At 38.2% G+C, this 72089-nt stretch overlaps 2 protein-coding genes across 2 annotated transcripts; one reads left to right on the top strand and one right to left on the bottom strand.

Moving 5' to 3' along the window:
- Positions 1-34441: 34441 nt before the first annotated feature.
- LOC138903248 (secreted RxLR effector protein 161-like) lies at positions 34442-35032 on the top strand. Its single transcript, XM_070191182.1, has one exon. It carries the CDS (start codon positions 34442-34444, stop codon positions 35030-35032), a length of 591 nt encoding a protein of 196 aa, XP_070047283.1.
- Positions 35033-48189: 13157 nt separating this feature from the next.
- Positions 48190-49237, bottom strand: LOC138903247 (uncharacterized). Its single transcript, XM_070191181.1, has 2 exons — positions 48935-49237; positions 48190-48756 (listed from the first exon to the last, which is right to left on the bottom strand). Exons 1-2 carry the CDS (start codon positions 49235-49237, stop codon positions 48190-48192), a joined length of 870 nt encoding a protein of 289 aa, XP_070047282.1.
- Positions 49238-72089: the final 22852 nt, after the last annotated feature.

Below are 72089 nucleotides of genomic sequence, written 5' to 3'. Positions count from 1 at the left end.
GAATAGCATAGAATCAGGCCTAACCGCCACCTGATCCGCCTTCCCCTCTTGGGCGACCCCTATCTGACTGAGCCCTACCCCGAGCTGGCTGGGCGAGTGGTATAGTAACTGGTGCTGAAGTCGTAGTCTAACTCATCTACTGAGCTGGACCTCCCGAAAGGTGGGGATAATATCTCTTTATGTGTCCCAAATCTCCATACTCAAAACAACCCCGCTCTGAATATGGCGACAAGTGCTGAGGCGGACCTTGAGAACCAGAATACCCGCTAGAAGCACCCGGTGCAGACGAACCCTGAGCTAGAAGGGCACTGAGAGATGACTGACCCTGACAAGTACTATTTGAACCATGGCTGGATGATGCACCATGGTGTGCTGGACGAGCCGTCTGAGCGTTCCTATAAGGACGACCCCTGCCGTGGTAGAACTGACCCCCTGAAGGAGCACCACTGAAACCACCCAAGCTACGAGGCCTCTTGGCCTCCCTCTCTCTGTGCTCCTGACTGCGGACCATCTCTATCTGCCGAGCAACATCGACCACCTCGTCAAAAGTAGCACCAGACACCCTCTCTTGAGTCATAAGCAATTGCAGCTGATATGTGAGGCCATCAATGAACCTCATAATCCTCTCCCTATCAGTAGGAACCAGCCAAACTGCGTGACCAGCCAACTTAGAAAACCTCATCTCATATTGCATCACAGATATCCCTCATTTTGCAACTGCTTAAAATGTCTGCGTAGCTCCTCCCTGTGAGACTACGACACAAACTTCTCCAAGAAGAGAATGGAGAACTCCTGCCACGTAAGTGGTGCTGCACCGACTGACCTGCGCCTCTCATAAGCCTCCCACCATCTGAAGGCAGCCCCAATGAACTGAAAAGTAGTGAACGAGACCCCACTAGTCTCCATAATACTAGCCGTGCGAAAAATCCGCTGGTATTTATCCAAGAAACTATGAGCATGCTTTGTCTCAACACTGCTAAATAATGGAGGCTGAAGCCTCCCCAATCTCTCAAGTTTCCTCTACTCATTATCAGTCATAACGGGGACCACCAGGGCCTGAGTAGCTATAACCAGCTGGGCTGGTAGTATCCCCAGTGTCTGAATCCCCTGCATCACCTGCTCTGGAGTACGGGCAGCGGGGGTATGAGTACCTTCCCCGGCCTGAGAAGTGGCTGGTACAGCCTGAGCCGAAACCACCTGAGCAAGGCCAGTGCAAACAATCAATATCTGGCCAGCGCCTCCTAAAGGCCTGGAATCATAATGGGCATAGCTGGTGCCTGAACTTGCCCCACTGGCTCAACCACAATTGGAACCTGCTTATGAGCTGGAGCAACTGGTAGATCTGCAGGTGTTGCTCTAGCTGTTGTACGAGCTGTACCTCTACCACTGTCGCGGCCCCTACCACGACTTCGGCCTCTCGCGACCCTAGCTGGTGGTACTGGTGGATGTCCGTCCTACCCGGTAGCATGTGTCCTCACCATCTGTGAGAGAATAGAACAACAGAAATTTAGTGACCGGAATCAACAAATTTGTACCGATCCGCAATACTCTACTAAATCTGCTCATGACTCATGAGACCTATGTAACCTAGACTCTGATACCAACTTGTCACGACCCAAAATCCTAACCTGTCGTGATGGAGCCTATCGTGGTACTAGGCAAGCCGACATTTAAAAGTATTTCCAACACTTTTAATAGAAAATGAAGTAAAGCAGTTTAAACAATAAAAGTTCTCATAAAAGGGATAAAAACCCAAAACACAATGCGAAAGTTCCCAACCATCGGGGTGTCACAGAGTACATGGGCATCTATACATCACAAGTCTGGAAAATACTGTCTATGATAGTCTGAAACTAAATACAATAAGTGGAAAGATAGGGAAGGAGAGACAAGGTCTGCGAAACGCCAAGCAACTACCTCGATAGTCTCCGAGAATCCAAACTCCACAACTCAGCAACCGTCGTGACCGGAAGCACCTAGACCTGCACACAAGGTGCAGGGTGTAGCGTGAGTACAACCGACTCAATAAGTAACAAAATCTAACCTGGACTGAAAGGTAGTGACGAACTCGGTAAAGTTCAACATAGAAATAACAGTACAGGAATGTAGGCATGCTTCCAAGTTCAACAATTAAACTCAATTCAAGTAAAATAGATCAAATTCCGAATGATATGGAGAGTATGACCTCTCTACATCTACATGCCAATGCACATGTTGTATGCAATGCACCACACTGAAAGTCTAGTGTACTCACACTCTCAGAATACCCAATCGCTTATATATATATATATATATATCTATCGACAGTCAGTCAGTCACTCATTACTGTATAAAAGCCAATCCAGCCTAGGGGAAGATCCATCCCCGAATATAAATGATTCGGACAAGATCCATGTCCAAGGAAGATCCATCCCTCAAAATAATCAACTGCGCTCACTGGGGGTGTGTACAGACTCTGGAGGGGCTGCTTCAGCCCAAGCGCTATAATAAGCCAGATCCAGGCATAAATCAATAAACATGCCGCGGCGTGCAGCCCGATCCCATAAGTGTCACTCCCAATCAGGCCCTCGGCCTCACTCAGTAATTAATCTCTCCAGTCTCACTCACTCTCGGGCTCACAATGTCGTGAAACTAGCCCAAAATGATAATATGACATAGCAATAAATAGCAACAGAGGCTGAGAAATGATATGCAATGAATAAATATGACGAGTATGAAACATCAATGTAATCAATAAGTCAACGGCAAGGAAACAACCACTATGGGTCTTAACAGTACCAGCAATAGCCTAAATATAATTTCTAGCATGATTGACAACTCAATTACTTTATCACATGATGAAAATATGGATATCAACAAGATACATTCGCTGTACAATTTTATGGAAACGACCAGGTCATAGTCCATACGGTGCATGGCCACACACCCGTCACTTGACATGTACGTCACCTCAACACCAATTATATAACATATAACTCGGGGTTTCGAATCCTCAGAGCCATGTTTAGAAGTGTTACTTACCTCAATCCGAGAAAATCTCTACTCCAACACACCCTTACCTCGCAAATGGCATCCGAATGCCTCGAATCTAGCCATAAACAATTCAATATAATCAATACGGGCTAAAGGAATCAATTCCAGAAGAAAAATACTAAGTTATTAATCAAAAATCAAAAATCGACTCAAAAGCCGCCCGCGGGCCACGGGCCCACATCTCAAAATCCGTTAAAAGTCATAAAATCCAAAAACCCATTCAACCACGAGTCCAACCATACCAAATTTATGAAAATCTGACACCAAATCGTCACCCAAGTTCTCAAATCAAACTCTCTAAATCCCTAGCCTTAAACTCCCAATTTACACCTTAAATACACACCAATTAGATGGAAACATCCATGGGGAAGCAAGATTATTGATCAAAAATGAGCACAAGAGACTTAACTCAAGAATCCCCTCGAAAACCCTCTCAAGAATTGCCCAAACCCGTGCTTGAAATGAAGCCAAAATAGCGAACCCTTGCTTTAATAATTTGCCCAGGCTTTCACTTCTGCGGACACTGAACCGCATCTGCGGCGTCGCAGAAGCAACATCTCACACGCATCTGCGGCTCATTCCGCTCCCGCGGTCCCTCACTCTGCTTCTGCGGACTTGCTTCTGCGAGCATCCAAGCCACTTCTGTGGACCAAGCTCGTCTGCCCACTTCCCCTTCTGCGGTTGCCCTGCCGCATCTGCGGTCATGCAAGTGCGGAATTCCCTATCGCACCTGCGCGCCTTCCACTTATGCGTACCTCTCACCGCACCTACGGCCACGCAGGTGCGGAAAACTCCTCACACCTACGACCACCTGCACACTCCCCTCCAAACTCGCACCTGCGCAAGCCAGCCCGCACCTGCGATCAAAGCTCTGCAGGTGCGGTTACACCAGCAGAGGTCCAATTTCAGCAATCTCTCAACTTTAACTTTTGATCCGTTAACCATCCGGAATCAACCCGAGGCCCCCAGAACCTCAACCAAATATACCAACAAGTCCTAAAACCTTATACGAACTTAGTCGAGCCCTCAAATGACCTCAAATAACATTCAAAACACCAATCGCACCCCAATTCAAGCCTATTGAAACTAAGGAATTTCAGCTTCTACCACCGGTGCCGAAACCTATCAAATCACGTCTGATTGACCCCAAATTTTGAACACAAGTAATAAATGACATTACAAACCTACTCCAACTTCCAGAATTAGAATCTGACCCCGACATCAAAAGGTCCACTCCCTGTCAAATATTTCAAAAATCCGACTTTCCCCATTTCAAGCTTAATTCCACTACGGACCTCCAATTCACAATTCGGACACGCTCCTAAGTCCAAAATACCCAACGGAGCTAACATAACCATCAAAACTCCATTCCAGAATCAGTTACTCATAGATCAACATTCGGTCAACCAATTCAACTTAAGGTTTCAACCATGAGACTAAGTGTCTCATTTCCCTCCAAAACCCCACCGGAACCGAACCGACTACTTGGCAAGTCACATAATAACTATAGAGTACAAAATGAATAGTAAATGGGATAAATAGGGCTATAACTCTCTAAATGACCGGGCGAGTCGTTACAATAATGATATAAGTTTCTCTTTGAAAGATATACTTACCATATAGATGTTGATGAATATGTAGTAGTACAATATTAATTTAAAGCTTTAGAAAAGCCAATTAGACTATTTTGGAGAAATAACTTGATTATCAATAAGGTATTATATTATAGTAAGTCTCAAAGAAACTTATTTAGTTTCTAAAGTATTCACGAAAGTGGTTGGTTATGTTGAGACTATAAATAAAGGAAAGATCTAATATCTTCTATTACTACAACTTGTAGCGGGGTAATATGTATGTGAAACGTTACCCGCTTTATTCTCCAGTTTGTACTACACAAATAAAAGAATGCCACAATAAAGTAGAAGTTTATTTATATAAAAAACCATATCATAATAAACTTGAGTTTATTGATAATTGCACACGTCATGGTGTAAACCTGATGTGTGCAATGGTTTACCTGTCTGTTATAATGGTTTTACGACCGTTGCCATAGGGTGATTTTCCAGCAGTGTGATAATTGCACACGTCATGGTGTAAACCTGAAATTTATCAATATTGATAATTTATTTAGTTGGCATAATTTGTTTTATCCATATTAATTTAAGTATGATGTGCAAAAAAGGGGGAATTCACATGGGTAAATATTAAAGAACTAGAAAGTTCTTTATGAATTCTCTTATGTTGCTTGTTCTCATTAATTAATAGACCAACTAAAATTGGGATTGAATCCCATGAGTGCTAGAAATATCAAGGACAAATACATAGACATCCTATTCAACTTGGCACCATATTTCATTTTGGCACTCTATCTCAACCTTATTCCATATTGACCCTCCAACCCTATTTCTTTTGTTTCACTTTAACACAAAAGTGAAACATTATTTGGCCTCACAAAAGAGAATAGACCAACCATATTCTCCCCTCATAAGTGGTTCAGGGTCATGAACCAAATAATTTTATCTTATTATTATTGATGTGCGATATATATTTTGAATAACACCATAACGTATAAAGGTGTGTTTTTACAAAGCTGAGGACGTAAGTTAATTTTTTCTAACATGAGGGGGAGACATGATAAATAGTTGAGAAAACGTTACGTGGAATGAATTATCATTTGTACATCTAGATCCTCGAATAAAACAATATGAACTTGAAGTTCATAAAAAGATAATTCATCTGCAACATATTGCAAAGCATGCCAGACACATTTGCTGAGAAAGAAAGTAACTATACTCTCACTGCAAATGCTCCTATTAGAATAAGTCCTAGAAGGACAAAGTCTATCGTACGCTTTAAGCGTATAGAAAAAGCAGTTTCAAATAAAATTCTTAATAAGAAGATGAGCAAATGATTAAAATGATCATAATAAGGAGGCAAGTGATCTAGAAGATCACATGACATAACACTTCATAAAATCTCAGGAGAGGTTCAGGTACCTGAAAATATGAATGAAGAGATCTCTATGTCATGTCATTATGAAAAAATGTTGGAACCGATATAAAATGTTCGTCAATTATATCTATGATAACGTTATATATATATATATATATATATATATATATATATATATATATATATATATATATATATATATATGAGGATCTTAAGTCTGAAGAAACAATTCAAGTAGAATTGGTTTCATATGAAAGACATATAGTTTTGGACCTACAGTTTAAACACTTGAAAGTATAAAGTCAATGATGTGTGTAATTATCACGACCCAAACCGATGAGCTGCGACGGGCACCAGGTACCTTACTCAACCGAGTATCAACGTAACATATCTTTCTTATTACATCATCATATACAGGTGACACACGGGCCTAATAGGCCAACGTCATCATTTATAAACTCAAAACATAGGCCGACAAGGTCGTACAATCTTTCACGTACACGATATATGTCTACAAGCCTATAAGAGTACATAATTATCATAAAGGTCGGGACAGAGCCCCGGCATACCAAACCATACACATTTAAATCATACTGACCAAACAAGCAACTCCGGAGCAAATAGAGTGCACTAATATCTTATGCTGAGCTGATCGCCTACTTGGAGGACTCTCGACCTGTCTATCGAGACATGCGGGCATGAAACGCAATGTCCCCAGGAAAAAGGGACGTCAATACAAATAATATACCGAGTATGTAAGAAATAAAAATCAGTAACTAATAGACATGAGAGAAACATGGAGTAAAAGACTCGACATGTATATCTGAATAGCTCTGTGACTCATTTAATATTATAATACCATGCATATGCATATAAATGTCATACCATGCATAGGTATATGCGCTTATAACATCATCAAGCCTCTGAGGGCACCCCATCGAAGTAGAAGAAAATTCATGTGATATTCTTGAGAAAGATTGTACCGTGCTCTCTTAGAATTGCAAATCCCATTGCTATTACGCAGTGTAACTTTGTATGAAAATTTTGCCCAAAATCCGTCACTTTCCTTAGTTTTAATTCACGTTTCTCGTGAATTAGAAGTCTTACAGATTCTTGGAATTTTTTAAGCTTCATCCGTAAGCTTTTAGCAAAGTTCACATGAATTCTTTGTGAATTAGAAAAGTCTTATACCTTAGTGGGTGTGGGCCCCACTAAGGTGATGACTTTGTCTCCAAACAAGACACCTTATCAAATGAATTAAGAGTCATTTATTTGAGAAAGGGCTACTGCCACGTTGGGTTTCAAGGCTAATCTAAAAGAGTTTTAATTAATCCTCCATCAACTTTTTAATTAACTTGGTAATCCCCCACTAGTCCAATAATTAATCAATTACCCATATAATAAGAATTATCTCAAATTACATAAAATACTACTCACTTTTAATACACCTTACTATCATGTCCATGTAGTACCTTGTATGGTACTAGTCCATAAATACGAGGTATTTTAGCTCGGGCCGTATTTTATTTCCAAATGTCAAACTTCGACGAAATTCATTTTCTTCGATTTGCTTACCCTCTTATCTTCACGAATTTACTCATCACTTGTTTGAAATAGCATAATGCTTATAATCTCAAAATAATCTCATTCCCGAACTTACGTCGATTAACTTACGACGAAACTTTAACGTACGAAAATGCGGGATGTAATATCTCATTTCTGAGCTTTCATCGATTTATTTATGGCGTACTTTCACGTACGAAAATATGGGGTGTAACATTATTCCCTCCTTTGGAATATTCATCCTCGAATGTTGATTGATGCATTTATCATTCTCTTAACCCATAGCGCTTGCGAATACTTTAATACTCTTCTTGCCATTTAGGCAACTGTTCTTTGAATAAATCGTGGTCGGAATCCTTCCAATCTTGTAACTGTTGTTACCTTTTATCATGCAGCTTGTATGACCCTGACCTTATAAGTGCGCCTATGCGAATCTTCTCTCCTTTTTTCTCTAGCTTTTAGCCAATCTATAGGCCTCACTTTGTAAGCATATACAGAGCTTGATAAGATGTCTCTCTGGGCATCTATAGGTATACTAAAGTTCTTTGCTCGATACTTTGTTGAACTTACGAATATTGCTATATCTTATTTCATAGATCCAGTTATCCATTCGTATGACTTTACTACATCTAGGTAGGTCATACTATACCATAACTCTTACTTCGATTTGGCGTTACTGAGGGTCTGCTACCAAACTCCAGGTTACGTTCGTTGCTTATCCCATATGTAAGAATCTAAGTTTTTTAGTGCTTCCTCATTACTGTTCATCTTAAGAATGACGGCCTAATCTCATCTTATATTTTGTGACTTTTGTCCATCCATTATTGATTCGCCTCAATATTGTTCTACAATATACCACTGATAACTTGAAACTTCTTATGTAATACCTTGCCACTAGGGCTTACGTTGCATTGAGGAATATTTGAAGTGACTTTCCTGATCCACCTAGGGGCGATACGATACAATACTTTCATAATCGTATTTCATAGCATTCCAATATGATTCTCCTTGCTTAGGTATTTTAATCATGTACAATTCATCAAATGATTACTCAATCGAAAGCCAAACGTCATCCTTTATTTATCGCGATTATACCCTCATTCTACTACCAGGAAAACATTCTATCTCTCCTAAATGCTATTAGTCTTAGACTCCTTTGAGTTCGTTCAGGCTATACTGAGATTTCTTAACTTAGAGAAACCATTAGCTCTCTTGTTTTCATGGGCTTAATCCTGAGGACTCATCCATTTCTCGTCACCTTCTCACTCGCCCTTTCTTATCCTTATTCCTGTCATAAAACCTTGTCGCTTTTCTATACTTTAGCTTGCGACCTATACATATCTATTTATACTACTCACAACCTTCCTTCAACTTGCTTGCACCATAGATTTCGTTATGTTATTCTGGACCATCAAGAGATACATCACATCGTCTCTAACTCTTCTTTACTTTCTTGACTAGGTCTCTCGGTACCTAGAAACCATAGGCTGGAAGATATGACATCAATGACACTGCTTTCATTCCTGGATATTGAATCACAATGCTTCTAGTCCTTCATCTGAAGTATGGATTGTTCGCAACCTTCTGCATTTGAGTATCTCGTACGTTGTTCACCTTTATCTTACTTACCTTAAAATCTCGCATCACATCTTCTATCTCTTTCATGACCTCGCTTTCACACAGGTATAATTCGCGCCCATAACTTGAAGCTCTATTATAATACTTGCACCTCTGGTGCATACACAATCCGGTGGGAGCTTCATACTGACTTCTTATGAGGCTGGTATCCTTCTAACTGGCTTTATCGTAGAGCCGTTGTAGAATATGGTTGTTGTAACATCTCTCTTGTACCTCTGATATTAAGAGTAATTCTACAACGTTCTCAATCATGATGTCTAAAATTTTTCGAGTCCAATAATTAGACTCCTGATTCATTTGGTTGATGTAACTCTTTAGTTTCCTCTTCCTTCTAATCAGCCTTCATGTAGGCTTGAGCTATCTTCCGATCTGCGGCTCCTGGTATTAGTTATTACTTTAGCCTTTCGTGGGTGCTATAGAATATCCATGATGCAATCTTCTAACAATTCAATCCTTTGTTTATACCCTGGGCTCAATTCTTTCTTTTAACTTATATCAGAGTCTTCTACGGCTTGTATGATTGTCAACATATATGCTTCATGGATAATACTCCAAAATCTTAAGTGCATTCATAACGTAACTCACTATGGATCACTGATCGAATGATTCCTTTCATTCCTTCTCAACTTTCTTTAAATGTAAGCAATTATTTTTCCTGGTCGTTTTGCCACTTGTTGCATGCATACTTAGCTTATCTTAGTTCCCACGCATGCCAAAATTTTTGTGCAACTCATATGATCTCGAATATTACTTTTGTTTTTTCTTCTCGTTCCTTAGACACGGTAGGTGCCACTTTCTCATGGAGTGCATACAATGTTATAGTGAGACTGTTTTTACATGACCATTTCCTCTTTAGGTCACTATGCTTAGGTTGAAGCCTTCTTCCTTATTTCCTCAGCTAGTCTTTCGTTATAGTACTTAGGGAAGACCTTCTGACTCTTGTAAAGCTGCGAGCTTATTACATCGTATACTTGACGGAATTTTTGATGTTCTTCCTCGCCTATAATTATCCGTAGTTACTTATTTCCACGCCCTTGTGCTTGTAGGGTTGCTCCTGAACTGAAGTTTTGACTGTCTTCCCAGTGAGACTATATTTTATTTCCATTACATTCATACGGTACCTTTAACTACTCCAACTCTTATCTGAATATTTCTCAAGGGTCACGATGTCGTATCTATGAGACTGAATTTCCCATGTTGGGGTTCACTATGTACGTCTTACACAATCTCTTAATTTGTCTGTGACCTCTTGTCTATCCATAACTATACTCTTCCTAAATCAACTACTAACTGCTCGTTGGTCCATTTTCATATCTATATTCCGCGTAATCTCTCTTGGGTTATTCCCTTTGTCTTAACTTACGTCTTGCACTGGCTCTTTATTTATCAATAACATCTCGGGTAGGAACCTTTACTTCCTTTCCTTGATATCGTGTTTGCATAATGTTTTGGAATCATAGCATATCTGTAGGATTTGAATTAGTGCAATCTCATTCCTTTTCTTATTTTTTTCGTACTCTTTTACCATTCCATAGTTACTAAAACTGCTTAATTCTGACTTAATGCCACATCACTTCATATTCCCCCCTTTAGGGGAGCACTAAGATTTAGTGTAACGATGATCTACATATAGATGTTTTACCTTCTCATCTTTGGCATCATTTCACATCATCGATGATCCTTACTCGCCTCGCGAAAATCCTTTTGTACCAAGGATAACAAAATTCCTCACTCGCGAGGGTGACACTTAGTGTAACTGGCACATACAGTCTCTTAAGCTTAACTTTACTCACCTTGCTTGCTTTTAGGGAAGCGTCTTCCTGAATGACCTTTAAAGGGTATTTTTTTGTCGTCCATTCTATTATCGCCGATCTCTGAAATTCTCATGATGCCGACTATTACTCAGTCCCCGGTTCATGCTTAGTTTATCTTGTTCATCAGTCCATGCTGATTTCTTATTACTCTGGGGTCTAACTTTTCCTTTTGGTAGTCGCGTTGGAGTCACAAACTTATTTCTTGAAATGAGGATATGACTTTATGGCCTATACTCTTTTGTTGTCTCAAGGCCTGCCACTTCTCATCCTTTCCTTCACTTGACTATAGACTCTGTAATACTGTTATCTTTTTGATCTACCGTTGTCATCCATGTATCACATCTTACTCATAAATGCTTCATTAACTCTCTTCTTATTTCCTGCAAATATTTATTTCTATCAATTTATTCTGAAAACTCGAACAAGACATCCTTTTACTTTTAGCTCCCCTTGCTCCATCCCCTGGCTCTTCGGGTTGCCTAACATGTTCGCTCTACCAGGGACGAGAGCCATACTAAGATAATATTTATCCCTTCAAGGCTTCCAGTGCCTATCTTTGTAGTACTCATATCTAGCTGTACTATTTTAGAGTACACCATCTGGGTGTCTCACAAGGAGATCTATTAGCACATTTGTAATATCCTTCAGAAAGGTAAACTAACGCAAACAATCTATTTACCATTTTGGGTTACTCTAACCCCAACCAGATCCTAATAAAAGGACACATGTTAGCCCCCAATAGGGTATAACTAAGATGGGTGTGGCCAATTCTACATACATATGTTACTGTTGAAGGTAAGTCATAATGCTTATACTTTTCTGCCGGAGTTGAAAATACCGATAATCTTCATTAACTGGGTACCTCGTACCCTTCTCATCTTGCTCCTTTTACTTGTTGAAGCTTGTATCTATCTTTTGAATCTCTCATTGCCTTTCACCATAGAGGTGGATAGATATTCTTGACTTAAGGCTCCTTATCAAGAAGCTTACACGTAAGGTACACACATGTTCTGTTGAAGACCTCACATTTATCCATCATAGGAATGATGCAAACTCGAGTTCCTCTAACTCAACTCTTCCACAACTATATCTCTTACCAATCATCTTTCTGGATGTAGGTATCGTTGTATTATGAATAAGATAGAGTTTAAAAAATTGAGTTCTTACAACTGAGCTCTACCACATGATCTAGAGTAAAAAGAAAGAGTGACAGTCTTAAATGCCCTGTAGCCTCCTGCTTATAAGTATGGTGCACGACACACCCATAAAAAAGACTCTACTAGACACGACTTGTAGATTTCCTAGGACAGAACTGCTCTGATACCACTTTTGTCACGACCCAAACCGATGGGCCGCGACAGGCACCCGGTACCTTACTCAACCGAGTACTAACGTAATGTATCTTTCTTATTACATCATCATATACACGTGACATACAGGCCTAATAGGCCAACGTCATCATTTATAAACTCAAAACATAGGCCGACAAGGCCGTACAATCTTTCACGTACACGAAATATGTCTACAAGCCTCTAAAAGTACATAATTATCATAAAGATCGGGACAGAGCCCCGCCATACCAAACCATATACATTTAAAGCATACTGACCAAACAAGCAACTCCGGAGCAAATGGAGTGCACTAATATCTTCTGCTGAGCTGATCGCCTACTTGGAGGACTCTCGACCTGTCTATCGAGACTTGCGGGCATGAAACGCAACGTCCCCAGGCAAAAGAGACGTCAGTACAGATAATGTACCGAGTATGTAAGGAATGAAAATCAGTAAATAATAGACATTAGAGAAACATAGAGTAAAAGACTCGACATGTATATCTGAATATCTCGGTGACTCATTTAATATTATAATGTCATGCATATGCGTATAAATGTCATACCATGCATGTGTATATGCATTCATAACATCATCAAGCCTCTGGGGGGCACCCCATCATATCATCTCGGCCACTGTGGGCAAATCATCAACGTATACCAGCTGATCAGGTGGTGGTGTGTATATAACGCTATAACCTTTTTCCATATCCCATATACATATAATATATACGTATATAACGCCATCTGATCATGGGTCAATGTACATGTATAAATGTATGAAATGCATAAAAAATACGTTAATAAGATTTTCTCAGAATGTCATAAAATTAATATGTCTTTCGGATAAACTTTATCAAATATGTATTTTTCTGAGACCCATGAACAGAAGATATAATAATAATTCACATGGGGAATCAAGAATATAGACACCCCATAATATTTCTATTAATAGAGTCATTTATGGAAATTGTGCATTTGCTCGTTTCGTTCGTGTCGTATAGATCATGCCAAAAAGAAATAAAAGATAGCCTTAACATACCTGAGCCGATTCTCTTGACAATCATTCCAACATACGTCAATTGCGATAACATGTAACGGCGGATCGAAGTAGGAAAAAATCCATATGATATTCTTAAGAAAGATTGTACCGTGCTCTCTTAGAATTGCAAATCCCGTTGCTGTTACGCAGTGTAACTTTGTATGAAAATTTTGCCCAAAATCCGTCACTTTCCTTAGTTTTAATTCACGTTTCTCGTGAATTAGAAATCTTAGAGATTCTTGGAATTTTTAAAGCTTCATCCGTAAGCTTTTACATGAATTCTTTGTGAATTAGAAAAGTCTTATACCTTAGTGGGTGTGGGCCACACTAAGGCACCTTATCAAATGAATTAAGAGTCATTCATTTGAGAAAGGGCTGCTGCCACATTGGGTTTCAAGGCTAATCCAAAAGAGTTTTAATTTATCCTCCATCAACTTTTTAATTAACTTGGTAATCCTTCACTGGTTCAATAATTAATCAATTACCCACATAATAAGAATTATCTCAAATTACATAAAATACTACTCACTTTTAATACACTTTATATACTTTACTATCATGTCCATGTGGTACTTTGTATGGTACTGGTCCATAAATATCGGGTATTTTAGCTCGGGCCGTATTTTATCCCCAACTATTAAACTTCGACGAAATTTATTTTCTTCAATTTGCTTACCCTCTCATCTTCACGAATTTACTCATCACTTGTTTGAAATAGCATAATGCTTATAATCTCAAACTAATCTCATTCCCGAACTTACGTCGATTAAGTTACGACAAAACTTTAATGTACGAAAATGCGGGATGTAATATCTCATTTTTGAGCTTTCATCAATTTATTTATGACGTACTTTCACGTACGAAAATATGAGGTGTAATAGTAATCACCTTTATCTATCTTATATGTCTAGCATGACATGAAAACTTGATATGCATCTAAAGTCTATTTAAATGACTTATATGACTTAACTTATATGACAATACCTGAATGATTCAAATCGCTTAAAGCATATACAATTCTTGGTTCTGAAGTACCATATCCTAAGTGCAATTTATGCACATATGTATCTTGCTATAACTATAATCATGATAATGCGATAGCGAAAGTTTTTGTCTCTATGGAGATATTGAAAAAGTCATTCCACGACATTATATAAAGATATTACATATCTTTCAAGAATGATTTCAAGGTGAAACATATTCATTCAAGGTGAAATAAATTCATTCAAGTTAAAATGACTGATTTGTTTATCAAATCTATATCAACAATTTTTTGAAGGTGCACAAGATTGGAATGCAAAAACTCAAATATCTGAACTGATACTCTTATCAGGGGGAGTTAATACGTGTTGTACTCTTTTTTTCTTATAATATTTTATCCCACTGGATTTTTCTTGCAAGGTTTTTAATGAGGCAACTAAAAGACGTATTTCTAAATATGTGTACTCTTTTTAGTTCACTAGAATTTTTTTCCCACTGGGTTTTATTTTAGTTAAGGTTTTAATAAATCACATTATCTGTTGAATAGACATTCAAGGGGAAGTGTTATAAATAGAATTGTATTTAAGATGAATGTCTATATTTTAGATAGATTTTATGATTTGTTACTATGTGGTTAAGTCATTTTTCTCCTATAAATAAAGATATTCTATTTCATTGTAATTAATCCTAAATCAATAAGAATTCCCACTCTACTTTTCTCACGCAATATTCTTCTTTCTTTTAATGTTTCATAACAAACACCTGATTGTTGTCTTTTTATTTAGCACCAGAGAATGGACTTTTAATCCAAGGTTGCATAACTCTTGTCGGTAGCAAAAGATACCTCTCGGTTGATTTGCGGCCAATAGACCTGCAGGAAGGAAACTTAATAACAAAACAACTAAAAAATGAAGAACACTGACACTTTTTGTAGTTATAATTTTTTTGAATTTTTGTGCGTTTTTGGTGGTTCAAAACAATGACCGATTGAATACGAGGATTGCATAGCCAAGCTTTGATGCCAAATTAATTAAGATAGAGAAACCCAAAGTTGTCTCTGGTCTCCCTTTTACAAAGTCTAATGGGTTTTACATAAAAAAGGAAAGTGTACTAGCTGTAAAATGTTTGCTAGTTTGTCTGGCATGGGTTTGGGTTAATCTTCAAGATCTACTTGACCACCTTCCATTTCTATATCAGCTTTTGCGCTTGTTTTGATTGGATAAAAACTATTAGGTATTAACTTACATGTAATAGTAAGTAGATTCAAACTCTGTTAAAGACAACTCTAATTGCTGTGCCTTTCCTTATAAAAAAAGGACAACGAATCATTAGGTGATAAAAGTGACAATGAAATGAAAAATCTCTATTTTGTTCTCTCTAGGTCTAGCTAAAAGCCCACCGAAGCTTCTGACGTGGAAGTAGTTTTACGTTTCAATGCAGATTTACAAATTAAACTATTACTCCTTGGAATGATTGGGCACAAATTTATAAATACTTTTTAAATTTGTGATACTAAACAAGTCAAAAAGAATCTAAAGTATTTGTTTTACTATAAATAGGTTCTCGTTAAGCAGAAGCGGATTCAGGATTTGGGGGTTTCGGGTGCTAAGCAGAAGGAAAAGATGGACCTTTGCCACTGACACCTTAGCGACTTTTGTTTTGCGGGTGACACTTTAAATATATATACTATTTCTTATACATATTTACATATATACATTAAGTTTTCGCTGAAACTTGCGGATAGTGTACCACCCCAAATCATATACATAGATCCACCCTTATCGTTAAGGATATATTGAAAGTTTAAACTAAATTATTTTTAAATTTAAAAAAATTATTTTTTTTGAACGTAACAAAAAGAAAATAAGATCAAGGAACGGAGGTAGTAGTATGTATTAATGTACTTGACTACTCTAGAAAAGACGTGTGATTAATAAACTAATCAACTTCACGTGGCACTACACGTTTTCCGAATGGGTTGAGACATAAAGGTTCCATAGAATAAAGGAAAATCAAACTTCAATCACACTCAAAATTTTCATGTTTTAGCCGATTGATCCTATGTCAAATCACAAGTAGTAACTGTTTGAGAGTAATCAAAATTCTCATTACTTAACCTGCACCAAACACTACTGAATATTACCGTTGGACAAATCGCTATCACCAGAGCTTCAAACATTAAGAACTTTCGTCACAACAAGGATAAACCATATATTCCATCGCTACCAATTCATGTGAATCTATTTGACTGGACACAAAATTTAAGAAAAAAATGATTTTTTTTAAAATTTGTGGTCCTAAATAAGTCAAAAAGAGGCCCAGAGTATTTGTATGGTTATAAAAACTTCTCATTAAGGGTAGAATTAGAAGTTTAAGCTAAATTGTTTCCAAATTTAGAAAAAGGTCATTGTTTTTGTGTCACGACCCAAAATTTCCTCTTTCGGACCGTGATGGCGCCTAACATTTTACTTGCTAGGCAAACCAACGTTAGAATAATATTAACCAATTTTTAAATAATTTTTTAATTATTAATAATCAAGGAAATAAAAGCGGAAGCAAAGTTTGAAATATGGTGAAATAATTCATAAAAATAACGGTGTCTAAATACCATCCCAGAATTGGTGTCACAAGTGCACGAGCTTCTAGAATAAATAGAAATAAAGGTCCGAATAAAATAAAGTTGTCTGAAAATAAACACACAGCTAAAGTAAAATAGACGGGGACTTCAGAACTGCGGACGCCATGCAGTTATACCTCAAGTCTCTTCTGGTAGCTGAAATCCGAGCAACTCTATGGTACGCCGCTGGGACCAACTCCAAAATCTGCACAAGAAGTGCAGAGTGTAGTATCAGTACAACCGACCCCATGTACTGGTAAGTACTGAGCCTAATCTCGACGAAGTAGTGACGAGGCTAAGGCAGTTCACTTACATTAACCTGTACGCAATATTAATAACAACAACAAATAATAGAAATAAAACAGGTAACTCATTTATAATAATTGAAGCCAACTCAGCAGTCATAATCCATTATCATTTCAACCAATTCTGTTGCAGCGTGCAACCCGCTCTCATAATATATTCACACTTAATTCAGTTGCAGCATGCAACCCGCTCTCCCAATATATATATATATATTTGCGGCGTGCAACCCGCTCCTCCAATATATTCATTTTAATCAAGTCTGTCATATATTTATTTCAATCAAGTATATATATAGACTTTTAAATAAGTCTGTTGCGGCGTGCAATCCGATCCCCCAATAATTACTTTTAAATAAGTCTATTGCGGCGTGCAATCCGATCCCCCAATATTAGATTATTTACTTTCATTTCCGTTGCGGCGTGCAACCCGTTCCCCCGATATATATATATATATATATATATATATATATATATATATATATATATATATATATATATATAACTTTAAACAACTCATGATATAAATAAAAATTACTCCAATAAATACCACGTCCAATAAGAAACTATTAAACATCCAGGCACACAATAATTATAATTTATTTATGAACAAACAATGGCAATAATAGTTTATTTTGGAAATCAGAGAGAAAATAGACAGTTTAATATTTAATATGTTAAATGTCAAGTAGCAATTAGTGTACATAATTCAAATAAGCATGTAGCAATTATTACAGAAATTTAAGAATTAATATTTGGTAAAGAATAGGAGAGAAATAATTATTATAACAATTAATTTATAGTTTAAAATAATTTATGGTTTTTCAAGTAAGCAGGCAAACAATAAATTTTACGACGTATAGACACTCGTCACCTCGCATGTATGTCGTTCACATGCATTTCACATAACAAATAATTTAAGGGTTCTATTCCCTCAAGTCAAGGTTAACCACGACACTTACTTCGCTTTGCAAATTTCAATCAATTACTCAACCACAACTTTTCCGTTTAAATTTGTATTCGAAAGCTTCAAATATATTCACAAACAATTCAATATACTCAATACGAATCATAGGAATTAATTCCAAATAAATTTACTAATTTTTCGGATAAAATCCGAAATTTATTAAAATATTCGGCAGTGGGACCCACGTCTCAAATCTTGGAAAACTTACGAAATCCGAACACCCATTCCGAGACGAGTCCAAACATACAAAAATTATTCAATTTCGATATCAAATGGACCTTCAAATCTTAAATTCTCGTTTTTAGAAAGTTTTACAAAAATTCAATTTCTTCCATCTAAATCCGAAATAAAGGATGAATATAGATATGGATTCATGAAATATAATCACTTTTGGTTATAGAACACTTACCCAATTCAAAGTCGTGAAAAATCGCTTTGGAATCGCTAAAATCCGAGACTCAAAACTCAAAAATGAGTAAAAATGGCTAAAACCTGATTTTATGTAATCTGCCCAGCATTTTCGCATATGCAGGCTATATTTTCGCACCTGCGGTCACGCATTTACGAGAAAAATCTCGCATTTGCGAAGTGGGGCTGCTAGACGAGGTTCCGCATCTGCGAACACTCCTGTCGCACCTGCGACATCCACTTCTGCGCAAAATGGCCGCACCTGCAAAGACCTAGGCAAGCTCAGTCCCGCATCTGCGTGATTTGGTGCGCATCTGCGGACACGCTTCTGCGAGAAATTGTCCGCTTCTGCGATCGAAGCCTTGACACGCCTGGGCTCATCTGCGATGGAAGGCTCGCATCTGCGAGCTCGCACCTGCAGATTTTTGCCCGCAGGTGGTGATTACAATAGAAGGAAAAAAATTCAGATTTTGCTTAAGTCCAATTCTTGATCCGATTTCAATCCGTATCACTCTCGGGGTACTCGGGACCCCGTACGAATATACCAACAAGTACAATAACATAATACGGACTTACTCGGGGTCTCGTATCACGTCAAACAACGCTGAAATTACAATTCACACCCCGATTCAAACTTTGAGTTTTAAACTTTTCAATTTACAAACCTCGTGCCAAAACATATTAAATGAATCCGGAATGACTTCAAATTTGGCACACAAGTCATAAATGACATAACAGAGCTGTTCAAATTTCCAGAATCGAATTCCGGCTCCGATATCAAAAAGTCAACCCCGTGGTTAAACTTGGAATCTTTAGCCTTTAAATTGCTAGTTCCGTTAAATGGTCATAACTTAAGCTAGGGATCTCCAAATTAAATTTCGGGCATACGCCCAAGTCCTAAATCACGATACGGAGCTACCGAAACTGTCAAAATACTGATCCGATTCCGTTTGTTAAAAATATTAACCAAAGTCAATTTAGTTGAGTTTTAAAGCTTTATTTCATATTGTAATCCATTTTTCACATGAAAACTTTTCGAAAAATTTTACGGAACATGCACGCAAGTCGAGAAATAATAAATGGTACTTTTCGAGGTCTTAGAACACAAAATTACTTATTAAATTTAAAGATGATATTTTGGGTCATCACATTCTCCACCTCTAAAACAAACGTTTGTCCTCAAACGGAGTTAGAATAAGTACCTGAGCTGGTGAATAAGTGGGGATATTTACTCTGCATGTCCGACTCGGACTCCCAGGTAGATGCCTCTACCGGCTGACCTCTCCATTGCACTCGAACTGAAGGATAACTCTTAGACCTCAACTGTCGGACCTGCCGGGCTAGAATAGCCACCAGTTCCTCCTCGTAAGTCAAATCTTTGTTTAATTGGACTGAGCTGAAATCTAATAAATGGGACAGATCACCATGATATTTTCGGAGCATAGACACATGGAACACCGGATGAACCGCTGATAAACTAGGTGGTAATGCAAGTCTGAAGGCTACTTCACCCACCCTTTCAAGAATTTTAAAGGGTCCGATATACCTAGGGCTCAACTTACCCATTTTTCCAAACCTCATTATACCTTTCATAGGTGAAACCCGGAGCAATATTCTTTCTCCAACTATGAATAAAATATCACGAACTTTACGGTCGGCATAACTCTTTTGCCTAGACTGAGCTGTGCGAAGTTGATCCTGAATAATCTTGACCTTATCCAAGGCATCCTGTACCAAATCGGTACCCAACAACCGAGCCTCTCCCCGTTTTAAACCAACCAACTGGCTATCGACATCGCCTTCCGTATAATGCCTCATATGGAGCCATCTAAATGCTCGACTGGTAACTATTATTATAAGCAAACTCCGCAAGTGTTAAGAAATGATCCCAAGAACCTCCAAAGTCTATAACACAAGCGCAGAGCATTTCTTCCAATATCTGAATAGTGCGCTCTGAATGTCCATCTCTCTATGGATGAAAGGCTGTGCTCAACTCCACCCGCATGCCTAACTCACCCTGTACAGCCCTCCAGAAAAGTGAGGTAAACTGCGTACCTCGATCTGAAATAATAGACACGGGCACACCGTGAAGGCGGACAATCTCACGAATGTAAATTTTAGCTAACCTCTCTGAATAATAGGTAACTGCCACTGGAATGAAATGTGCTGACTTGGTCAACCTGTCCACAATAACCCAAACTGCATCAAATTTTCTCTGAGTCTGTGGGAGCCCAACAACAAAATCCATAGTGATACGCTCCCACTTCCATTCAGGAATTTCTAACTTCTGAAGCAAACCACCAGGTCTCTGATGCTCGTACTTAACTTGCTGAAAATTCAGACACCGAGCTACATATGCAACTATATCCTTTTTCATTCTCCTCCACCAATAATGTTGCCGCAAATCTTGATACATTTTGGCGGTACGTGGATGAATAGAATACCTGGAACTGTGTGCTTCTTCAAGAATTAATTCACGAAGCCCATCCACATTAGGGACACAAATACGACCCTGCATTCGCAGAACCCTAACTTCCCCCACAACAACCTGTTTGGCATCACCGTGCCGCACCGTATCCTTAAGGACAAGTAAATGAGAATCATCATACTACCTCTCTCTGATGCGCTCATATAAAGAAGACCAAGCGACTGTGCAAGCTAGAACCCGACTGGGTTCTAAAACATCTAACCTCACGAACTGATTAGCCAAAGTCTAAACATCTGCATCTAATGGCCTCTCACCAACCGGAATATAAGCAAGACTGCCTATACTCACAGCCTTTCTACTCAAAGCATCGGCCGCCACATTGGCCTTTCCGGGGTGATACAAAATGGTGATATCAAAGTCTTTCAACAACTCCAACCATCTTCTCTACCTCAAATTAAGATCCTTTTGTTTGAACAGATACTGAAAGCTACGATGATCAGTAAATACTTCACACGAGACACCGTAGAGGTAAAGCCTCCAAATCTTCAGCGCATGAACAATGGCTGCCAATTCTAAGTCATGAACATGATAATTCTTCTCGTGAACTTTCAACTGCCGCGACGCATATGCAATTACCTTGCCATCTTGCATTAATACTGCACCAAGCCCAATGTGAGATGCATCACAATATACCGTATATGATCCTGAACCTGTGGGTAATACCAACACTGGCGCCGTAGTCAAAGCGGTCTTGAGCTTCTGAAACCTCAACTCACACTCGTCTGACCTTCTGAATGGGACACCTTTCTGGGTCAATCTGGTCAATGGGCTTGCTACAGATGAAAACCCTTCCACGAACCGACTATAATAACCTGTTAAACCCAGGGAACTCCGGATCTCTGTAACTGAATTAGGTCTAGGCCAATTCTGAACAACCTCAATCTTCTTAGGATCCACCTTTATGCCTTCTGCCGATACAACATGCCCCAAAAAGGCAACTGAGTCTAACTAAAACTCACATTTTGAAAACTTGGCATATAACTGATTATTCTTCAAGGTGTGAAGCACACTTCGAAGATGCTGCTCATGTTCCTCTAGACTGCTGGAGTAAATCAAGATGTCATCAATAAATACAACCACAAAAGAATCCAAATAAGGCTTGAACACCCGATTCATCAAATCCATAAATGCTGCTGGGGCATTTGTCAACCCAAATGACATCACTAGGAATTCATAATGCCCATACCGAGTTCGAAATGCCGTTTTAGGGACATCAGATGCCCTAATCTTCAACTGATGGTAACCAGACCTCAAATCGATCTTTGAAAATACTTGGCACCCTGAAGCTGATCAAATAAGTCATCAATTCTTGGCAGTGGATATTTGTTTTTGATAGTGGCCTTGTTTAACTACCGATAGTCTATACACATCCGCATAGAGCCATCTTTCTTCTTTAAAAATAATACTGGCACACCCCAGGGCGAGACACTGGGTCTAATGAATCCCTGGCGGGGCCATACAGTATGGTGGAATAGAAATGGGCTGAGTGCCCGAAGCCAAATCAATACAGAAGTTAATATCTCTATCGGGTGGCATCCCTGGTAAATCTGCAGGAAATACTTCTGGAAATTCACGAACAACTGGTACTGAGTCCATAGAAGGGTATCCGCACTGGGATCACGAATATAAGCCAAATAGGCTAGACACCCTTTCTCTACCATACGCCGAGCTTTCATATAAGAAATAACCATGTTGGCAGAATGACCAGGAGTTCCTTTCCATTCTAACCGAGGTAACCCAGGCATAACTAGGGTCACTGTCTTGGCATGACAATCTAATATATCATGATAAGGGGACAACCAATCCATACCCAAGATGATATCGAAATCTACCATATCAAGAAGTAGAAGATCCACACTAGTCTCAAGATTACCAATAGCAACCACACACGAATGATAGACATGATCTACTACAACAAAGTCTCCCACCGGTGTAGATACACACACAGAAGCACTCAGAGAATCACAAGGCACAACCAAATATGAAGCAAAGTAGGAGGACACATAGGAATAAGTAGATCCTGGATCAAATAGAACTGAAGCATCTCTATGGAAAACTGGAATAATACCTGTGATCACAACATCAGATGACTCGGCCTCAGGCCTAGCTGGAAAAGCATAAAATCGGGGCTGGGCCCCACCACTCTGAACTGCGTCTCTAGGACGACCTCTAACTGGCTGGCCTCCACCTCTAACGGTCTGACCTCCACCTTTAATGGCCTGACCTCCACCTCTAATGGCCTGACCTCCCCCTCTAGCTGCCTGACCCCTACCTCTAGCTGGCTGAGCAGGCGGTGAAGCAACCGGTGCCGGTATGATGACACGAGAATCTTGCCGAGATCTGTTACTTGCCAATCTAGGGCAATACCTCTTGATGTGACCAATGTTCCCACACTCATAACATCCATCTTGATACCGTGGCTGCTGAAGCTGAAGCTGACCCAAATGGGCCTTATAACCGCTGTAGTAACTCTGGAGTGGTGATGCATTGATAGGAGCTGAATGTGTACTGAATACTGGCTGCCCAGAGTAAGTCATAATAGGATCGTGACTCCTTGAAGCACAGGGAGATGCATGAAGTGCTGAATGAAACGGCCTGGGAGGATGACCCCTACCAAAATTACCCCTGACTCTAGACGAGGCGCCACTAAAACCACCGAACTGACGAGGCCTCTTATCGGACCTCTGCCCTCTCTCCTGTGCAAGAACCATCTTGATCCTCCTTGCGACATTAGCAACCGCCTAAAAAGAAATCTCACTTCCGGTCTCCTTGGCCATCTGAAGTCTGATAGGGTGAGTGAGTCCCTCAATAAACCTCCCCACACTCTCTCTCCCTCCGTAGGTAGTAAAAGGAGAGCATGAAGGGCCAAATCCACAAAACGGGACTCATACTGAGTAACAGTCATACTGCCCTGCTGTAGACGCTCAAATTGCTTGCAGAATTCCACTCTCAGTGTGATAGGGAGGAACTTTTCCAGAAATAGCTGAGAGAACTGCTCCCATGTAAGTGCAGGCAATCCGACTGGTCGGATCAATGTATAATCTCTCCACCACCTCTTGGCGGAACCCGTCATCTGAAATACAGCAAAATCAGCCCCATTGGTCTTAACTATACCCATGTTCTGCAGCACCTCATGGCAGCGTTCAAGATAATCCTGTGGGTCCTCAGAAGGTGTACTACTGAATTGAACTGGAAAGAGCTTGGTAAACTTATCCAGTCTCAATAAGGCCTCAAAAGACATGGCGGGCCTATCACCGATCTGTGCCGCAACAACTAACTGAACTACCCCAACTGGAGGAGCTGCTGGAGCCTGATTCGGGGAGCCATCTGCTCCGGAGCGGGAGTAGTGGGAGTTTGTGCTCCTCCCCCAGCCTGTGAGATGGCTGGTGCCACTGGAAATGTACCATTCTGGGCCACACCCTCCATAAGACTTACCAAATGGACTAGAGCGTCCTGAAGTATTGGAGTGGCTATGAATCCTTCCGGGACCTGAACTGGTCCAACTGGTACATTCTGAATTGGAACCTCCTCCTGAAGGTCCACCTGAGGTTCTTCAACAGGTGCAGCTGCTCGAGCTCTGGACTGAGCTCTACCCCGGCCTTTGCCTCGGCCTCTAGCATGACCACGGCCTCAACCTCTACCCCTGGCCGTAGTTTTCACCGGGGGTTCTAGTCCCTGTCCATCGGTATAGGTATTACGTGTTCTCACCATCTGCGAGAGAATAAAAGTAGAATAGTTCAATCATCGATAATAGAATAAAATCGTACGACAGAATAAGAAAGAAGTGATATTGTTCCTAAACTTCATAGCCTCTGAGAGATAAGTACAGACGTCTCCGTACCGATTCTTCAGACTCTACTAAGCTTGCTCGTGACTCGTGAGACCTATGTAACCTAATGCTCTGATACAAACTGTCACGACCCAAAATTTCCTCCTTCAGACCGTGATGGCGCCTAACATTTCACTTGCTAGGCAAGCCAACGTTAGAATAATATTAACTAATTTTAAAATAATTTTTAAATTATTAATAATCAAGGAAACAAAAGCGGAAGCAAAGATTGAAATATGGTGAAATAATCTATAAAAACAACAGTGTCTAAATACCATCCCAGAATTGATGTCACAAGTGCACGAGCTTCTAGAATAAACAGAAATAAAGGTCCGAATAAAATAAAGCTATCTGAAAATAAACACACAGCTAAAGTAAAATAGACGGGGACTTCAGAACTGAGGACGCCATGCAGTTATACCTCAAGTCTCTTCTGGTAGCTGAAATCCGAGCAACTCTATGGTACGCCGCTGGGACCAACTCTAAAATCTGCACAAGAAGTGCAGAGTGTAGTATCAGTACAACCGACCCCATATACTGGTAAGTGCTGAGTCTAACTTCGACGAAGTAGTGACGAGGCTAAGGCGGTCCACTTACATTAACCTGTACGCAATAGTAATAACAACAACAAATAATAGAAATAAAAGAGGTAACTCATTTATAATAATTGAAGCCAACTCAGCAGTCATAATCCATTATCATTTCAACCAATTATGTTACAGCGTGCAACCCGCTCTCACAATATATTCACACTTAATTCAGTTGCAGCGTGCAACCCGCTCTCCCTATATATATATATATATATATTCATATTTAATTCTGTTGCAGCGTGCAACCCGCTCTCCCAATATATATATATTCCTTTTAATCAAGTCTGTCATATATTTATTTCAATCAAGTATATATATAGACTTTTAAATAAGTCTGTTGCGGCGTGCAATCCGATCCCCCAATATTGACTTTTAAATAAGTCTATTGCGGCGTGCAATCCGATCCCCCAATATTGAAATATTTACTTTCATTTCCGTTGCGGCGTGCAACCCGTTCCCCCGATATATATATATAACTTTAAACAGCTCATAATGTAAATAAAAATTCTCTAATAAATACCACGTCCAATGAGAAACTATCAAACATCAAGGCATACAATAATTATAATTTATTTTTGAACAAACAATGGCAATAACATTTTATTTTAGAAATTAGGGAAAAAATAGATAGTTTAATATTTAATATGCTAAATGTCAAGTAGCAATTAGTCCACATAATTCAAATAAGCATGTAGCAATTATTACAGGAATTTAAGAATTAATATTTGACGAAGAATAGGAGAGAAACAATTATTATAATAATTAATTTATGGTTTAAAACAATTTATGGTTTTTCAAGTAAGTAGGCAAACAATAAATTTCACGACGTATAGACACTCGTCACCTCGCCTATATATCGTTCACATGCATTTCACATAACAAATAATTTAAGGGTTCTATTCCCTCAAGTCAAGGTTAACCACGACACTTACCTCGCTTTGCAAATTCCAATCAATTACTCAACCACAACTTTTTCTTTTAAATTTATCTCCGAAAATTTCAAATCTATTCACATACAATTCAATATACTCAATACGAATCATAGGAATTAATTTCATATGAATTTACCAATTTTTCGGATTAAATTCGAAATTCATTAAAATATTCGGTAGTGGCACCCACGTCTCAAATTTCGAAAAAACTTACTAAATCCGAACACTCATTCCGAGACGAGTCCAACCATACAAAAATTATTCAATTCCGATATCAAATGGACCTTCAAATCTTAAATTCTCGTTTTTAGAAAGTTTTACAAAAATTCCAATTTCTTCCATCTAATTCCGAAATAAAGGATGAATATAGATATGGATTCATGAAATATGATCACTTTTGGTTATAGAACACTTACTCAATTCAAAGTAGTGAAAAATCGCTTTGGAATCGCCAAAAATCCGAGATTCAAAACTCAAAAATGAGTAAAAATGGCTAAAACCCGATTTTATGTATTCTTCCATGTATTTTCGCATCTGCGGGCTATATTTTTGCACATGCGGTCACGCATTTGCGAGAAAAATCTCGCATTTGCGAAGTGGGGCTTCCAGGCGAGGTTCCGCATCTGCGGACACTCCTGTCGCACCTGCGGCATCCGCTTCTGCGCAAAATGGCCGCACCTGCGAAGACCCTAGGCCAGCCCAGTCCCGCATCTGCGTGATTTGGTGCGCATATGCGGAAATGCTTCTGCGAGAAGCTGTCCGCTTCTGCGATCGAAGACTTGACACGCCTGGGCTCATCTGCGATGGAAGGCTCGCATCTGCGAGCTCGCACCTGCGGGCAAAAATTCGCAGGTGCGATTACAACAGAAGGGAAAAAAATCAGATTTTGCTTAAGTCCAATTCTTGATCCGATTTCAATCCGTATCATTCTCGGGGTACTCGGGACCCCGTACGAATATACCAACAAGTTCAATAACATAATACAGACTTACCCGGGGTCTCATATCACATCAAACAACGCTAAAATTATAATTCACATCCCGATTGAAACTTTGAGTTTTAAACTTTTCAGTTTGCAAACCTCGTGCCAAAACATATTAAATGAATCCGGAATGACTTCAAATTTGGCACACAAGTCATAAATGACATAACAGAGCTGTTCAAATTTTCAGAATCGGATTCCGGCTCCGATATCAAAAAGTCAACCCCGTGGTCAAACTTGGAATCTTTAACCTTTAAATTGCTAGTTCCGTTAAATGGTCATAACTTTAGCTAGGGATCTTCAAATTAAATTTCGGGCATAACCCCAAGTCTCAAATCACGATACGGAGCTACTAGAACTGTCAAAACACTGATCCGAGTCTGTTTGTTAAAAATGTTGACCAAAGTCAACTCAGTTGAATTTTAAAGCTTTATTTTACATTTTAATCCATTTTTCACATGAAAACTTTCCGAAAAATTTTACGGATTGCGCACGCAAGTCGAGGAATGATAAATGATGCTTTTCGAGATCTTAGAATACAGAATTACTTATTAAATTTAAAGATAACATTTTGGGTCATCACATTTTGGAAGGGACCAAAAAAAATAGGCTCAAATAAATTGGAACGAAGGGAGTAAGAATTACTTGGGGGGTCTGTTGTGTATCATATCAATTAAAAATTGAGAAATTATGTTACCGGGAGGTATACGTATTCTAATTGGGCGTAACTTGATTCAGTGGATAATTACTTGAAGATAGTTGAGTACAAGTCTTCTTCCTCTACTTCTCTTCTAACAAAATATACTTGGGACTTTGATGAAGATTCTCAGAAGTTCAACAAATTCTTTACACAATGAAATAAAATTAAGACAGGTTATTCAAGCTTGTTTATTTGTAGGAAAATATTAAAAAACAAAAGTTACTAAAAAAAAGGAAAAGAAAGGACATAAAGAATGTATATCATTATAAAAAAGTTAAGAATATTGAAATATTTCTCCAAAAATACAGATTAATTAAATTAAACAATTGGAGAATATTTAGTAAAGCAGCCGAGCAGAAAACATTATCTAGAATAATATTATTACAAGAAGGAAGGCAAGGACAAAGATCGTAGTTGTCATATATAAAGCCTCCTCTGATCCCATTGGTTTCTGCATAGCAAGGGAAGTCTCTTGAAGCTTCAATTTAATTATCTGAAACTCCTCACAAAAGCAATCCAAATTTAAACAATATTGCGTTGGGTTAGAATCCAAAAGCAAATATAATAATCTCACAATCTTTCTTAAAATGCAAAAAAAGAAAAAGAAAAAGAACAGACATAAGTGCAAACCCTAAAAATAGAGTGTAATTAGTTATATTCACACTTGTACAAACATTAATTGATAATTTGATCATAGTTGATAACTTCTATCCTACTATAACATGTTAAATTACAAAAATATTAGTCTAAAAAATTTCCGCACAGACATATATAGTTTAACTGCCCCCTAAAAGTACCTACCATTTTAAATATTATAGAAAGCCATGTTTAATGGGTAAAGGATCAAATACCTAGAACAAAAAATTAGTGCAAATAGAATTTAAGAATAGAGAAGAGTGGATATGAAAGCAAGTAAATCAAGAGGGAGCTCCCTTCAGTCCAAGCACAGGAAGCTTAAGATTCAACTTGTCTATCGCTTCATTCACTCAGTTACTAAGGGCTTTTTCAATCCAAACCTTAGCATTTGTGTGAATGAGTCGGCAACTAATTGAGTCATATTGCCCCCTGATTGTGGACTAAAGAAAGCTCTCTATATCAATCACGCAAATAAGTCACCCCACAAAAGAAAAATCTTCAACTATCTCTTGAACAAAGCTGAGAAAACAAAAGGTTTATGCAATTGAGATGAGAAAAACACTTGGTGTAGGGAGGAAATAGGGAATTGTGGATTCTGATAGTTATTCTGCATTGGCTAAGAGGTGCTGCTCGTGACTTTATATAAGCTAAGAGAAAGGGAATGATTAGACAGTTTTATGGTTTAAAATATTGCATTGACCTACTATTTGAGAGAATGTTATTCAATATGCTTCTTTATTTTTGTTAGCTGCCGTGCCTTGTGTTTTATACTCCTCTTAATCAATTCTGGAAAAGCCCATCACTTTCTTTTCATATGCTTTACTTTTGGAAGATATAAAATGTTCAAAATATGCAGATACCGTGGAGGGATAAACTGTTAATTATGAGTTTCAATAATGAAAAATAATATATCACATGTGGTGCAAGATCACAAAGAATAAAACAAATGAATCAAGAAGCAATACTATTCAAGAATAGATTAAGGAAACAATCTATTACCGGGAGCGATGCAAGGAAGGTCCCAAATCAAAGGGAAACGAGATCGCAAAGGGCTGCACTGGAGATCGTTGAAGCCAGAAATCAAGGGATCTATCGCAAATCACTCAAGTAACGAAAAGATATGCCTAAGCGGATGAAAAGCTTGTCAAGACCATAAATCAAGGAAGATCAACGGAAACTTGACTTTATTTTTGGAAAGAATCAATCTATGATTCCTTTCAAGGATCAACTCCCTTGGGTTTGCAATCTCTAAAGATTTACGCCATTCAAGAGTCAAGAAGACCTCACGAAGTATATATACATATGTTCCAGACTTGAAGAAGATATACTTTGATCAAACTAACTTCAATCTCTTTGTTCTACTTCAAATAAAATATTGTAGTCTAGTCTTGATTTCTTGTGTAACAAAGAAGAGAAGAAAGAGAGAAAAGAACACTGGTGAGGCATTGTATCAATCATAGAGAGAAGAACGAGTGACAAAAGCTGTTGGTGTATAACAACTTCAACTCATCTGTACTAAGCCACTTCATACTTGAAAGAGATCACACTTGCAATCCAAGGGGACTAGATGTGGGATTCACTCTGAATCCGAACCAGTATAAACATATACTGTGTCATTTACTTTCTGCAATTTATATTTTTCATTCGATTCCTGAAAAGCCCAGTCGACTAAAACTCAAATAAGTCGACTACTGCGAAAAAGAAAAGAAAAATCACAATTCACCCTCCCCCCCTCCCCCATCTTGCACTTTCAATTGATATCAGAGCTAGTCTCACACTTTTTGCTTAACAACTTGTGAGAAAAGATCACGAAAATCAAGTAATTATTGGAGCACTATTTCAAGAAGGAACATCGCAAGTTAGGCCACCATATTTCAAGGGACAACACTTTTCTCACTGAAAAGTGCGTATGGAAATATATGCAAAATCTCAACCACCAGCTGATCCAGAAGATATAGATAAGTACACAGACAAGCAAATGTGAGTTGTTCAGGTTAATGCTAAGGCACAAAATTTACTCTATAATACTATAAGTGGAGAGGAATATGAGAAAATCTCAAGTTGTGATACATCTAAAGAAATGTGGGATAAACTGGAAGTTACGTATGAAGGAACCGGTAAAGTGAAAAAAACTCATATGTTGGTTCATGACTATGAACTCTTCTAGATGAAAGAAGGAGAATCCATTGAGAAAATGTTTACAAGGTTCAGCAAAATCATTAGCGATCTAAAAACTTTTAGTAAACCATACTCAAGTGGTGATCAAGTTCGAAAAATTCTAAGTAGTCTACCTACCACTTGGTAGACAAAAGTAGCTGCACTCGAATTACAAGATCTAAATAAACTTTCATATGATGAGCTTCGAGGAGATCTTATAGCATTCGAGAATACTCACCTCAAGAAAACAAACAAGGAAGAAAAGAAGAAAACAGTTGCCTTCAAAGCTACAACTGAAAGACCAGAAAATGATATTGATGGCGACCCAAAAGCTCTTGAAGAAGAGATTGCCATGGTATCAAGGAACATGAATGGTTTAATGAGAAGACATAGAAACACAAGAATAGGTAGGATGTCCCCTAGGCGAACCAGGCAATACAATGAATAATACAAAAATAATGAAAAATATTATGAGTGTGGAAGATATAAGCATGTTCAAGCTGAATGCCCAGATCTTAAAATAAAGATTTCCAGAGTATTCAATAAAAATAAATCTTTCGAAAGATGGAGTGATGAAGACAGTTCAGAACACTAGGAAATAGCAAATCTATGCTTCATGACCATTCTGGAAAACGACATGAACAAATATTCGGGCTACTGGACTGATGAAGATGCATCAGACGATGAATGCAAAGAAGATAATGAAAATTATTTCATGGCACAAGGTGAAATAAGCGAGGTAAGATCTTATAACTGTGATAGATGCAATGAATTGTAGGATATTCTTGACCTTACTCTAAAAAAATGATGAATGAACTAAGGAGACTAAATAGGGAAAAGAAAGACCGGGAACTCAAGCTTGAAGTATATGAAATTGAAAGAGATGTATTTCAAGATGAAGTTCAGGAATTGTAAATGCAACTTAATGGCATGCGCAAGTCCACCAATCACACTTCTATCAAGTCTAACCAGGCGACTTATAAGTCAACTGGAGAAGGACTGGTTAGAACTGAGTCCACAAGTACTAACACAAGTGATAGATCAAAAACTGGATTAGCCCCTATGTGTCACCACTATAACAAAAGTGGACATCAAATATTCTTTCTGTCGATTTCTTAAATCTAATGTTTCAGGATGGATTTGGAAGCCCAAAAATAATCCTAATCGTAGTAGAACTAACCAACAAAGACCCAAGCAAGCGTGGGTACCTAAAAAAAATGATAATTCTGTTTTGCAGGAACAATACAGAAAGAGTCGCAAAGGAAAATGGTACTTAGACAGTGCGTGTTCCAGTCACATGACAGGTGACAAAAACTTGTTCAAAGAAGTTACAAAGATAAATGAAGAAAGTATCAAATTTGGCGATGATTCAAAAGGAAAGATAGTTGGCACTAGCACAGTTTCATTCAATAACAACTGTGATATTACTGAAGTGTATCTTGAAAAAGGACTCAACTACAATCTTCTGAGTATAAGTCGGTTATGTGATTTAGGGTACCAAATTAAATTCAAGAAAACAGGCTATGCTATTGAAGATGAGACATGTAAAATAATACTCCTAGGAAAATGGTATGAAAATATTTACATTCTAGATGGCATTGAAAATCTAGATAGTCACATCTCCTTAGCATCTATATCTGATGATCCATGGTTGTGTCGTAAGAAACTTGGTCATGCAAGCATGCATTTTATTGAGAAACTCTCCAAGCATGATTTAATTATTGGTCTCCCCCTAAGCTCAATTTCTCTAAAAATCATGTATGTGATGCGTGTCAAATTGGTAAACAAACCAGAAACTCCTTCAAAAGCAAAGACATTGTATCTACCTCCAAGCCTTTACAACTGCTCCACATGGATTTGTTTGGACCCACCGAAACTGCTAGCATAGAAGGAAAACAATATGCTTTTATTATTGTTGATGACTATTCACGTTTTACATGGGTGATTTTCTTATCTCACAAAGATGAAGCTTTGAAATACTTATGAGATTTTCTGTAAGAAAGTTGAAAGAGAAAAGGGGTACCTTATTTCAATCATTCAAAGTGATCATGGAGGAGAATTCGAAAGCAGAGCATTTGAAGATTTCTGCAATGATCAAGGATATACTTACAACTTCTCAACTCCAAGATAACCTCAACAGAATGGAGTAGTTGAGAGAAAAAATAGAACTCTACAAGATATGGCCAGAATAATAATATTGGAATATTCCCTGCCAAACAATGATCAAGGATATACTTACAACTTCTCAACTCCAAGATAACCTCAACAGAATGGAGTAGTTGAGAGAAAAAATAGAACTCTACAAGATATGGCCAGAATAATAATATTGGAATATTCCCTGCCAAACCATTTTTGGGAAGAAGCAGTAAGCACAGCCTGTCGCATTCTCGACAGATGTCTTATAAGACCTATCTTGAAGAAAACTCCATATGAATTATGGAAATGTAAACGACCCAACATAGGTTATTTTCATCCTTTTGGCAACAAGTGTTTTATCCACAATAATGGTAAGGACAATCTTGGAAAATTTTATCCAAGAAGTGATGAAGGTATTTTTCTGGGTTATTCCATAAACAATAGATCTTTTAGAATTTATATTAAATGCACTTTATCTATAGAAGAATCAGTACATGTCATATTTGATGAAAATAACACTACGGTCGAGAAAGGAATTATTGCAGGTGATGAAAATATCAGTCAAGAAACACCACAGTCAAGCAAATCTCAAAAGTCGATTGATACGATAGACGGTGTCACAGAATCAACTAGTGAACCTATCTACAGTCAACCAGAATCACAGAAGGAGTTAACTACTCATACGATTGCAACACGTCCAAATGAGTGGAGAAATGAACCGGAATATCCTCAAAAGTTTATCATAGGAGATCCAAGTGAAAGAATGAAAACCAGGGGAGATCTCAAGAAAAAGGCAAATGTAGCACTTATCTCTCAGATTGAACCAAAGAAGGTTGAAGAAGCCTTAAAAGACTCCAGCTGGGTACAAGTAATACAGGAAGAACTCGATCAATTTGATAAAAATCAAGTCTGGAAACTGCTACCTAAACCTGCAAATGCTACTGTAGTTAGAACAAAATCGGTTTTCAGAAATAAGCTTAATGAAGATAGAAAGGTCATGAGAAACAAAGCTAGATTAGTAGCCCAAGGCTACTCACAGCAAGAAGGAGTCTACTATGATGAAACCTTTGCACCACTAGCTCGACTAGAGTCTATACGGATTCTTCTTGCATATGCATCTTTCAAACGATTTAGACTTTTTCATATGGATGTCAAAAATGCCTTTTTAAATGGCTTTATTGATGAGGAGGTATATGTAAAACAACCTCCTGGTTTTGAAGAATCAAAATTCCCTTACCATGTGTATAAGTTGACTAAAGCTCTGTATGGACTCAAACAATCTCCACGAGCCTGGTACGAAAGGCTTAGATCATTTCTAATTTATCATGGCTTTACAAGAGTATTATGCAAAGTGAGTTTGAAATGAGCATGATGGGAGATCTTATGTTTTTCCTTGGACTACAAATTCAACAATCTGAAGAAGGAACGTTCGTGTGCCAGACAAAATATACAAAGGAATTAATTCAAAAGTTTGGCATGAGTAGTGCTAAAGCAATTGGTACACCAATGAGCCCGTCAACAAGTATTGAAAAGGACGAAAAAGGAAATCCAGTTGATGAAACTAAATATCATGGAATGATCGGTTCTTTGCTTTACTTGACTGCCAGTCGACCAGATATTATGTTTAGTATGTGTAAATGTGCCAGGTTTCAGTCAGCTCCCAAGGAATCGCATCTAACTGCAGTAAAGAGAATAATTCATTACCTCATCGGAACTATTTCTTATGGATTATGGTATCCACGTTCTAACAATTTTAAGCTGGAAGGTTTTTCAGATGCTGATCTTGTAGGTGATAAGAAAGACAGAAAAAGCACTAGCGAAACATGTCAATTACTGGAAAAGGCATTAATTTCATGGAACAATAAAAAACAAGGCTCAGTTGCATTGTCCACAACGGAGGCAGAATATATTGCCATTGAGCAATGTTGTGCATAGTTACGATGGATGTCTCATCAACTTGGTGACTATGAACTATTTTTTAAAACCTATTCAAATATTTTGTGATAACTCTAGTACTATATATATCTCAAAGAATCCTGTGCATCATTCTAGGGCTAAGCATATAGACATCAAACATCATTTCATTAGAGATCATGTGCTCAATGGAGATATAAAATTATCATTTGTCGGCACCTATGTTCATAAAAATTAGGACCTATGTGTTAGTTTTTAATTCTTGTGTGTCTAATGTATTTAATTTTATTTTATCTGTTAGTATGCATTAATTTAGCGCCTTTGATTTCTCTCTCTTTTTTCACCAGTCGCAACTTTCAAGAAAGGAAAGTCAATTATCATGAACCTTCCTGACACCCTTTCCTTTCTTGCACTCAACCGTCAAAATCCCTTCCTTTTAATCCCCTGAACCATTTTTATCTGTCTTCATTGTTCCTATCACTCAGAAACCCTTCCTCAAAATCCTTCAAACCCTTTCTCAAAATCTCTCAATGGCTAAACACTCCAAGAATCCATCTGTCTCCACTAGAAAAAGTACTCGTTCCAAGGAAAAACCCTCTTCTCGGCCTCCAGAACAGGTAGACCTAGGGTCTGACCACTCAGAAGGGTTTGCCTCTTCTCATGCAGAACTATCAGACCACTTTCACCAAATAGGAGAAAAAGCTCTTGGAAAAAGGCCTATGGAAGACTCCCATGAATCCTTTACCCCCAAGAAATCCATTGTAGACCTCCCGAGTTCTCTAGAGTCCGACCTCAATTTCTGGGATACCCCAAATGGGAATTTCTTTGTTGCTCTAAAAGAGAAGCCCATTGCTCACGCCAGAATAATCGGCCTTGATGATATGGAGGCCCTCAATTGTAAGGTAAATGATCTGTTTATTTTTCAAGGATGGTCTAAATTCCTCTTTGTATCCTCTCCCAAAGTCTATGAACCTTTAGTGAGAATATTTTATGCAAATCTTCGCTCTAGCAAGCCTGATAAGTTAGAATCCCTAGTTCTAGGAAAACACATTATCTTTGATTGTGCCATGTTTGACTCAATTTTTCAGTAAAAGTGCTCCAATTTTTCTATGCTTTTCAAGAATACTTGGCCTGATGATTTTGAAATTATTTTTGATCAAGCAAAACGTTGTATTGCTGAGTGTCCATCTGATATCCTTCCTAACTAGTTAGGTCCCAGTGATGTTAGTTTTGAAACCCGAGTTCTGGCCCACATTTTTGCAACTACTTTTCTTCCTCGTACTAGATCATTCTCCACCTTCTCTCAACGAGATACCTTTCGTGTCTACTGCCTTGTGACCAAACTTAAGGTTAAACTATCCTCATGGGTCATAAACTCCATGATTGAGAGTGTTGATGATCCCACTAGTTTACCCTATGGTATGGCTATCACCCACATTTTGGAAGCCCATAACATCTCTATATCAGAATACCTTTTTGTCTTTGTTTCAAAGTCCTACAACTCTAGAGCCTTCTCCAGTATGGGGTATGTGTGTGCTAAGGGTTCCTGGGTGAAGAAACAGGAAGGTGAAGTCAAGAACGTTCAGCCTGACCCCAAGACCAAAGCCTCTGTTTCCCATCATAGTGTAGGTGATCCTAATCTTATGGAGAAACCGACTGCTATTGACAATAAGTTGACCATCATCAAGGACCTTCTTGCCACAACTCAATCCACTATTGGAGACATCCATGCAATCTCCAAAGAGACTGGGTCCGATGTTTCAAAGATAAGGGTCAAAATTCTCAAACTTAGAGAAAATGCAGTCAAAGACTTCAAGGAGGTACATGACAAGATTGATAGAGTGACAGTTTCATCCAATGCCAGCTTTTGAACGTCCGAAGGAGGCAATTTGCAACACTCTTACTTATTTCTTGCGTCGTTAGTTGTGGAAGTTTCAAACAATCTCTTTTTACTATTTTGGACTGGATAACCAGTTGCTGGATATTTTTCTTTATTTTTGCTAAACCCCGCATGCCTATAATTTGCAAATATTTGCCTATGATGTGTCTGTTTCTACTTAATTTCAATTGTATATATGCATATCCCCTCTTTGCTGATGTCAAAAAGGGGGAGAAAGAAGTACTTTGCAGGACAGATAACAACTCATGTTGAGGGGGAGTCAACTGAAGTATATGCAGTACCTGTTGAGGGGGAGTCGACTACAGGGAAGTAAACTATTATATATATATATATATATATATATATATATATATATATATTATTTTTGTCATCATCAAAAAGGAGATTGTTAATTATGAGTTTCAATGATGAAAAATAATATATCACATGTGGTGTAGGATCACAAGGAATAAAATAAAGGAATTTAGAAGCAATACCATTCAAGAATAGATTAAGGAAACAGTCTATTACCGGGAGCAATGCAAGGAAGATCCCAAATCAAAGGGAAACGAGATTGCAAAGGGCTGCACTGGAGATCATTGAAGTGAGAAATCAAGGGATCTGTCGCAAATCACTCAAGTAACGAAAAGATATGCCTAGCGGATGAAAAGCTTGTCAAGACCACAAATCAAAGAAGATCAACGAAAACTTGACTTTATTCTTGGAAAGAATCAATCTATGATTTCTTTCAAGGATCAAATCCCTTGGGTTTGCAATCTCTCAAGATTCACGTCATTCAAGAATCAAGAAGGCCTCACGAAGTATATATATACATATGTTCCAGACTTGAAGAAGATATACTTTAATCAAACTAACTTCAATCTCTTTGCTCTACTTCAAACAAAAAGTTGTAGTTTGCTCTTGATTTCTTGTGTAACAAAGAAGAGAAGAGAGAGAGAGAAAAGAACACCGGTGAGGCATTGTATCAATTATAGAGAGAAGAACGAGTGACAAATGCTCTTGGTGTATAACAACATCAACTCATCTGTACTATGCCACTTCATAATTCATACTTGAAAGAGATCACTCTTGGAACCCAAGGGGACTGGACATGGGATTCACTCTGAATCTGAACCAGTATAAAAACATACTGTGTCATTTACTTTCTACAATTTATCTTTTTCATTCGATTCCTGAAAAGCCCAATCGACTAGAACTCAAATTAGTCGACTACTGCAAAAAAAAAAAAAAAAAAAAAAAAAAAAAAACAATTCACCCCTCTCGCATTCTCATAAACAACTTATGTACAACAATATAAGTATGCCATGTTGGACAAGTCACTGTTCATGGAAAATTATAATATTAGTTCATGTTTCACTGATCAATGCTTATATAATGTCATTTAGGTGAAGTAACCTTTCTCCTTGCCCATGGCCAAAGAGATATCATCTGTATAATGCATATTCTGGCTGAATATCAAATTATTTTCTGCACAAGTCCCTACTACTGAAATGGCTGTCTTGTCGATCCAACCCAAAATTAAAGCTCTTCCTTTCCTGAAGCAAGCGATTCCCTTCTCCTCACAATTTAATCACAGCTCTCACCATATCTTGTTAGTAGCGTCGAAAACAGAATTTTCACTAAAATAATTCATCATGTATATAATATTTATACACAAAATTTTCTTGAGCGTACGTAGCATGCTTGTTAACTGGCATTGCCTCAAGTCTCAAGCGTAACTTTTTTTTAATCAAAAGTGGAAATATATTTAGACTTTGATATAATTTTCTAATTTCTTTATTTTAACAATTTTCTCATCACTTGTATTATGCCTTGGCATGGCTACATTGACCAGATATTTCTCGATAAAGTATGCATTATTCCTGTCAAGCACAAATATATATGAAGTTAAAAAAATCTATCAGAATCTCTGGATTCCCATATATCTCTGTTGGCCACAAAGTCTCTGGAAAAGTATATTTTTACCTCCCTCTTCCCGACTTCATTTTGAAGAACCAATTCTGCAATTTGGGTTATCTTTGATTAAAGTAGGGGTATCAGAAACTAACAATAAAGGGGTTATTACTATAATTGGATAAAAATATTAAAATATAAACGTGTGCAAAATGTTTAAAGAGTACTGTCACTTCAAGAATATAAATTGTCTCCATTTTATGTCGCTCACAAGAAAGATGAAACCATTTTATATTTTGAAACTAGTTAGTACGTGTAATGTCCGCGTACACACTATCTTCTCCTAACTCCGCATCTGTGAAATTTTACTGGGTTGTTGTTATTGTCAGTACTAATTTTTTGGAATAATTTAGAGACATCCCCTATAGATTGTCTATATCACACGATATATCCTTTTTTGTGATACGAGATATTATATTCATGTTCCTTATTTTATTAAAGTAAATATATTGATAAGTATTACTGTACTAATTATTCATAATTTAATTAAAATAGTAACTAACCTGTTATTATAAATATAATTTATATTTTAATAAAAGTACACTATATGTATATGTATAAATTAAAACCTATTAACAAATGGGGTTGTCCCGGGGGATTTGCATCTATACCCAGTTTTTGGGTCACCTTTTAACCTATACCCGCTTTGCAAAAAAAATTGCAAGCGTACTCATTTTTCGGGTAACTTCAGACATACGGGCATGAAGTAGCAAAAATTTATGTTTGAAGTTTGAACTTCAGAATGTTTTGCCTGAAGTGTAGCCTTATCAAAGCAAAACTTCAGATATTTTTGCCTGAAGTTTGGCCTGACTTGCAAAGGCAATCACGCAAATTTCAGTTCATAGTGCAATAAAAAACTTCAGTTCAATAATTGCTGAATTTCAGCAATTTTGGCTGAAGTTTTTGTTTTGTAATTGCTGAACTTCAGCATTTTAGGAGCTGAAATTTGTTTAGTATCTGTTGAACTTCAACATTTTAGGAGCTGAAGTTTGTTTAATATTTGCTGAACTTCAGCTCCTAGAGGATGCACTTCAGTTCAATAATTGATGAACTTCAACAATTTTGGCTGAAGTTTTTGTTTTGTAATTGCTGAACTTCAGCATTCTAGGAGCTGAAGTTTGTTTAGTATCTACTGAACTTCAGCATATTAGGAGCTGAAATTTGTTTAGTATTTGGTGGACTTCAGTTCCTAGAGGATGCACTTCAGTGTTTGGGTCCTTTTGGGTAATATTCCAAGCAGTCAACTTGAACTTTCCGTCGTCCATCCTCATACCAGGAAGGAAGGTATCAGTGGGTTCATCAAAACTTTGTCGTAGTGGTTCCCTGACAAATCATCAATTAAACCAAGTTTTCTGAATCCAAGAGCTTCGTTTTATGTGAAAAAATACACTTGTGCCTACTTGTGTTGAGAAATATGAGTTCTTTGACGAGTCCAACACTTTGAATAATAATATCATCTAGAGGAAAGAATGATATCACCCGAAGAAGAAGAAGAATGAGGAGAAGAAGAAGAAAACGAAAGAGGAGAAGGAGGAGGAAGAGGAGAAAGAGGCCTGAAGTTATTTTAAAAGTGGGTAGGATCGAAATTCGGAGAGTGAAGAGAGGAAGGAACCCTCTTTTTAAGTCCTACGTACTGCTCTTCTCTCAATCGCTCTTTGGTATTCGGAAGTGGAAAGCGAACTGCTGGCTGTGGCCGAAAAGAGAGGTTCTGTCTTTCAAGTTGAAACTTTTTTAAAAAGTGGGTATAGGTTAAATGTGGGCGATCAAATAGGGCGCCCCGTATAATTTTTACTGTTATCCCGTGAAATGACCCATTGGCTGGTGGGGTGCTGCTTCTGTGTTTCATTCTTACTACTTTCTCAAATTTTATCGCATTGTCCCCGTATAACTTAAAGGTCGTGAATTCGAGATGTAAAAACAACCATTAATGCGTGCATCAGTATAGATTGTCTGCATCAAACCCTAGGGGTGCGGTCCTTCATCGGGTCTTGCATGAACGCGGAATATTTTATGCACCGAATTACCCTTTTTTTACTTTTTCAATTTTCACAAGCTTTTTTTTTTCCTGAATTATTTTCTTCGAGAGTACGGCGGAGGTTGGTTGAAGATGATGTTACGCGGCGTTCAGAACTAGTCTTGAAGTAAATGAATTAGAAAGAAGTAAGGAAATGAGACGACTCTTTCTTGAACTATATCATAAACAGATCTTCCCTGTATACATTATTATGCACATATGCATTCGGGGTCGTTTGGTTGCCGGCTAGAGTTATGTATGTATTAGTTATGTAGGAATAAGTAATGCAGAGATTAGTTATGCATGTATTAGTTATGCAAAGTTGAATTATATTGGGATTAGTTATGCATGGATTAGTTATGCGGGAATTAGTTATGCGTTAGTTATATAAGGATTAATAATATAAATGTAATGTGAGTGTTATTTATTATTAGCTTACTTTATTTTATTAAAATTATTAGTATAGTTTAAATATATATTTTTAAACAAAAAACTACAAGTTTGAATAAAGGGTAATCTTGTTATTTTGTGTTTTAATACAAGTATTACTAATACATGTATAAGTTATTCCACCTTCTACCCTGCATAAATAATACATAGATTCCTTCATAATTTATACATGTGTTAGTTATGCGAAAAAGTAAAACATGAACCAAACATTGTATTAGCAATGCTACATTTTGTATGAAAAAGAGGAAAAAATAACGAAACATTGTATAACTTATACTAGCTTCTAATAGATTATTTTTCCCCTTCTTTTAGAGCCCGTTTGGACATAAGAAATTTTTTTCTTTTTTCCAAAAAAAATTCACTTTTTTCTGAAATCAGTGTTTGTTAATAAAATTTTCAATTTTCACTTGAAGAAGCATTTTGAAAATTTTCGAAAATTTGAAAAACTCCAAAAAGCTGTTTTTCAAAATTTTTACTCGAATCAATCACAAAACTTCAAAAATAACCTAAAATTATATTCATGTCCAAACATAATTCTAAATTTCAAATACCATTTTCACTTGAAAATTATTTTCCCCCTATTTTGGAATTTTACAATTCTTATGTCCAAACGCCCACTTAACCAAACAAAGTAGAAAGTTATCCTAATTTTAACAGGAGTATATGGATAACTCCTCTCTTTACCGGCTACCAAACCACCTCTTCACTTGTTAAATCCATCCTGTCTAGGATATCTCCTTTTGCCAGAAGACTAAACAACACTGCCCACATGCCTACTGTCCTTTTGCTTCCCCCTCTTCTTCCTCATTTGAGTTCCTTCATTCAAATACAACTGTAATATTCTTTCTTCTCTGCACAATTCATCATTCGGTTGTGCAGTATATTGTCATTCTCATGTCTTTTCCCAATGCTGTTTGCTGTTTCACTTCAATCTTTCATTTACAACACATTGAAATGGAAAAGGTCCACTTAGTTACAGTTGATGGAATTGAAATAGCCTTGCTTCTTGACATGGCTTCCTCAAGTAACTACTGTATACTTAAAAGTTTCTCGTTCTGCTAGTTGAAAGGGGGAATATATAATATACGTCATTATATTCTTTGCGCTTGCACAGCTTGGAATAGTTATCTCAAGTCTTGTCAATCAGCCTTCAATAATTGAATCAATTGTGTACGTCGCCTAACAATTTTCTGCTCCATATATACGTACTATCAATTTATACAAGATAGGACACAAAGTTTTAAGAAAGAAAAGAATAACAATAGAACTTAATTTGACGAAATGGTACAATAGGAAATTTTGCCTAATAGTAACAATTTTGATGTCTAGTTTTCCCACTCTGTTCATTTTTGAGCAGCAAAGTTTGCTTTGGTAATAAAATATCTTTAATTAACCAAAAAAGTTTCACCTAATAATATAACAAAAATTAAATTTAAACAACATCCATAAGTATAAGGATAAATTTTATCCTTAGGGGTCGTTTGATACGCGTGATAAGATGAGATAAGATGTGGGGTTAAATTTATATCATGTTTGGTTGACGGTATAAAATTATCCCAAAATAAATTTATACCGTCAACCAACAAATGATATAAATTTAATCTAGTCTTAATACAGGATATCTCACCTTATCCCATCAATCTTGGTGCCCTTAACCAATTCCTTTTATGTATGTCTTGATTCTAAGGTTAGCAAAGTCAGCTTTGTCCATAATGTAAGCTCCTCTTACGGGTTTAGGGAGCATAGGCGAATATAGCCTTTTGGCTGTGGATTCATTTAAACTTAATGTTTTTGACACATGGGAGTACATCATATACAATAGTAAATAAAATTCTACTTAAATCTCAAACAAATAAAAGTTTTAAACCCATAATTTTAATAGTATAATTAATTTAATACAAGGTAAAACTTATTAAATTTAAATCATTAATCCGTCTTGCTAGGAACTCTTCAAACATTACATGAATTCTTGAGGTATTAGTGATTGCCCTAGCTTTAGCCAGCCCCCACCTCGACTTAAATAAATGAAAAAACAACTAGGAGGTGTGGTAAAGGGGATCAAATAATGGCTAGGGTACCGTAAATTCTATCCGGTAAAAAATGATTTTTGTGTTGAATATGCATGCATATTGGTCGTCACCTGCATAATGGGCTCCAATCCTTTTCTCTGCAACATTCACCTTATATACCCTCCTGAACTTTGTCCTTGTCTCAATTATATTATTCTCTAGGGCCATTTGGTTTATAAAAGTTCTCTTTTCTTTCAAAAACCTAAACCAAAAAAGAATTGCCTTCTGGAAAGTAAACTAAATTGCTCTTTTGAAACGTTAAACAAATCAAAACCAAAGGAACTAATTAAACATAAATGTTTTTCAAAAATCGTATTGCTTACAAGTTAGTTAATATTCATTCCAAGACAAAAAAATATACACACGCATTATTTGAAGTGAAAAAAGGGTAGAAATTTATAATCTGAGAAGGACAAAGCCGAAAGAGTATATTTTCAGCTTAAATCTAGACCGTAGATTTAATAAAAAGGCTGGGAGTTTATGGCGAATAATAGGTTTTGGCAGCCACTAATAATTGTTGATATTCGACTTAAAGTAGGTATATTTTTATGCATATTACATCGCATTTTACTCATGTTTCGTAGATTTTGAATATGAAATGTAATAATTTGTATTAATTCATGGTATTTTTATGTGTAGGAATCATCTGGAGGCCATGTGGGACGAAGGTGCGTGAATTGAAGCAAAACGTGGACGAAATGGAAAAAAAGCCGCAAAGTAGCGCCCAGGCTGGCGTGGGACGCTACCTGTGGCGCAGAAATCAGACCTTCAAAATTCCTAGCGCTAGGGCTAGCGCCCCACGCTACCTTGGGCGTTGGTGACAGAAACTTGTCCGATTTCGCCTGAGACTTGGTTATCTCAACCCAAAAATGCCTCCAACTCGTTTAAAAGCAAACCTAAACCTATTTTGAAGGGGGAGACACCACTTTGATAGAGAAAGACAAGTACGAAACACTCGGGAGCACGAAATTCATCAATTCTTCCATCCTTCATCTAGTATTCATAACTTTTATATTTAAAAATGATATTTTGATTATTGCTATGAACATGAGTGGCTAAAACCTCGTTATTCTGGGGTTATGGGTTGTTCTTGACTATTGTAAATTGACGGTTGATTGTTTTGCTTGACTTTATCATATTAATTTCTTTATTCAATCTTGCACTTAATTATTATGTTGTGTAGCTAACAATAGAATACTATCTATAAATTTATAGTTGAACTCGAAAATGGGAGCTATAGATTGCATATATGATTGAATAGAGTAAGTTCTTGAATCCGAGCATTGGAGAATAGATTCACGATTAGTATAAACATATTCTAGTTGCCTTACTTGGTTATTTTTACAGGAAATATGCATTCTTGTCAAGTTTGATTCTATAGACATATAGTCTTAGGTTGGCTTGAATAGGCGAGCGAAGTGTCGAAAGAACTTCGCGAGTATAATAAACCATGCTAATCAACAAATTAGATAAGTCCAGTGATTATATCAACCTGAAAACGCAATAGGAGAGATGTTAATCCCATAACCCTGGAATACCCCCAGCTCATTAATTCTTCCTAAGTGTTTGTTTGCTCTACTTGCGATATGATTTTCTTGCTTGCTTATTAGTTCGTAGTAATTTAGTGATAAAAATCACAATCATCTTCTTCACTCTCACTTGATCATTAAATTTATAAATAGCTTAAATTGAAAAATAGTTGATCATAAATCATCGTGGGAATGATATTTTCTTATCACTTTATTACTTGTCGACCGCGTGTACTTGCGTGGACCCAAAGCTAGGCTTTCTACATTACACCCTTTGGTATACGGCTCTTCTACGATCTTGCATGAACGTGGAATACTTTGTGCAGCAAGCTGCCTTTTAATAGTTTTCCTCTGAACTTTGACTACATGTATGGATAGAGATGAAGTATATGAACAGTAGGTACCCTTTAAGGAACCAGTGTCCAAAGAGTAAAAGTAATAGAGAAAAGAAAGCAAGAAACCAGACGAACACACATTCAACGCACAAAAGTTTAAAATGATTTTATGCGCACAAAGAAGCCACTTATTTTCTGACTGACCAGCCTATCCTCGCGATTGAAAATGAGGTGTCTCAACAGAAACTGTTCGGCACATTTTCTTTGAATGCACAAATGCCATATGTTCTGGACTAAAATGGGCATATTCAGAACAACTGAAAATACCATGGAAATGTGTTTTGTCGAGACAATATATATGAAGAGAGTATTGATTAGAATAAGAATCATCATATCTTAGAGATGTATTAATGAAATTTAATATTCTTAGAACAGGCCGTGGAGATATATGGCGTATCAAATATTGTCCTTTTGTCGGTTGTTATGGCATGCATAAAAAGCTCCTAAATTTTGTGAATGAACTGTATCGGTCAAAAATTATTTCTAATATGATTAAGTCATGTTAGCATTAGTGAGGCATTCACGGACCGCCATGTGCCACCAATGCGACTCTAATAGAGATCTGCCCAGGGTCAAAGTGGTTCTAGAAACAATGAACATTGCGGTAGAAGAGTCAGCAATGATTAAGGTCAAGGAGTTATCAAAGATCAAGGTCGAGGTCGAGCATCCTTGATAGAATTATAACGACGAGATAATCACCTTTATATGGAGAAACATCATCTGCCGATTCGGCCTACCCACCAGTTCACGGGAAAGAAAACCGCTGAATTCTTCGAGATATGGCATATTAAGAGGATACTTTCAACCCCGTATCACCAGCAGGTAACAGACAAGAAGAATCCTCCAACAAGTCCATATTAAACATCATGAAGAAAAAGTTCGAAGACGCCAAGGGACTGTGGCCGGAGATACTCCCAGAAGTATTATGGGCGTATAGAACTACCCCGAAGATGAGCACAGGAGAGACACCCTACTCTTTGGTCTATGGGACCGAGGCAGTCATACCAGTCGAAGTCGGAGAACCCAGTCTAAGGTACTCCCACGAAGGCGGTACTAGTAATGATGAGAGTAGAAGGCAGGAACTCGATCAAATCGACGAACGAAGAGATATGTCGTACATAAGGATGGTCTCCCAAAAGCAGCAAGCAAAACTTTATTACAACAAGAAAGCAAAGGTCCGACCGCTCAAAGTCGGGGACTACGTACTCAAAGCCAAAATTCAAGCGAGCAAAGGTCCACGGGAAGGCAAGCTGGGAATAAATTGGGACGACCCATACAAAATTACAGCCAAAGCAAACAAAGGTTCGTTCCAATTAAAGACAATGGAAGGAAAGCAATTACCGAATAATTGGAACATCAGCCACCTCAAATAGATCAACTTCTAAAAGGAAGAAGTGTTCCCAAGTCGTACTCTTTTTCCCTCACTTGAGTTTTGTCCCATTAAGATTTTCTCAAGGAGGTTTTTAATGAGGCGACAAATGGGACACTCTGAGCCGAAGTATGTGAGGGAGGGACCGTTTTTCTCTTTCATTGCCCGACTCCTTAATACTCTCTAAGTCAAACAATGAAGGGACTAGATAGACTGGGACTGGGACTGAAACGTCAGCCAGCGCCCAAAAATTTGTAACTTTCTCCAATCATGTAATCAGAGCAACAACGTCAAAGTAATAAAAAACTTACGTTTATAAGAAACACCTATCGGCCCTCGGCCGCGATTAACAAAAGGTTATGTTCTACCACGATAGAACAACCCTATAGGCCTTCGGCCATGACAAACAAAAGGTAAAGTTCGACCCCACTCGAACAACACATATCGACCTTCGGCCACGACTAACAAAAGGTCAAGTTCGACCACGGTCGAACAACACCTATCTTTCTCGGCCGTGACTAACAAAAGGTCAAGTTCGACCCGCTCGAACAACACCTATTGGCCCTCTGCCTTGACTAACAAACGATCAAGTTCGACCCCACTCGAACAACACTAATCGACCATCGCCGCAATTTGAAGAGGTTATAGTTAGACCAAGTTCGAATGACACCTACCGGCCCTCGGCAACACCCTAACGATAGGTTAAAATTTGACCAAACTCGAATAACACTTACCGGTCCTCGGCCGTAATTTAAAGTGGTTAAAATTCGACCAAGTTCGAATAACACCTATCGCCCCCCGGCCACGTTTCAATAGAAGTATAACTTAATCGAACAAGAAGCTAAGTCTGATCAAGTTCAAACCTAACCAATCGGTAGTATACATACTCGACCTATGCGGGCAAAAGGGAAATTCGACCCATAACTATTCGACCCAAGGACTTTGATATTTACAAGAACGACGGCAAAAGTATGAAGGAGCAAAACACGCAAAGTACAGAAACAAACCACAACAACTAAGAAAGGTGCAAATGAAAGCAAAAACCGACTTTGATATTTTTAAACAAAGGCTTCTTACAAAGGCTCTTGAAGACGCTGCAAAAATATACAAAAATGATTGATAAAACAAAAAAACTACTGCTGGCCACCGCTATCACGATCCAAGACATCCTCACTGCCCTGAACTTCAATGCTCTCTCCATCCTCGCCCGAAGGGTATATAAAATCATACCAGGCTTCATCTCAAGGCGGTCTACAACATCCTCACCGTCCTCATCTTCTTCACCAGGGTCGTAGCCACAAGAAACCAGAGCCTCGCGAGCCCTGACCCGAGCATCCTCAAAGTCCGCGGAAGGAATGGAACTCGCCACATGCAACTCATAAAGAACATCCAATCGGGCCTCGGCGTGAATCCACTATTCATACAGCTCACAAGGAACGTTGGGGAAGACAAAAGCCGTAGATGAAGAAGGTCATGTAAGTAGTTTGGTCTTCTCGGCCTCAGAGTGGCAACTTGATCATAAATATCGGAGGTCCTTTCTCCAACTCCCCAATCCTTTCATCAAGTTGTTCTTCTTTAAGCCTCATCATCGGCAAGTCATTTTCTCGCTCAGTATGAAGGGTTCGGTTTGCCACTTCAAGGAACTCCACCCTTCTCTGAACCTCCGACTGAGCAGACTCTGCTTTATCAAGCTCCTTTTTTTTCTCGGCGACCTCGCCACTAAGAGCATCCGCTTTAAATTGGCACTCTTCGAGTTGGCCTCGCAGCAGAACCACTTGGGCTTGTATATCACTGCATTGGGCCTCTATGCCTTTTCTAAGCTCAAGCTCTATCTCTTTTCTCCTCAACGTCCCTTCAAGGATGCTGCATTTCTCCACGACCTGCATCAGCTCCTCGTCCCTCTTCTTCAAGTCCTCCCTCAAGACCTGCACGTCATCTACTTCGCGAAGCCGACATCGGATCTCCCGGTACTTCTTAAGCCACCTTGTATACTTATCCTTCAGCTTTACGTAAATGTCTTTACGCCTCTTCTCTCGGCTAGCACTCTCAATCTCTAGAATAACCGTCTACAAAACAAAGAAAAGGAATTAGAGCTTACGAAAGAAATCGAAGCATAAGGAAAAGAACAGACGATAGTCGAACTTACCCGGAGAGCAAGACCAACTTATTCGCCAGAGTACTGTCGTTTATCATCTCGAGGGTCGTACCCTTAATCTCAAAACATAGAGGACTGAGGGCAAGGACCATTTCCTCGGTATCTATAAGAAAATTACGATCCATTGGGATCGCAATAGTCCTGGAGCCTCCTTCCAACCTCACTTTGAGTTGAGTGAGTCCCTCATCGATCATCCTCAACTCATCCATATCCATGTCGGAGTCAGATCCAATATCCTCCTCAGTAATGACCTTCTCTCTATCATTAGCCGTAGAGGGTACATCCATTGCGACCCTAGAAGACGAGGCTTCCTCTTGCCTCAAAAGTGCAAGGCCGTCATTATGCATCCCGCCCTCGACCGTCTCCCCCACGGGAGGTAGTGATGCACTCATGTTTATCTTCTATGAGTGCGGGATCTCGGAACCCGCCTTGAGGCTCTCTCCAACATACACTATGGCCGTCTCCCGAAGAATAAAGTCATGTTCTTCCAAGTCGACGGCTACTGGCTTTTCTCCTCCCGTATCCATGGCTCTCCTCTTAAAAGGCATTAGACTACCATCATCAGGAGAGATATTGTCGTCCTCATCAATCGGTGAAAGGCGTTAAGGAGAAAAAGTAGAGGACGGAATAGAGGCACGTTCCTGGACTGCGACGGCCGAAGAAGGGTTCGACACAGAAGTGGCAATAATCATAAGAGTGGCAGAAATCGAAGGGGCATCAGCCTTCCTCTGAAAGGATGGCACAGGTGCCCGGCTCCTTCTAGAAGACCTCCTGCCTGAGAAAGAAATAAACATCGAAGTCAGCAAAATGAGTCGGCGTACAACAAAAAATAAGACGACCACGGGCCAATAAGGAAAGTTACATGTCGAAGGATGAGTCGGTCTGAATTTTTTGATGAAGCTCGGCCAGTCGCGGATCCTTACGACGTGGGGAAGATTTGCTCGACCCAATCTGAGATACAAGTGACTAGAAGGGAAGGCTGAGTGTTGGCTACAAAGAAAGAAAAAGTCCTTCAACTAACTCAAAGTAAGTAAAAGAACGCGAATAAAAAAGAGAGAAAATAAACGAGCACTTACGTGTGTAATTCCAACCCTCTGGAAAGCCATCAGCATTAGCCACTACGTCCTCGGTCCTAACGTAGAAGCATTTGAGCCAGAATTGACGACTGGCCTTATCGTCCGTCTTTACCACCAAACACACTCCCCCACGATGGTGAAGATTCAACATTGTCTCCCTATAAAAGCTAGGGGTGAAGAAATGAACTAAATGCTGCAACGTCAACTCGAACCCGACCAGCTCGACAAATTTGGTCAGCATCCTTATAATTTAATAGACATATGGTGCACGTTGAGTAGGGCAGACGCCATAGTGGCGACAGAATTCCTCCACCAATGGAAGGAAGGGGAACGAATAACCGATGAGGAAAGTATAAGCGTATAAATTGCAATATCCAGTGGCGATGAACCTGTACCACATCCCCACCAGCCAGGATGAGTTCGACGTGGTTTGGAAGGCCGAATTTGGCCTTAAGTTCCACCAATTCCTTAGGCGTCATCATCAATTAAAAGACCCCAGGCGCGGCATTAGGTAATTTGGTGAAGTCGAACCTAGAGTCAAGATTGCGGGGGATTATCTCCTCCACTGACAAGAATGCTTCATCATCAGTAATGGCGGAAACACCCTCCCCGTGAGCAGGAAATACAACTGCTAAAGGAGGAATACAGCTCCCTTCGCCAACATTTGATGGCAAATCAAACATGGAGATGGAATAAGGCAGCAGAGTGAAGAGTGAAGTTTAGAGAAAAATAGCAAGAAGGATAAAGCTCTAGAAAGTTAGGAGATGAAAACTTCAAACTCAAGTCCAAAAACCTCAATTTATAGAGATCATGGCACTAAACCCAAAAGCGACTCGTCATCATTAGCACTGAAATCGAAATGGCAGATCCAACCAAGGGTCATGCATGAATCGAGGCAACATATCAGAAATATGCATCATAATGACGCTTGATGCCATGATCCTCACCCCGGGAAACAAGAGGTATTTGAATTTTTTGGCCCACAGAGGGCCACGTGTCCCGCTCGGAACGACGATTACGACTCTTGTAGCTTACTCGATAAGTTCGACCGAAAATGACAGTTATTCGCTCATTAAGTTCACTAGCGAGGGCGACCTCACTAAGCGGAGGGACTAACTGTATGGGTCAAAAATTATCTCTAATATGATTAAGTCATGTTATCATTTATGAGGCATTCACATGCCTCCATGTGTCACCAATGCGACTCTAATAAAGACCTGCCCAGGGTCGAAGTGGTTCTAGAAATAATGAAGGTTGCGGTCGAAGAGTCAGCAAGGATTAAGGTCGAGGAGTCATAAAGATCAAGGTCGAGGTCGAGCATCTTTGACAGAATTATAACGGCTAGTTTTAAGATCGGACATTAAAGAGAATATTCTAGTGAATATTCTCTACACTTGTACTATTAGGGTTTCTAGGAACATGTTCCCTATAAAAAGAAAAAGACACAATAATAGGGGATATGAGATATTCATCTATAAAAAACACATTGACTTTATAGAGAGAATCTGGTCCTATTGCAAGCATACAAAAATAATCTTTTTACTAAGATTCTTGTCTAGCATTTCCACTGGATCCAAGAGCAATCTAAGTATTCAAAGTCTTATCAATCATTCATCATTGTCAGAAAGAATATCCCCTGATGTCATCCCTTTTCGGGTGACTCACACGTTTTATTTATTTAAATGTCATTTATTGCTATTTATTACTATTTAATGTCATATTCCATCTTTTTGGATCATTGAATATTGTTATTATTGTTTATATTCATTGCCATCCGGACAAATACACTAGTTATTTGTCTCGATACCGGTATATTTATCTTTAGGATATTATTTTTAACTAAGATTAACTCTTCTTTATTTAAATCTAATTGGTTGAACCAAGATCTTGAGGGATTATACTGGGTTGTTGTTGTTGTTGTTGTTGTTGTTGTTGTTGTTGTTGTTGTCTTCGATTTAGTTCTCTAATTATTTGTCTTGCTATTACTTGATATCAGGGCTTCCTTCACCTTCTTAAGCCGAGGGTCTATCGGAAACAGTCTCCCTACCTTGGGGCAGGGGTAAGGCTGCGTACATCCTACCCTCCCCAGACCCCATTTGAGCGATTATACTGGATGATTGTTGTTGTTGTTGTTGTTGGTGGTGGTTGAACCAAGATCTATATTTTTGGTCAAACACGACCCGAGTCCGCTTTTCTCCGCATGCAACCCAATATGTTGGAACCGACAACAAGATTAGGGTCGTCCCCTTAATTGTATGCTAACTCCAGCCGAAGCTGGCTTCTTTGGAAGCATGTTACCGCTATGCTCACGAGCCGACTAACCTACCAGTAATAGCGGGAATTCTCTCGTTCCCTGATTAGAAATATGGTTGGATGAGGGGTTTATTCCATGATTGTTGTTCCTGAACAGCCCATCTCATATCAGATCGGATGATATTAGATTTGTAGTGCGAAGTGAAGTAATAGGAAGAGAAGATTGCTGGCATAAAATTCCTATTCATGAAAGCCCCTTCGCACTTTCTATTCGACTTTGAAGTTTCAAGTAAGAATGTCCACTTGAGTTGTGTAAATAATTTTCCATAAAGTATAAAAAGAGCTGATCAAATTCTTTTTCCTCTTTTTTCTTGTTTTTTAATTTTGTGATAATTGTTTTGAGATGGGCCATGGCATGAACTATGTAGGAAATGGATGAAAGGTGAAATATGAAGGGTGTATTTGGTATGAAGAAAAATATGAAAAAATATTCTTTCAAAATAAATGATTTCTTACTTATTTTTTAGTGTTCGGTTAGGTAGCCAAAAATAATTTTTTAAATATATAATTTAGGCAAATACTATGGGAGATAAAATGGGTAATGGTGCACGGGAGGTTGGTAGGTAAGGATCTGGGGTAGGGATGGACATCAGTCGGTTCAGTTCAATTATAAATGTTATCGGTTCAGCATATCCGTCATCGGTTTATAAATATGCTAAACCAATAACCGAATCGATAAGATATCTTATTGAGATTGTTTAATCGATTATTGATCATTATCGGTTTACCCGATAAGATAATTCAATTTGGAGGGAGAAGCATAATATGTAACACTAATTGATATTATAACCTTGACCCTTTTTAATTATATTCTAAAGAATGAACAAAAATTTTATTAACACATGTCTACCCTCGTTAAAATGTTTGTTCAATTATAAACAACAGCAAAATTTGCTTAAACGTACTTCATATATTCACACATAGATAAACATCAATGAGATTATGAAATTAAAGAGTATGACTTCACCATATTAACTAGCGTTCTAGCAAGAACTCTTTATTAAATATTTTATCAAACGTAACAATGTTTGATCAGAGAGACGATAAATATATTGATACCATAAAATGTACTGATCCAATAATTGTAGAAAGAGCAACAACATATTTTGAAAGAGTGGCATGCGTACTCTAGAATATGCTGAACACTGCAAATATTGGAGAATCTTAATTAAAAAAGATGCTTTCATATCAAGAAATTAGGGGATTTGCACAAGTCCAATTGTCCAAACACAGTAGAAGCAAAACAAAATAATACTAGGAATTATACCTTAAAATTAAGAAGTCCATACATAGTACTAATAGAGAATATAGCTCTAAGGTGGCTTTATATACCTAAAGGTAAAAATATAATTTTGGTAAAACTTATTGGGTTATCGGTGTAATGACTCGATTGGTCGTTTTGAGCTTTAATATTCCGTTTGGTGGTTTGAGACTTCGAGTATCTTCATATGATGTATTATGACTTGTGTGTTTGGTTCATTTTAATTTCGAGTGATTCGGGATTGATTTGATAGAATGACTCTCAATTTAGAAGCTTTAAGTTGGAAGAGTTGACCAAGGTTTGACTTTAGGGTAAACAGAATCAGAATCGAGTTTTTATGGTCCCGAAGGTTCGTATGATGATTTTGGACTTGTGCGTATGTTCAAATTCGATTTTGGAGGTTCCTAGAAGGATTCGACACTATTTGTCGAAAGTTGGCAATTTGAAAAATTTAAGAGTTCATAAGTTTAACTAAGAGTTGAATTTGTTGTTATTGGACTCCAATTAATATTCTGAGACTTTAGATAGGTCTATATAATTTAATTGAACTTGTGTGCAGAATTTGGAAGTAATCCAAAGTGTTTAAGTGTGATTCAGACACTCTTATGAAAGAATGAAGATTTAATAACTTAAGAGAAATTCTATTCCGTTTGAGCCTCGATTCTTTGTTGTGACGTTCCCGTGATGTTTTGAGGCTTTGGATAAGTTTGGATAATGTATTTGTACTTGTTGGTATGATTGAATGGGGTCCCGAGGGGCTCGGGTGTATTTTGCATCACTGGTTGAGAAACTAGTTAAGTTAAGGATTTGGAGTTTGACCATGGTTAATATCAAGTCAAGATGACCTCATTTCGGTGTTTTGAGTGCGCGAGCAGATTTGAAGCGTGTTTTATAATTGAAATGCATATATGGTTTGTGTCCGAGAGGTTCCGAATGAGTGTTGGGTGCTAAAATGAAGATTCTTTTGTTGTTGATTTTCTAGTGCAAAATAGTTACGAAAATGTCATTTTTGTCCCTTAAATTTTCAGACTTCCTTTAAAACTTCAAAAAAAATCACATCTCCTTCATTTTAAGGCCAAATTGGGTGATTCAAAAGGCTATCTTGAGTGTAATCTCGCAAGAATTATGTTGGGCTTATCAAATATGAGTTTAGGGGTCATCTAGCATTTGATTCGAGCTATAACAACTGCTGCGTTATTTTACTTGTTCCAGAATTTAGTCACTTTTTCTCACATGATTTTGGAGCTCGGATTTGGGCGATTTTGGAGGGGATTTTCTCCATTTAGATTGGGGTAAGTATTTATTTTACTCTATTTTGATTATATTTCATGAATCTATTTCTGATTTTGGCATTTGGATCATGAATTTTAAAGAAAAATGGGGGGGGGGGGGGGAGATTGTCTAAACTTTTCTAAAGTGAATTTTTGAGCTTTAAACATCGATTCAGAGTCGGATTTGAGTAAAATTAGTATGGCTGGACTCATAATTGAATGATTTATCGAATTTTGTTGGTTTTATGGGGTTATGAGGTGCGGGCCCGGGTTTAACATTTTGGTTGGCTTAGAGTTTTTTTTAATTAAAGATTCAACCTTTATCGATTGGGTTTGTCTCATTTGACATTATTTGATATTTTTGAGTTGCTTTAGTTTCGAGCCCTTCAGAGGTTGATACGCGTGGAATGCCATTTCTAGAATATTATTTTGCTTGCTCCGTATTTGATTTGGCTTGTTCGAGATAAGTAATATTTCTAAACCTAGAATTGAGGGTAATTATCCATAGGAACCATATTATTTGTGATGTATTGGGGTGGCACACATGCTAGGTGATAGGCGTGCGGGTGTGCACCGGAAAAATCATGATCCGGATTGACTTTTGGGCTATGTTGCTATCATGCCTTGTTGTATCTGTGTGTTTCCTACATGTTAGATTAACTGAGCTAGGATTTATGCTAGAAATTATATTTAGGTTATGTGGCTACTTGATTGAGACTTGATGAGACTATTTCTGTTGTTGTGGGTTATCTGATTTAACTATAATTATACACTTAGTCATGATTCATCATTTGCATATCATATCTCAGTCTCTATTCATCATTCATCGTTACATCACATGTTATCATTGCTTTACCATATGTGGAGTTGTTGGGCTGAGTGGTATGAGATTGTGAGCCCTTGAGACTTGCGAGGTTGATGACTGAGGTGGGCCTTAGAACCGTGTTGAGAGTGTTATTGTGGATCGAGTTGCACGCCGCAGCAGGCCATATTGGCTTTATTACTACTATTATTATTATTATTATTATTATTATTATTATTATTATTATTATTATTATTATTATTATTATTATTATTATTATTATTATTATTATTATTATTATTATTACTATTATTATTACTATTATTATTATTATTATTATTATTATTATTATTATTATTATTATTATTATTATTATTATTATTATTATTATTATTATAATTATTATTATTATTGTGGAGCAGACTGCACGCCGCATCATGCCTTATTGACTTATTATTATTGTGGACCGGGATGCACGCCGCAGCAGGCCTTATAGGCTTTTGATTAGCGCTTGAGCAGGATCCGCCCCTCTGGAGTCTGACATACCAGCAGTGAGCACAGGAACAATGATATATATACATGTGCTTTGGTGAGGGGCTTATGAGCTAGGCACCTGTATAGTGCTGAGTGATTGTGTGTGTGTGTATGATGAAGTGGGCATTTGAGAAAGACAACTGGAATATGTTTGAGGGTGAGAGTACCTGGGAATATCACCGTGAAATCATTCATTTGACATGCATACTTGGCATGTAGGCATAGAGAAGCATTTTTCCTCATGCTAGACGATATTGTGACATTCATGATTTGACATGTACATTTGACATGTAGGCACAAAGATATATATTCCTTATGCTAGATGGTATATAATAATTAATGACTTGATATGCATATTCACATGTAGGCATAAAGATGTACTTTCCTCATACTATCTGGTTGTCACAACCCAATTTTCCTATAGGGCGTGATGGCGCCCAATGTCGCCGCTAGGCAAGCCAACAGTGAACTAGCCATAGATCTATTCTTTTAACATTTTAGAAATAGTTAATTTTTAATTATTACATAAGTAAGAGGTGCGAAATTTAATAAAATAAAGTGTGAACGATTTTACAAACAGGTCTGGTGAAATAAAATACTCAAAATCATTAAGTGGCTACTAGCAAAATTCCAAGACATGGTGTCACAAGTGTATGAACTACTAGTAGAATATACAGAACACTAAACTACTGTCTGAATGGAGTAGCCAGAAAATAAAAGCAAAAGAAAGACTCCAGGTGTTGCAGGATGGACTCGGAAAGCAGCTCACTACTAAGTCTCGAAATATCAGGGGTGTGCGCTTGGGTAACTACCAGATGCACCTGCCTCAGAACCTGCACGATTAGTGCAGAAGTGTAGCATGAGTACATAAATAGCATGAACCCAATAAGTATCTAGTCTAACCTCGAAGAAGTAGTGACGAGGGATCGACATCGATACTTACTATAGGCTAACAATAAAATATAGAAATTCTAAATAAGCATGGATTATATAAATAATAATTACAACTCAGTAACAAGCACTGAATAATAATTCTTTCACTAACAATAAATTCCAATTCAATTTCTGTCATTAAATAATTATTACCGCTCAAACAATAAAATAATATCAAGTATAATTAGGCTCCGAGTATTTATCAAGCACGATTTATGCCGAGGTCGTACGCCCCAATCCAAAAATATATTGTGTGTACTACCGAGGGTCGAACGACACAAACCATATATGCATCTATTAACCTGCCGAGGCGAACGACCCGCTGCCATGAGAGTAGAGGAATTTACATCGCTCGCGGAAATACTTGCGACACGAGTGAACATAGATTTATCTGAGTTATTATAAAATTCTTCAATTCTTTCCAAATATAAAGAAATTCAAACTGGAGACTTTAAATCTTAAAATCCTTAATCTCTACTCTATTTAAGACAATTAATATGCATAATCAACATAACAGTGCAAACAAAGCATGATGTAAATCTAAGACTACCCGGACATCACATGGAATTTAGCTACGCACGGACTCTCGTCACCTAGTGCGTATATAGCTCCCCACACAATAAATTCACAACAAATACACCTAAGGGGATGAGTTCCCTATTACAAGGTTAGGCAAGAGACTTGCCTCGTTCTCAAGCTCACTCCCGATCCACAAATATGCTTTAAATCCTTAACTCGGTGCCAAACAACCCAAAACTAGTCAAATGTTATATAACTTAATCAATATGTGTTCAAAAGATCATAATTTAACTATTAGAGTAATTACCCAACCCAAATAGGAAGACTCCAAAAATTTACCCTCAGGCCCACATTCTCGGATTCCAAAAATGTTTGAAGATAAATGTTACCCATAACTTCACGAACTCAAATATATAATTTTCACCCAATTTCATAATCATTTTTGTGGTTAAATCCCATTTTTATCAAAACCTAGGTTTTTCATCTAAATCCAAAATTTTCACAATTTTTTATGTTAAAATCTACCCATAATCTATGTATTTAATTTACATTGATTAGAAATTACTTACCTCCAATAGCTAGGTGAAACCCTCTCTCTAAGAGCTCCAAAATAGCCCAAGGAATGCAATAAATGACCCCAAAAATGGTCTAAGTCCCGACTTAAATGAAGCTTCTGCCTCCAGCGATTTTCGCTTCTGCGGACCTAGGGCCGTATCTGTGGTACCGCACCTACGTAAAAGCCATCGCAGGTGCGGTCCTAGCCTAGGTTGGCAGACCCTACTTCTGCGGACGGACTCCCACTTCTGCGGAGGGTGGAGCGCACCTGCGGCCAAAAGCTTGCAGGTGCGGGCACACCAGAACTGGTGCATCAGCAACCCCTTTTAAGCTCTAACTCAATCCGTGCAATGTCCGAGTAGAACCCGAAGCCTCCGAGGCCTCGTCCAAACATACAAATAAGTTTGTAAACATGATACGGACTCTGTAGAACCTCAAAAATATGAAAAACAACACCAAAACTAAGAATCGCACCCCAAACCAAATCAAATCAACTTATGAACTTCAAGTTCTTCCAACTTGCTCCGAGCGCGCCGAATCATTCCTAAACTACTCGGAATGATACCAAATTTTGCGTGCAAGTATTAAATCACCATACGGAACTATTCCCGGGCTCGAAATCTCAAACGGGCCTCGATAATACCAAAACCTACTTCAAACCAAATTTAAAGAACTTTAAAACCTTCAATAAGCCAACTTTCAACTTTAGGCGCCGAAACACTCCCAGGTCACCCAAAACTCGCTCCGAATACACGCCCAAGTCCAAAATCATCATACGAACCTGTTGGGGATGCCAAATCCCATTTTCGAGGTCATTTACTAGAAGTGTTGAGCCAAGTCAAACTTAGCCCTTAAAGCTAATACTAAGGAACTAAGTGTTCTGATTTCAACCCGAACCCTTCCAAATTAAGAACTAACCATCCCCGCAAGTCATAAAATAATAAAAGCACATACGGAGAGTCTTATTTAGGGGAACGAGGATCTTGAAAGCAAAATAACCGGTCGGGTCGTTACATTCTCCATCTCTTAAACAAACGTTCGTCCTCAAACGGGTCTAGATTCGTACCTGAAGTGACGAATAAGTGTGAATATCTACCCCGCATGTCCTCCTCGGCCTCCCAAGTTGCCTCCTCGACCGGTTGGCCCCTCCACTGAACTTGTACCGCATAAATCTTCTTGGACCTCAACTGGCGAACCTGCGACAATGGCAACTGGATCCTCCTAATAACCCAGACTCTTACCTAGATGGACCGTGTTGAAGTCTAACACATATGACATGTCGGCATGATACCTTCGGAGCATAGACGCGTGGAAAACCGGATGAACTCCAGATATACTGGGAGGTAAAGCAAGCTCATAAGCAACTGCCCCAACTCATCTCAATACCTCAAATGAACCTATGAACCTTGGACTCAGCTTGCCTTTCTTCCCGAACCTTATGATTCCCTTCATCAGCGAAACCATCAAGAGAACCTTCTCGCCCACCATGAATGATAAATCATGCGCTTTCTGGTCTGCGTAACTCTTCTGTCTGGACTGTGCTGTGCGAAGTTGCTCCTAAATCAACTTTACCTTTTCCAAGGTATCTTTCACTAAATCGGTACCATATAACCTAGCCTCGCCGGGCTCAAACCATCTGACGGGCGAACGACATCGCCGACCATATAAAGCCTCAAATGAAGCCATCTCGATACTGGACTGATAATTGTTATTGTAAGCAAACTCAACCAAAGGCAAGAATCGATCCCACTATCCTCTAAAGTCAATCAGACATGCTCTGAGCATATCCTCCAAGATATGAACCGTCCGCTCCAACTGATCGTCGGTCTGCGGATGAAAGGATGTGCTGAGTTCTACCCGGGTCCCAAACTCACTCTGTACTACCCTCCAGAAATGTGAAGTAATTTGAGGGCCTCTATATGATATAATAGAGATAGGCACACCATGCAACCGAACAATCTCCTGAATGTAAATCTGGGCCTATCTCTCTGAAGAATACGTGGTCACTACCAGAGTGAAGTATGCCGACTTGGTCAACCTATCGACAATGATCCAAACTGCATCAAACTTCCACAAGGTCCGCGGCAACCCAACTACAAAATCCATAATAATGCACTCTCATTTCCACTCAGGTATAACCATATGCTGAAGTAGGCCACCTGGCCTCTAATGCTCGTACTTAACCTGCTGACAATTAAGGCACCTTCCTACATACTCAACTATGTCCTTCTTCATCTGCTACCACCAGTAATACTGCCTCAGGTCGCGATACATCTTCGTCGCACCTAGATGAATAGAATACCGAGAACTGTGTGCCTCTTCTAGAATCTTTTCCCTCAATACCTCAATATTAAGGACATATAGACGAACCTGGAGTCGCAGAGTAACCTCCTTGGCACCACCCTGTAGTACCGTCTCTCTGAGAACCAACAACTGCGAATCATCGTACTGGCGAGCCTTGATCTGCTCGAATAGTGAAGACTGGGCGATGACGCATGCAAGAACTCGGCTGGACTCTGAAATATCCTACCTCACAAGTCTGTTAGCTAAGGATAGAATGTCCAAAGCTAGTGGCCTCTCCTCTGCTGAAATGAATGCTAAACTATCCATACTCTGTGCTGCCTCAAATTGAGATCCATTTGCTTGAACAAATGCTGCAAGCAACGATGATCGGTGTAGACCTCACAGGACACATCGTAAAAATAATGCCTCTAGATCTTAAGAGCATAAACAATCCCGGCCAACCCCAAATCATGTACGGGGTAATTCGTCTCGTAGAGCTTCAGATGATGTGAAGCATATGCAACAACTCGCCCCTCGTGCATCAATACACAACCCAAACCAACGCATGAGGCATCGCAATATACAGTATACATCCCTGAACCGGAAGGCAACACTAATATCGGTTCTGAAGTCAATGTGGTCTTGAGCTTCTGAAAGCTCGCCTCGCAATCATCTGACCATCGGAACGGAGCACCCTTCTGGGTCAATCTAGTCAAAGGTGCTGCAATAGATGAGAAGCCCACCACAAACCGGCGATAATAGCCTACTAACCCCAAGAAGCTCATGATCTCAGTCGCTGTAGTAGGACGAGGCCAACTCTGAACTGCCTCGATCTTCTTGAGATCTACATTAATACCCTCGCCTGATACAACATGTCCCAAGAATGCCATAGAATCTAACCAAAACTCACACTTGGAGAACTTAGCATTTAGCTTCTGTTCCCGTAAGATTTAAAGCACCACTCTCAAAATGTTGCTCGTGTTCCTCCATGCTACGTGAGTAGATCAAAATATCATCAATGAAGACAATGATAAACAAATCAATATATGACGTGAACACCCGTTCATCAAATCTATAAATGTCGTCGGGGCGTTAGTCAAACCGAAGGACATCACTAGAAACTCATAGTGTCTATATCTAGTCCGAAAAACCGTCTTCGGAACATTCGAATCCCGAATCTTCAACTGATGGTAGCCCGATCTCAAGTCAATCTTAGAGAACACCCTAGCACCCTGCAACTAGTCAAATAAATCATCAATACGCGGCAACGGGTACTTGTTCTTAAAGGTAACTTTGTTCAACTGGCGGTAATCAATGCACATCCTCATAGTCCCATCTTTCTTTTTCAGTAATAACACTGGTGCACCCCAAGGCGACACACTCGGTCTGAAGAACCCTTTTGCTAGCAACTCCTAAAGTTGTTCCTTTAATTCCTTCAACTCTTTCGGAGCCATACGGTACGGTGGAATAGATATAGGCTAGGTACCTGGAGCCAAATCAATACGGAAGTCGATATCATGATCCGGCGGCATGCCTGGGAGATCAGAAGGAAACACATCGAAGAACTCCCGAACCATAGGCACTGAATCAATCGCCAGAGTCTCTGTAGTAGTATCCCGAACATAAGCTAGATAAGCCAAACACCCATTCTCGACCATGTGTCAAGCCTTCAGAAAAGAGATAACCCGACTAGATGTACTAACAGACGAACCCTTCTACTCCAATCTCGGTAACTATGGCATCGCCAAGGTAACAGTCTTGGCATGGCAATTAAGGATGGTGTGATATGGAGAACACCAATCCATGCCCAGAATGACCTCAAAGTCGATCATATCAAGCAACAGAAGATCCGATCGAGTCTTATAACCACAGAAAGTACCAATGCAGGACCGGTAGATCTGATCCACAACAACATAATCGCCCACTAGAGTGGACACATAAACAAGAGTACCCAAGGACTCACGAGTAACTCCCAGGAAATGAGCAAACAGAGATGAAACATACGAAATTGTAGGCCCTGTATCAAATAGTACCGAAGCATCCCTACCACAGACAGAAATAATACATGTGATCACGACATCCGAGGCCACTGCATCTGCTATGGCCGGAAAAGCATAGAATCTAGCTGGAGCACCACCTGACTGGCCTCCACCTCTAGGATGCCCCCGACGCACCTGCCCTCTGCCTCTGGGCGGCCGGACGGCTGGTGCGGCAGTTGGTGCTAATCATAGGCTGATGACCCTATTGTACTGCCTTGCCCCGAAGTCTGAGACAAAACCTCTTCATGTGGCCAGGATTTCAGGAGGTCATTGGTCGTATGCTGCGGTTCATGGATTCTATGACTCAGGGTCACGAACAGTGAACTAGCCATGGATCTATTCTTTTAGCATTTTAGAAATAGTTGATTTTTAATTATTACATAAGTAAAAGGTGAGAAATTTAATAAAATAAAGTGTGAACGATTTTACGAACACGTATGGTGAAATAAAATACTCAAAATCATTAAGTGTCTACAAGCAAAATTTCAAGACCTAATGTTACAAGTGTATGAGCTACTAGTAGAATATACAAAACACCTGAATGGAGTAGACAGAAAATAAAAGCAAAAAAGAGACTCCAGGTGCTGCAGGATGGACTCGGAAAGCATCTCACCACTAAGTCTCGAAATATCAAGGGTGTGCGTCGGGGTAACTACCAGATGCACCTGCCTCAGAACCTACACGATTAGTGTAGAAGTGTAGCGTGAGTACATAAACAACATGAACCCAATAAGTATCTAGTCTAACCTCGAAGAAGTAGTGACAAGGGATTGACATCGATACTTACTATAGGCTAACAATAAAATATAGAAATTCTAAATAAGTATAGATTATGTAAATAATAATTACAACTCAGTAACAAGCAGTGAATAATAATTCTTTCACTAACAATAAATTTCAAATCAATTTCTGTCATTAAATAATTATTACCGCTCAAGCAATAAAATAATATCAAGTATAATTAGGCTCCGAGTATTTATCACGCACGATTTATGCCGAGGTTGTACTGCCCGATCAAAAAATATATTGTGTGCACTACCGAGGGTCGAACAAAACGAATCATAGATGCATCTATTAACCTGCCGAGGCAAACGACTCGCTCCCATGAGAGTAAAGGAATTTACCTCACTCGTAGAAATACTTGCGACACGAGTGAACATGAATTTATCAGAGTTATTATAAAAGTCTTCAATTCTTCCCAAACATAAGAAATCCAAACTGGAGACTTTAAATATTAAAATCCTTAATCTCAGCTCTATTAAGATAATTAATATGCATAATCAACATAACAGTGCAAACAAAGCATGATGTAAATCTAAGACTACCCGGACATCACATGGAATTTAGCTACGCATAGACTCTCATCACCTAATGCGTACGTAACTCTCCACATAAGAAATTCACAAAAAATACACCTAAGGGGGTGAATTTTTGAAATCTTCCAATTTGGGTTGGGTAATTACTCTAATAGTTAAATTATAAACTTTTGAACACATATTGATTAATTTATATAATATTTGACTAGTTTCGGGTTGTTTGGTACCGAGTTGAGGATTTAAAGATAAATTTTGCCCAAAACATTTGCCCAAACCTGCGGAACTCTCATCGCAGAAGCGACGCCGCTTCTGCGCATGCTTCTTCGCTTCTGCAGACCACTGGCCAAATGCCCAAAGCCGCTTCTGCGGCCAAGAGCTCGCACCTGCGGCCTAAAGCTCGCAGGTGCGGGCACACCAGAACTGGTGCACCATCAGCCCCCTTTAAGCTCTAACTCAATCTGTGCAACGTCCGAGTAGCACCCGAGGCCCCCGAGGCCTCGTCCAAATATACCAACAAATTTTTAAACATGAAACGGACTCACTCGAACCCTCAGAAACGCGAAAACTAACACCAAAACTAAGAATCGCAACCCAAACCAAATCGAATTAACTTATGAACTTCAAGTTCTTCCAACTTGTTCCGAACGCGCCAAATCATACCTAAACTACTCGGAATGATACCAAAATTTGCGTGCAAGTCTTAAATCACCATACGTAACTATTCTCGGGCTCGGAATCTCAAACGGACCTCGATAACACCAAAACCTACTTCAAACTAAATTTAAAGAACTTTAAAACCTTCAATAAGCCAACTTTCACCTTTAGGCGTTGAAACGCTCCCGGATCTCCCAAAACTCACATCGTACACACGCCCAAGTCCAAAATCGTCATATGAACCTGTTGGGACCGCCAAATTCTGGTTTCGAGGTCATTTACTAGAAGTGTTGACCCAAGTCAAACTTAGCCCTTTAAAGCCAATACTGAGGAACTAAGTATTACGATTTCAACCCAAACCCTTCCAAATCTAGAACTAACCATCCCTGCAAGTCATAAAATAGTAAAAGTACATATGGGAAGTCTTATTTAGGGGAACATGGATCTAGAAAGTAAAACGAGCGGTCAAGTCGTTATATTGGTAATGAAATATCTTATCTGTTGTTGAATATTTGGGAAAAATTACAGTTTTCTAATATACTCATATTTTGGTGATTCCGATGCAAAATTTGGACTTTACTGTTATACCTGAAAAGCATGTCTACTTTTTCCTAACTGCGAAAAAGCAGCATAATATCTTTCGAGTTATTACTTTTACTTCCTTCATTATATTATTACGAGTTGTTATTGGCTATTGGTGTTGGACGCTAACCGTTTTCTAAACTCGTCACTGTTTTCAACCTGCGTTTAGGTTTGTTACTTATTGAGTACATGGGGTCGGTTGTACTCATACTACACTTCTACACCTTGCGTGCAGATCTTGGAGCTGATGTTGCTGTGAAAAGAGGGAGTTGGCATTGAAGATGTACCTACGTTCCAATTACCACTACCACTTGTTCTTGGCAGTTCTAGATTTGGGATTTTATTTATGTACATTTCAAACAGATGTTGTATCATTTTTCTTTCAGTTTTATAACTCTAAGTCTTAGAAGCTCATGACTTGTACTACCAGTCCTCGGATTATTATATAAGAATTCAGTTATTTCATTATTTATTTCCTATTAATCTCATTTGGATTGTATTTATGGATAATTGGCTTACATAGCGAGTCGGGTTAGGTGCCATCATGGCTAGTTGAATTTTTGGTTATGACAATCGGTTAAATCGTTAATAATATTAGGCAAACTTAGACCAAGACCGATAATCGAATAGTCAAATAATACTAAATCGTTATCGAATCATTAACCCAATAACCTGATACCGATAATCCAATAAGTTTTTTTTTGGTTCGGGCTATTGGGGGTAAGGGGGTAAGGATGGCAAGGGGTGGTTTTGGGGGTTAGGGCAGGCGAGGTAGGGGTGGGGGGTGGAAAAGTTGAAAAAGAGTTGTGAATGTTTTCCCTCATTTTTTCAGATCATTTAGGGCATGTTTGGAAAGCCACTCTGTAATTGGATTTGGTTGTCTCACCAAGTTATTACTTGATCAACATGTAATTGGGTGCAATTGAGGGGGTATAATTGCACTCTCCAATTCTCAAGGGGAGCTGAGAATTGCTGGTAATTATATGATATAATTACCAGGTTATTTTTTGAATCTTTTTTTTTTATTTACTTTTTATTTCTATTCTTTTTTTCTTTTTAATTTTTTTTTCAAATATTATTTTTTTACATTATTTATTTATTTTTTCTTATTTCTCATTTCCCAACATTTACTTAACGTATTTCTACATAATTTCTCTTTTTTTCTTTCTTAGTAGTATTCACTTATTAATTCTGATTGCATGCCATTTATTTTTCAGTTAGAATTGATAAATTATTTTTTCTTAAAATATTTGAGCAATGCTAGTATATTTATAAATATTAATCATTTTATCAAGTATGCAGTCCATGATGTTCTTACATAATATATACTTTTAGTTTTTATCATTGATTAAAGTAAATTTTACTAATTTAAAAAATATATATCAAGTATTTTTACAATATTAGTTACAAATATATGATTAGTAATTAATATATTTTTAAGAAACAATATCTATCTTAAATATGAAATTTAATATTATTTATAAGGGCATATATTTATTAATTCTTAATTTGTAATTTTTAATAATTAACTTTATATTTAAAATTTAATCTAAATATGTAATTACACTTGTGCAACCAAATAGACACTTGCAATTACAGTGTAATTATATTATGACAAATAAACAGATTATCGTAATTAAAATACTGTGTAATTACTAGGCTGTATAGTTACTACCCTAGTAATTATACCAATTCTAATTATCTGGTGGCTTTCCAAACAGACCATTAAGCCAACCAAACATGGAAAAATTGAAAAATATTTTCCTTCCCAAAGTTACGAAAATTGAATTTTAACTCCAATATCATGTGATGAATTTGTAGTTAAAGAAGGTGTTTGATTTATTTTCTTTGTGATTTCCATTCAATTTTAGATTGGTGCATCTAACCATTTGTATCCGATAGGCTTAATCAGTTCCTAATAACGTTGCAGAAAATACAGGCGAGTGCAGCTCGTTTTGAGGTCTTTGAATGTTTTAACAAATATTACTAAGAAAGGAAATATTTTAATTGATGTGCAGGAAATACTTCTTCCGAACCAGCTTTCTGAAAGAAATTTAATCCCCAAATCCCAACCGCGCCTGAATCGGCTAAATGCCTAAATATATTGAGTAGTATAGCGGGTCTTGTTCCGATACAGCCGAAAATTAGAGAAAGACGCTATCAGAAACTATGTTGGAATATGTACATTTTAATATTAAACTAGTTTTAGAATACACGCGATCCTCGTGTATCCTATATCAAAAAATATAATTTTTAAAAATTATAACAATATTTATTGAACAACGTGTTTAAGTTATAAAAGAAAATTTATAAAATATAAGCTCTTGAAAATGACGAATATTGATCCTAGTTAGTCAACAAACCTAGCTAAACATGAAAATAATCTAGTTAGTCTTGAAAGCTCAGTGATTTATCATGTATCCCTATTTTATTATCCAACTACCTTGTTAGTTTGTAACGACCCGACCGTTCGTTTAGAGATCTAGCGCGTCATTTAGCTGTTTGAGGTCTCGAGTAGTTTTACTTCATGTATTATGACTTGTACGTGTGGTCGAATTGGATTTTGGGAAGTTTGGAGTTGATTCGGAAGGAAAATTCTAATTTCGGAATTTTAAGTTGAAAAAATGGACTAAGATTTGACTTTTGAGTAAACGATCTCAGAATCGGAATTTGAAGGCACCAATAGGTTCGTATGATGATTTCGGACTTGGGTGTATGCTCGGGTTGAATATCGGGTGGTCCGGATGCATTTCGGCGCTTAATATGAAAAGTTGGTATTTTAAAGGTTTTAGAATTTCTGAAGTTTGATTTGAAGTGGACTTTAGTGTTATTGATGTCCATTTGAGGTTCTGAGCCTTGGAATAGGTTCGTATCGTAATTTGTGACTTGTGCGTAAAATTTGGCATCATTCCGGAATGTTTAAGAATGAATTAGACGCGTTTGTCGAAGTATGCATGTTTGGAAGTTTAAAGAAAGGTTTCGATCGTCGATTCGTAGTTTTGATATTGTTTAGTATTATTTGAGGCCTCGAGCAGGTTAGTGTTATATTTTGGGATTGGTTTGAGTAATTAGACGAGGTCCCCGGGGCCTCGGGTGTGTTTCGGAGGTGTTTGGGTTATGTCGCACTTTTATTTGATGTTTCAGCGTCATTCCTTTGGGCATAAAGGGAACTATATTGAGCAAACGACCTTTTATTTGTAATTGGATTAAACCATTAGATCTGTATCATAATTACGGAGCCATAGCAAAAAAAAATCGTCGAATTCCTATGTCGTATGAGAGAGTTATGCCAATTTCCGTGTCACATAGAATTGTTGATTTCTGACTTTCTGGTGCGAAGTTTTGTTCTTCGCTAACGCGTGAGAGGTTCCGCGAATGCAAAGAAGAATTTATGGGTTGACCGGTCAACGCAAAAAAGTGCTCTTCGAGAACGCGAAGGTCTCCCGCGAAGGCAATGAAGAAAATCTTTTAGGCAGTGTTTTAAACCGAGAATTTTAGTATTTTGGACATATCTTGAGTTCTAGAGCTCCGTTTGAGGTGATTTTAGCGGCATTATTCTCGTCTCAACAAGGAAGTAAATATATGACCTTTATTTTGATGTTTATCCATGATTATGTTCGTTGGTTATTATTTTTATCCGTATTTGGATTGTAAAAATTAGAATTTTGAGCCCCAAAGTTGAGAAATGGTAAATCCTTGATTTGAGGGTCGATTCATGTACGAGATTGGATGCTTTTCTAGATATAGAATATATGAGTTATGGGTAATATTTATTTTCAATAATTTTTGAAATCCGGGCATGCGAGCCCGAGGGTTAACTTTTTGACTTTTTGACTTTTCGAGCGGAGTTGGAAATTATTATAAATTGATTAATTATAAGCATTGAAGTATATTTTGATTGATTTGCATGTTGTTTGACTAGTTTCGGAACGTTTGGCTTGGAGTTGAGGTATTAGAGAGGCATTGGAGCAGGTTATGGAACTTCAGAGTGAGGTAAGTCTCATGTCTAACCTTTTGAGGGGGAAACTACCCTCTATGTGATGTAATTGTTATGTGCTACTAGTTGTGGGTGCTACGTGCGCACGATGTTATGAGAGTCTGTTCGTAGCTAAAGCATGTTTATGTCCGGTTTGACTTAGGACTTTATCAGGTAATATTTGAATTGTTTGGACTCATTTTGCTAGCTTAATTTATTGAAATTATAGCTAAAATTGATTTAGAAACATATAAATATATTAGGTCGAGCTTTATCATCTTGAGTTGTTGCCAAGATATTTGATAAGCGGTATATTTATTATTATGCACATGTATCTGTATTGTAAGCATATGACTCGTAATTTGATAAGTTTCTTCCTTTCTTGTGGAGTGGGCCGAACGCCTCGGCAGTGTAACTAATACATCTATGGTTCGTGCCGCTCGACCGTCGGCAGTGTATACAGTATTCTGGATCGGGCCGAACGACCTCGGCATAATCGTATGTTATATCGCTGACAGTCCGAATATTCACGAGATTATCCTTCCATTGATGCCTAGATTTTATATGGTATTCCTTATCCGTTTGATACTGGAGCTTGATATATCTGAGTCGTTGAGGTAGAATACAAGACTGAGAAAATCATACCCTGTAAAAGAAATTTTTGGAAGGTTATGTAACTTATAGATTTACCCCATTATTGTTGTGTGCTTCATACCTGCTTATGATTTATTATATTGCATTATTGGATCTCTAGTAAGGGTCGATGTCGGCCCCGCGTCACTACTTCTCCAAAGCTAGATACTTACTGGGTACACGTTGATTTACGTACTCATGCTACACTTCTGCACTAAATGTGCAGGATCTGATAGGTTCAATTGATGGTCATTTTGGCCCGCAGGCACAACTGCTGAGGAGACTTTATGGTGAGCTACATTCCAGGCTACATATCGCAGCCCACAGAGTCTCCGTCGTACCAGTTACTTTATCCTGTCTTATTTACATTTCGGACAGAGGTTGTATTATTTTGTACTCCTTTTTAAATACTCATGCACTTGTGACACCAGATTTTGGGGGATGTTCTAGAATTTATTATGGATTATTTTACACTGATTCACTTTCACTTATTATTTTAACGAAACTATACGTAACTACGATTCATTCTGATGCACTAACCTCGTTACCCAAGAAAGATGTATGATTTTAAAAATGATAAAATGATCAAAATAAGTGTTGGCTTGCCCAATGGCGATGTTGGGCGCCATCACGGCCTATAGTGGATTTTGAGTCGTGATAGCTTGGTATCAGAGCTCTAGGTTCACTTGGGTCTTACGAGTCATGAGCAAATCTAGTAGAGTTTTGCGGACCGATACAAAGACGTCTTTACTTATTGTGAGCACCTAATTTTTGACTATGCGTGAATTTGTTTTCACTTATCTCACCAATACCTCATTTCTCACTTCCCCACTCACACTCTCACTTTCCCATGCACTTTCACAGATAATCCCTCTACCAGCACACATGGACACTCACAAAAAAAGGAGCTTCATCGTCACCCCAAACACATACAACAAAAAGTCAGGGGGGGGAGGGGAGGGAAAGGGGGGACTACACGGGAAAATGGGAGTAAAAAGAGGAAGAAAGAGAATAAAAAGACTATTGTTGCTCATTAAAAACAAAAGAGAAAGAAATAGCAGACCCTTTTTTTCTTCTTAAAAGAGCGGAAAAACGAGCCAAATTTCAGTCCAAAAAAAAATGCAGCAAAAGCAGGTCACAACTGAAAACAGCCGAAATCAGCTATCGATAACCACTTCAAAACAACCCGAAAACTCACCAAACTTCAGCCACAAAAAGTTCCCCAAAAAACCTGCTGAAATCAGCCCTAAAAAATCACCAATTTCCTGCCCCAAAATCATGCCAAAAACAACCCCAAACTTTGCTCCAAAACACACCTGAAACCAAGCTCTAAAACCAGCTTCATCTCTACCCCAAAATACCCAAAACTCGACCCCCAAAGCCACCCCATTTCAGCTCCAAAAATAAGCTGAATACTGTCCATAAACCAACAAAACCCAACGTCTAAATAGCTCAAAATCTCACCCCCAAACAGTCCCTGAAACACCCTAGAAATAGCCTTCTCTCCGTCGTAATTACACCACCTCCGACCAGCTCCTTTTCCTCTAACGAACAACTGAAAAACCAGTTCGAAAGTCCACAAAACCATCATGTAAAACTCCACCATTAGCCACCTCTCTCTTAGACCAAAACCAGTAATAAAAAACCAGCAACTTTTAGCCATGAAAACCACTCTAAAATCAGATCACAGCCACCGTGAAACACCATCGAAGCGCATAAAATAGAACGGCAAATACGCAGCATTTTTGGGTTGAGAGAACAGTCGAGGTTTTCGATCGATTTTTCGGTGCGGCTTCCATTCGTACTTGTTCACGGTTTGGCCTTATTTTGATTTTGACGCTGTAAAGTAATCAAAATTTAGAGTAACATCTTAAGGTCCATATCTATCCTTTCATTTTCTCACTATTGTTTTTCCTTTTAAATCTTGGGATATAATGGGTGCATTGGTTATTAGATGCTTTGTCTTTTTTATCATGCCTTAGCTTTCATTTTAATTTTTCTTTAGTGATTGATATGGTTTTTGTTTGTATTTGCTTCGTTGTAGTTTTTCTTTTATTTAGTTTAGTTTAAATGCTTAATTATTGTCTATTGCTCATCCTTTAGGTAAGATAATGGAGGTTTAATATAAATTGTTGAATTGGGTATATTGGGTCTGTGGAGTTGGGACCAAAAGGAGTGAATAGAGGTTTGGATTTGTCTTGCTATATTGACCCATTAAAATAACGAAATTGGTTTGGCCAGAATTTGGGTGGATGAGTTCAACAAGAATTAAAAAGTGTCTTTGAGCTATATGTTTAGTAGAATAATGAACACCGATAGAGTGCTTTAGTTGCGCTTTTAATTAGTTTATCGCGATTATGTATACGTTCGTTTGGCATAATTATGATTTCCAAAATTAAAATCGAAGTATGTGTTTGCGCAACTTTAGGCCAAAACAATCTTAATATAATAAAATGCTATTAATTGTACATGTTGACTTTTATTTGGCTTTATTAAT

The sequence above is a fragment of the Nicotiana tomentosiformis genome, chromosome 12 (assembly GCF_000390325.3).
Source record: "Nicotiana tomentosiformis chromosome 12, ASM39032v3, whole genome shotgun sequence".
In the NCBI taxonomy this organism is placed as follows: domain Eukaryota; kingdom Viridiplantae; phylum Streptophyta; class Magnoliopsida; order Solanales; family Solanaceae; genus Nicotiana; species Nicotiana tomentosiformis.
This window is presented reverse-complemented; position numbering and strand designations above follow the sequence as displayed.

Coding starts and splice junctions, on each gene's coding strand:
- LOC138903247 (XM_070191181.1), bottom strand. CDS start 49,237: ATGAGTGCATCACTACCTCCCGTGGGGGAGACGGTCGAGGGCGGGATG. Junction 48,757..48,934: donor TTATAGATACCGAGGAAATG/GTCCTTGCCCTC, acceptor TTTGTTTTGTAG/ACGGTTATTCTAGAGATTGA.
- LOC138903248 (XM_070191182.1), top strand. CDS start 34,442: ATGCAAAGTGAGTTTGAAATGAGCATGATGGGAGATCTTATGTTTTTC.